This window comes from Marmota monax, unplaced genomic scaffold (assembly GCF_021218885.2).
Source record: "Marmota monax isolate L192 unplaced genomic scaffold, Marmota_monax_Labrador192_F-V1.1 WCK01_AAM20220418_F8-fsc00401, whole genome shotgun sequence".
Taxonomy (NCBI): Eukaryota; Metazoa; Chordata; class Mammalia; order Rodentia; family Sciuridae; genus Marmota; species Marmota monax.
Window position 1 is genome coordinate 503,653 of NW_026692020.1, and position 72,089 is coordinate 575,741.

General features: G+C 36.2%; 1 pseudogene; it reads left to right on the forward strand.

Moving 5' to 3' along the window:
- The first annotated feature begins 10,154 nt into the window (after window positions 1-10,154).
- Window positions 10,155-18,696, forward strand: LOC124097396 (protein lin-7 homolog C-like; annotated as a pseudogene).
- The last annotated feature ends 53,393 nt before the right edge of the window (window positions 18,697-72,089 follow it).

Genomic DNA, 72,089 nt, shown 5'->3' on the forward strand with positions numbered 1-72,089 from the left:
ACTGAGCAGGGGTATTATGCTAGTCACTCTGCTGGGGAGTCAGGAATGAGTAAAATGCATTATTTTAGTTGTAGATGAACAGAATATCTTTATTTTATGTTTATTTATTTATTTTTATGTAATGCCAAGGATCAAACCCAGGGCCTCACACGTGCAAGGCAAGCACTCTACCACTGAGCTACAACCCCAACCCATAAAATGCATTCTTACCCTTGAGGGCTTTATTCTCTGGTTAAGGAAAATAAACACTTTAGTAAACACAATAGAATACTGAGAATTGATATAAAATATAGCATGGAGAATGGAACATTTGAAGTGGGCCTTGAAGGGTGAACACAAGTTTGCAGGAAAGAGGAGAAAAGTATACCAAACTGAGAGAAAGGCACGAGAGAAGGCAGAAGGTGTGCATAAGCACAGCACATCAGAAGAGCATCAGCAGCTTTCTGGAGCAGGACAACAACATCTAGATGGAAGTAGAGGGAGGTGAAACTGCCCATTACAGAAACCTCCCAATTCGGTGTCCTATCTCCAACCGCCATTGCCCCATTATCACCACCCTCCCTGCCAATTCTTAGCCAAGCCAAATGCAATCATTTCCCAAAAGAATTCCAAACAGGGCTGGGGATGTGGCTCAAGTGGTAGCGTGCTCGCCTGTCATGCATGAGGCCAGGGTTCAATCCTCAGCACCACATACAAACAAAGAGGTTGTGTCTGCCGAAAATTAAAAAAAAGATATATATTAAAATTCTCTAAAAAAAGAATTCCAAACAGTGAACATGTGATTTTTGTGAACTTTACTGAAGATCTGCAGTCGGTGGTGCAAATTCCAGGGTTGTACCTCTTTTACCCACTGTCCTTCCTTATTTCCTCACTTCCCATCTCACCCCAGTCCAATGACACAGAATCCCTCCTTCTTTCTCCTTGGGACTTTGCAACAACCAGTGCTTAACAACAGACAACTCCTAAATGAAGGTGATTGTCTTCCTCAAAAATAATTTTCTTACTATATGCTAAGAATCAAAGCTTCTTCTCCCTTTGATTACATCTCTAAAACACAGTTTTAATTTAATTGCTTCAACTTTTTTTAACCCTTAGTGGTTTACTCCAGTCCAGAAAATGAAACCCAAGAACGCAGGATGCTCCACAATCTGCCTCAACCTCAAAGGTGACCGTTCTTTCTCCCTACCGTACCCCAGTTGGTACCTTACACCTCCATGGAACCATTCGTCAATTCCCAAACAGTACATGAATTTTTTCCTTTTTCCCACATGACTTTGCTCGCACAGCCTTCTCTCTGGAATCCCTGTTCTCTACTTGAGAAAATTCTAATCATCACTGTACAATGTTTTTTTCTTACTAAAGTGGATTTCTAGACCTTGCTACTACAAGCATCTTGTATTTTCTTTGTTGTGAGTAGTTGTCTTGTGCATTGTAAAATGTTAAAAGCATCCCTGGCCCCTGCTCCCTAGAGCTCATAGCAATCCTCACCCCTGCCCACTTTCCACAGTCCTGACAATTAAAAATATGTTCAAATATTGCCAGATGTGCTCTGGGCTCCATAATTGCCTCTGGTTGGGAACCACTGCTCTGTTGTGTTTTCTGGTTGCTTCCAATGTGGAATCATTTCTTCCCACTCTTTATTTTACCATGCATTACACCTCTCTTAAAATCCCTATGACTAAAGCAACAAGATGAACAGCAATAATTTGAAAAACCTTTAGCACCATCTCTCCTTGTATACCTGTCTCCTCCCCTGGTTTGTGAGCTCGTTGACAGAAGTGTCTTTTGTTATCTCTAGGGTCCAGTGTAGTGCCTTGCTCTAGTTGGTAATAAGAACATATTTGCTAAATTGATTTGATAAGGTTATAGTCTAGGTCTGTTTTACCTCCAACCAGTCATTTGATGATTACATCAGTGGAAAGATTAAGAAGCTAAAAATTATTCTAATATTATTTTGCAAGGTTTCATCTATACCTGAAAAGTTACAAGAAGCATTAAGAACAACAGATTTGAAGAGCATTTTTTATTGCTTTGTTTTAACCTTCACACTTTGGAATGCTTTATTGTTGACAAATATTAATATTCCTCCTCAGTATAGGTCAACATAGTAATGTGGTTCATTTAAAGTTAGTTTGAGATCATTTTTAGATCAAATAAGTTTTTAAGCTTAAGGTAGTGGTTCAAACCACAAAACAGTTCTCCAGAACATACTGGTACATAGCATTCTGGATTGTTCCTTTTATATGGGTTTCTTTTGCACAAATTGTTTAAAAGTTCCCTGGAGCAGGAACATGCTATTTCTCCTCTCTCAAACAACACCTACTTAGTAAGTACTCTTGAGATAATTTTTTGAAAAACTCCAGTGAGGGAAAATCAATCCATTGACTTAGATTGCTCTAGAAACTAAGTTTATAGGTGAGTTGTAGAAGTTGGGATATGATATGGCAAAACTGGGAAGAACTTATCCTAGTGTCCATTTCCCCCTTGTTCCTTAGGGACAGAGTTGAGATTTAATAGCTGCATCTATTATCATTTGAAACAAAAGACTTCCAGGGCCCCGAGGTATAACACTGTGGCAGAGTGGTTTCCTCGCATGTGTGAGGCCCTGGGTTTAATCCTTAGTGCCAAAACTCAAATAAACAAATGACTTCAGTGCTGGAAGTGGTAGAGTATAGCTTATTATGCATGCAAGCCCTGAATTCTATCCCCAGAACCAAAAATAAAATAAGGTAAGACAAAAATAAAGACTTTATTTTCTGGTTATTTTGCAGCAGATGGAGTCATGTGACTAAGTTCTGGCTATTGATATAAAGGTAAAAATATTACATGGAACCTCTGGAAAAGAGCTTCATAAAGGCTTACTCAACTGGGAAGGGCAATTTTTACCCTTCTGCAAATCCTTATTCTTTTTTTCTCATGTATAATTCACATGTAATGACTGCAACACCTGAAAACTGCCCAGCTCATTAGTAAATTTGACTATGGAAGCCATGTCCTGGAATAATGGTACAAAATAACAAAAACCAGGATCTCTGATGTCACTGTGGAGCGATCATACTTGTTCCAAATTACTTATCTCTGGATTTCCTTTTCCTACACAAACTGCACTATTATTTTGGACTTTTGTGTTTATATGCAACTTTACCTGATCCTGAATGATACATAAGTATTTGTTAGTCAACATTTTTTAATGCTTACTATGTTCTAGGCCAGTAGTTCTCAACAAAGAATGCATGTCACAAAAAAAATTGAAATTTTTAGAAATACAAAGGTTTATACCCATACTGGAGAGTTTCAGAATCACAATTTACACAATGAATATGTATGTATGTATACACACATATGTACATAAATACATGTATAAATACATATATATACACATACATAGACACCATTGCATGTGTCAGCAAACTAGATAACTTAGATGGCATATATATATATATATATATATATATATATATAATATTATATATATGTATATGTATAGTATATAATTTTGCACATATTAATGTGTATATGTGTGCACGCATGTGGGAGAGGGTTTCATAATATTCACTATACTTCTTTTAATTCCCTTAAGTTTGGTATTACCTTCCTGATGTTAGTAATGTCTTTTTTATCCTTTCACAGTCTGGCTAAAGTATTGTCATTTTGTTGTCCTTTTCCAAGAAACCAAATTTTGGTTTCACCGATTCCCTCAATTACTTTACTTTTTTCTACTCTATATTACTTATATTTTATTTCTGCTGTAGCCTTTGTGTTTCCTTCCTTCTATTTAGTTTTGTGTTTAGTCTTTTCCTCTTTGGAGGTTGGAGATCTTGTTTCTTTTTAAATATAGGCATATATAGCTATAGATTTCCCTCTAAGCACTGCTTTAGCTGCCTCATAAATACATTTGCAAAGTCCTGTGGAGAATTCTGATGTGCAGATTTGGTGAAAATTATGATGTACTTCTTTGCCATTGTGTGCGTGTGTTTGTGTGTGTGTGTGTGTATCTGTCTACTTCCCAATGGTTGCTGACCTTTTGAATAGACAAAGCTTTTCTTATAAAGTAAAATACCTTGGGTATTGCTACATATTTCAGAAAGATTCTTTTGCAGCTCAAAGGTTTCTTTCATAGCCTAATAGAAAAATCAAGGATATGTTTGTTTTACTTCATATTCTCAGCCTAGGTTAACAAGAACCATTCTTAAAGGGCCCTGTCAATTGGAAGTTTTCTTTTCTGCCTGTATATCTATCTACTATGCCTGTTTTGACAGGTCTGAAATAATGTTTATGTCCTTTAAACAAAAGTCAGCTAATAGTGAAAGCTTTCTTAAAAGGTTCTCATCTCTGACAGGTGGCTCTGACAATCGGCAAGTATGTGCATGACAAATTTTGAGCAATATATTGTGTGGCTGAAAATATATTGTGAAGGATGCACACCCTGGAGATAACTAGAGTGAGTCCAACCAATCCTGAAGTCTTTCTCAGGGACACCTAGGCCAGACTGTTGTATTGTGAAGGAAGTATGATGGCCCCAGGTACTTGTAGAAAGCCAAAGAAAAAGGCAATAGCTCATGTGCCAGTAGATGCTGAGAACATTGGCACGACTGCCTGTGTTGGCAGGACCAAGAGTTTCAGATGGCTAATTTAAGCGACAAGATCCTGGCAAACAGATTTATTTAGGGCAAGATTGTGTCAGAAAGATGCCAGAAAAATACATCAATCTGTGCCTTTCCATGTACTATGGAGTGATGATGAAAAAATTGACATTGAAAATGTCAACTCTTACACTTTAATATAATCTGAAACTCATCCTAACAGGAATTAGGATTTACTTTAGATCTTTGAAACTCTAACACAGGGTTTTATGATCTGAATTGAGCTCTATTATAAAATTTCCCTTAAAAGGGTGTTCATGAAAAGATTTCCTCATAATGTTATGTTTAATTGATTAGACCAAGTACTTTTACATAATGTTTAATTTGCTTAAAATGCAGGCTATTTTACCATTTGAAGGTATAATTCACATCAAATAAAGAAAGCCATTTATCCAAAATTTTACTTTTCTGAGTATATATCATAGAAACTCTGCGAAAAACACAAAATATCATACTGTCAAAAGCCTGAATATATCCCTTTTCTTAAAAGCAGCTTTCTACTGTTGTAAATACCTATTTCATCTAGCAGTGCCTATTTGTGTATGATCAACAGGTTAAAAAAAACACTAAAACATTCCATTTTTAGCACCTCACCTTGGTTTCCATTTGCCTAATTCCTGAGAAAGAGCCTCCTTCCCTGAACAGGCCACACCCACTCCCTTTTTCTCTTTATTAATGCTATCCTAGTATACTGTATTTGCAGTGTCTTAGGTTAAGCTTTCAGTGTGCTGGCAACCTACTTGGGACTCTCATTTGTTATACAAAAAAACTAAATTTGCATAATTTAGCTTTCCCTGGGATTTGTCTAGACTCAAACTTCCTTTTCTGATTGTAAAGGTTCTTTTCATTTCTGAGGCAGGAAGTAACAGGGCACAGCAATAGAGGAAAGGGGTTTTTACACAGAAAGGACAATTCTTGAATAGGAAGCCAGGTGCATTAATAACCTGGCAGAGGTAGAAAAGAAAATGTGACTCTCCCTTATTCATGCTCAGAATCTCCTCCTTTGAGATACAAGACTCTGATCTATCTTCTCTTCTGTAAAGTGAAGGAGCTGGACTCTCTAGTTCTCTTCCTAATATGATTGATTGATTATACAGGAGCATTTTGGAACTCTTTCCTTACACAATAGTTCATTCTTGTGTTTATTTTGTTATGTTGAGGACAAATGGGTTGTTAGTTAATTTGAAAATTATTTATCCCTCTCCAAAGCAGTTTCTAAAACACTTTAGTCTCTGCTTTGGGCCTGAAGTAAGGCAGAACATTATGATGGAAGGGCATGGCAGTAAAAAGCTGCTCAAGTTATGGCAGCAGTAAGCATAGGAAGAGAAAGAGGTTGGAGCCAGGGAAAGATATAGTCCTCAAGGGCATGCCCCTGAGGACCCTTTCCTTCCAACTAGGTTTCACCTTCCAGTTTCTATCACCTCCACTAATGACCACAGCTAGGAAAACATGAATGAATCAATTCATTGATGAGGTCAGAGCCCTGTGATTCAGTCACTTCTGGATCACAAGAGTCCCATTTTTGAGCACACTCTTTACTTGCTATAGATATGCTATATGTAGCTGATCCATCTTGTATCCTACCATTATATTTCCATTTTTTTTATTTTGTAATTATTTCACTCCCCTACCCATGTTTGCTTCATTTTATATGTGCTTGTCACCAATTCATCCTCAAATTCTCCACAGAAAGGTTTATTTTAATGCCCAGCATGGTAGCACACTCCTATAATCCTAGCAGCTCAGGAGGCTGAGGCAGGAGGATTGCAAGTTCAAAGCTGACCTCAGCAACTTAGTGAGTTCTTGAACAACTCAGGGAGACACTGTCTCAAAAAATAGAATTAAAAATGCTGGGGATATGGCTCAGTTGTTAAGTGTCCCTGGGTTCAATCCATGGTACAAAAAAAGTTTTATTGTCATTCCATTAGTGAATGACAAATTTCTTTTTTTCCTTGATGATAGCTCCACTAATCCTCTTCCCTGCTCTAGTGTGGATGAGTTGCTCTGCAGGCAAGCTGCATGGCTGTTATCTTGGTCTTTCCTTCATGATTATGAGGATTAATTTAATGTGGCTGGGCTAAGGGATGCTCAGAGAGCTGGTAAAACATTATTTCTCTGTGTGTTGGCTTCTAGTTTAGCATTTGAATTGGTAAACTGAGTAAAGATCAGCGTCATTAATGTGGGTAGGCTCATCAAATCCATGAAGAGCCTGAATGGAAGAAAAAGTGGAAATTTGTTCTTTCTGCTTAAACTAGTATATCCATCTTATGCCTTGGACTTTGATGCTCCAGGTTCTTACTTGGACTATGAGAGACAATTGGCTTCTCTGGGTCTCAAGGTCTTTGGGTTTGAATTGGAAATATACTACCATCTTTCCTGGGTTTCCAGCTGACAAACAGCAGATCACAAGAATTCTCAGCCTCCATAGTCACCTAAACCAATCCCTCATAATAAATCCCTGTGTGTGGCTGTACATGCTAATGACTCTATTTCTCTGTACAGCTCTAATAAACTAATAACTGTGAAATTATATTAATCTTGTCTATGCTGGATTCTGTTTCCTTGATAGAACCTCTTTCTCAGCTAACTTCCTAATTTTGATGGAACACTTTTTCTAGTAGCTCTTGAGAAAGTATATATGGAAAGCACAATATTTTTAGAACTTATGTAACAGATATATAGGTAGATAGATTAGATAGATAGATGATGGATGGATAAATTTGGTGGTGCCGGGGATCAAACCCAGGTCATTATATATACTAGAAAAGTGCTTTACCACTATGTTATACCTACAGCCCTAAAACATTTTTATTATACCTTCACTTTTCATGTACAATTTGGTTTTATGGGTTTATTTGTGTCTCTCCCCCTAAAAAAAAGATATGTTAAAATCAATCCCTGTACCTCAGAGGGTGAACATATCTGGAAATGGGGCCATTGATGTGACTAATGATGTAATTAATTAAGATTAAGTCATACTGGAGTAGGTCATATCCTTATAAGTTGTCCAAGGGAATGTCAAGGGACAGTGAAAGCAAATATTGGAATAATGTAGCTTCAAGTCAGGGATCATCAAAGATTGCCAGGCATTTACTAGAAAGTTAGGAAAAGACAAAAAAATGATTATTTTACAGCTTTAGAGTATACTGCCTTGATTTCTGACTTCTTGCTACCAGAAATTTGAGACAATAAATAGCTCTTGTTTTAAGCCAAACAATTTGTCATTCTTTATTATGGCTGTCCTAGAAAAGCTAATACATTTGAATATAGAATTAAAGGTTGGGAATTATTTTTCCTAAAAATGTAATAGCTGTGTCCTAGCTTCCAGTGCTGTTAATGAGAAATACATGCTATTTGGGTTCCCAATCCTTAGAATGTGACTTTTTATTATTTCTACTTACCCCTGGTATTATGAAATGTAATGATAATTATGTGTTAATTACCAGAAACATGGAAAAGACTACACAAAAAAGTGCAAAGTAAACAATCCATAATCCCAATTCATGAAAAGAGTTCCTGTTCCTGACAGAATAGAAAATCCACATAATTTACATGGATCATGGGGTAAAAACTTAGAAGGATATTGCCTTAGTAGTGAGGTTCAATTAGCCCTCCACTAAATGCCAAATTTGTTCCACCTAGCAAAGATTAAAATTAAGTGTCAAAAGGACAAAACTATTTTCAAATAAGCAAAAAATTGTAAGCCATAATACTTAGAAAAATCAATTAACATAAGACAATGTCAGAAACAACATAGATGATAGAATTAGTAAAAAAAAAGACACCAAGGTTATAATTATAATTTTATAGAAGAAGCTATAGGAAAGATTTGGCATATTAAATAAAGACATGGAAGACACATACACATACACATCAAAGGACTAGAGGGAAAACCACAATGTCTGAGATGAAAAGTGAAACACGTGGGATTAAAGGAATGTATGATATTGAAAAAGCAAATTAGTAAACACGAAGACATGGGAATTAACCACAAGGAAACAGAGAAAACTTGAAAAAAAAAAAAACAAAATTAACAGTGAAAATTAACTTTTGAGGCAATGTCACATGGTTGAATATTCATGTACCTAACTCCACCAAAGGAGTGCAGAAAGACTAGGAAGGAAAAATACTTGAAGAAATAAGGGTAATGTTTGCATATTTCTTGTTCCACACAGTATTTCTAAGAAAGCACCTGGTGGGCATTGGGCATTTAATAAATACTTCTTGAACACATTTGTGGCAGAAAAAAAATGATAAAATGAATAAGAAATAAGTACATGGGTGTTATTGTAGGGTGTTAGGTGTTAGAATCCTCAGAGTACCAAGGTGTTGAAACAATATAGAAAAAGGGAAGACTTAGCAGAAGCGACACATCTTGAGCAGGAACCTGGAAAATGAGTTCAGTTGAATGTGTATGATGTTTGGAGAGTAGGGGATAAAAATGGGCATTCCCTACAAGAACACAGAGAAAGATATGGAAACTAGGATAAACATGGTTTTGAATATACCATCTTGACTGGAGTCGTGGTTAGCCTTAGGGATAATTAGAAATGAGGGTAGCTGGATGAGTTAGGGTCAGAGTACATAAGACTTGAGAAATAGGGAATAGAGAAACCAAAGTTTCTGGTGGGGACATTAAATGGATTAGAACAAAGTGTTGAAGTTGAATGGCAAGAGCAGGCCAGAAGCAACCAGATTATTAAAATGACATGGTTATGAAGTTTTTAAAACTTAAATGTGAAAGAATCTAACAACATCAACACAAACTAAGGGCTTGGATAGGTCAGTAGAATCCAAATATGGGGCAAAAAAGCAATTTTTCTTGGCTCATGAAAATTTCAAAAGTGGCCCTAAATAGTATTATTATATGATATTTCTTTTATATTTACATAAGATTCTGAATCAGTTTCTTAAGACTGTTACTGTACAGTACACTAAAGCCTTTCTTCCTCCCTTACCCAGTTATGGCCCATTTTCTTTGTACTTGCAGATATGAGTAAGATTCAAGCTTTGGCTTTTTAAAGTTAAAGTAAGGCTGCCAGAACCAAGAATTCATAATGTCATGTACACACTTAACTGTCACCTAATCTTGGCATTCAGGAATTTTAAAAGACCTTGGAGATAGAAACTTTTGTCTCACAGATGGAGAAACTGAGGCCAAAAAGGGGTAAGTGAGCAGTCCACAATCCTGGAAGTAGAATCCACGGAGTGTGACTCACCTACAAACGGCTTCAAGCCTTGGGAAAGGCGCGAAGCCAGGGCAGGGAGCAGGAGGCAGGGGAGAAGTTCTTTTCAATCTGGGAGGCCTGGGAATCCGAGATTCTGGCGACCCTAAGAACGACAGTGTCAACCCACACTTCGAAAAGGTACACCGTAATGTACTTTGAGGAGTGAGCGTTTGTCCTTCCTGATCTCGCGGTACCGGTCGACCCACGCCCTTCCGGCTCTCGCTAGGCTCCGCCTACCGCAGCTTCTCTTTCATCATTTCCTGTCGTTCTGTATTGCTAAGGGAGAAGATGGCGGAGCTGGGCGAACCTGTATGCCTGGAGAGAGGTGAGTGCAGCCAATGTCCAGACCGAGGTGGGTGGAAGGGATGAGGAAGTGCGGTGTCACTGGAGAGAAGGAGAGGTTGCCCAGGCTCAGACTCTGAACCTGCCTGCTCCTTGCGTGGCGGCCGCTGACGTTGCTGTCATTCACACGGTGGAGGGCGCTTATGATTTTTTGACTGTTCGCTAGACCCCTGTGTGTTCACACGCACTGTCCCGGGGCGTAGCACAGTTAATTACAATCTGCTCACGTTTGCCGACATACGCCGCACACGCACCCTCTGGGTGGGCACAGCAGATGTGGCGTTTAGGGATCTGTAAACCAGAACAACACATGTCACACACCCTGTTCGGATCCTCTACACACGTTGTACATACACTTGCACAAACCTAGTGGGCTTGCCTTCACCCACATATTGCACAATATCCGGACACAGGGCACTTTTCCACAAGAACTCGCCCTCCCTTCTTCATTACTTTTACCACAGCCTCCCTTGCATTCGTAATTTGGTATTTCCTAGCATTGGTACCCCTCTCAGGCACGAGGATGCTTTTCAAAACAATCCTACTGACTTGATCTTGGAAAGCTTGTTATGTAACTTATGTGAAGTAGTGGTAGATTGTAAAACACTTGGCAGGTGCGATCATATATATTTTTTTACACACCCTACAATTGCAAACTGTGATTAGTTGATTGCTTCTTGAAGGAAACTGTTAACAAAGGTAAAACCTAGTTTGCTGTGTAGTTACAGACCAGAGAGTCAGTGAAAATACAGATATTAAGATTTTGAACGCTCCATTGTCTTCCCCAAATCCTTTATTTCAGACAATTTAAACACGCTTTTGACACACAGGCATTTGAAGGTTTTCTTTTCTTTCTTTCTTTCTTTCTTTTTTTTTTTTTTTTTTTTTTTTTTGCTTTTGTTCTGTTTTGTTACCGTTCTGGGGATTGAACCCAGAGATACTTTACCACTGAGCTATAAACCCAGCCCTCCTTATTTTTTATTGAGATAAGGTCTCAGCTCAGGCTGGCCTTGAAATTGAGATCCTCCTGCCTCAGCCTCCCAAGTAGTCAGGACTACAGGTGTGTATAACTTGCCTGACTTAAAAATTATCAGTCAAGAAGTACCACAAATAAATTTAGCACTGTTGGTAAACAGCATAAAATGTAGATTAAAGTTATTTTGCACATATCATTTGAAGTTACAGTCTCAATATTCTTCTTTAAGAAGAAGATACATTTTTAGAATTGTATTTAGAAAAGCCTCTTTCCTTATCCCTTCCCACAAACAAATGTGCACATATGATTGTTAGTTTGCTCTTTATGATGTTCCTCATTTGGAAGTCTTAAGCCTCTTTCCTTATCCCTTCCCACAAACAAATGTGCACATATGATTGTTAGTTTGCTCTTTATGGTGTTCCTCATTTGGAAGTCTTTTTTTTTTTATAAATAAGATTGTTTCTCTACAGCCTACCAGGCCATTTATTGAAGCATAATTTTATAACAGAAGAGTAGCTTCTCTGAGTAGACTTTCTAAGATAGGCTTAAGACAAAGGTGACATCTTCCTCCTGAGCACAATGACGATGTGCTTTGCAGAAAGGAACAAATCTGTTGGTGCTAACAGAAGTAGGTGTTTTTCTTTTAAAGGTAGGTAGTTGTAGAATTCTAACATGTGGCAGTCTTGTATTTTTAAATGCAGTGCAAAATGTGGAACTTCATCCCCTAGCATTTAGTTTGGGTAGTTGTCTTTGCTTTTTGTTGTTGAATTTTTTTTTTTAAGTTCTTCAGTAGAATCTTCAGCACCTTGGTAGGGATGAATTATAAGTGGTTCTATTCAGCAGCATAGGAAAGTTAAATTATCTCAGAACTCTGTTAACAAATAACTCCCAGTAATCCTACAGTACAATATCAGTACATGTATTCAAGGTCCTGAGTGCCAGTTGGGCACAGTAGTGTATGTCTGTAATCTCAGCTACTGCAGAGACTGAGGCAGGAGGATCCTAAGTCCAAAGCCTGATTTGGCAACTTAATGAGACCCTTTCTCAAATTACAACAAAAAGAGTTGGGTATGTAGTTTATTGGTGGAGTGCTTGCCTCAAATGTTTAAGGCTCTGTGTTCAATCCCTGGTAATGGCAGTGGGAGGCAGTGGGGGGGGGGGATAGTGCCTTCTAAATCATCAAAACTTAATTCACAAAGGTACAAAAACAGGTAAGAAAAAAATCAAACAGATATTATCATTAATTGTTGAACATAACTTTGAATCTTGTAGAGTTTCTTAATAAAACACATCCCACACTTCTCAATGACAATTGACTAACATGCTTAATGGATTTGTATAAATGTATGCAACCCCTTAATATTTTTTAAGACTGATGCCAGTGTAACATTATATTTATGTTTGCTAAGCCTCTTTAAAAATATTATTTTGTTTGGTCATCAAATGCCTTTTATGAAGAAGGTGTATTATTTGCATTTTACAGTGAAAGGCACTGAGACACAAGGAGTTTAAGTAATTTGTTCAAGGTCTCACAACTGGTATGAAGAACAGAATTACATAGCTAGTTTTTTATGTTTTATTTTTAAAACTACGTATTTGATTGAAATTGTCTGAATTAAAACATTGTGTTAACAATCCTAACTTGAAAACAAATCAGTTAATTTTATTCAGTTTACTTTTAATTTAAATGTGTCCTAGCCACTAACTCAATCTGCTATTAAATAGTTCATATCTATGCATATATCATGTTTATCTTTAGAAAATGACCAGTGATTTCACTAGCACGTGGTCTGCTATTCAGTGCTTTGATTACTAATATGATAATTAAGTAAATTTTTATTGCTTAAATAGTTCCAATATTGCTACTGGCTTTTTTTGAAGCAGCGCAGTTAACATATCTGTCACATCTGAGCCCCAGTCCTTTCCTGTGACATTTAGTAGTTTATATTCAGTTTGTCTGTCTCTCAATTATTTTTTAAACTATACTTCTGTAACATGAGAAATTTTAAAATCTGTAAAATTTAATGTGCTCAGATTTTACATTCCTGTTCTCAATGTGTACATGAATTATCTCCTCTTTCTCATACAAAAACACAGATGCTTTGTTTTACCCCTTCTATTTTCTGCATACTGTTAGTCCTTGGGGAATTAATCCTAATTCCTACAGTGTTACATAGGCATTTCAAGAATCCTTAGAGAAAGTTATCTATCAGTATGTGTTTGTTTAACTCTAGATATTTTTAGAGCCATTGAATTGTTGGAAAAACTACAAAGGAGTGGAGAGGTACCACCACAGAAACTTCAGGCTTTACAAAGAGTCCTTCAAAGTGAGTTCTGCAATGCTGTAAGAGAGGTGAGTAAATATGATTAAAAGTTAATACATTTAACTTTACAGAGAAATCAAACATGATATATTCCAAGATTTAAAATATAACAACTTTTATGTTTTGCAGGTATATGAACATGTCTATGAAACTGTAGATATCAGTAGCAGTCCTGAAGTGAGAGCTAATGCAACTGCAAAGGTAAATTTGTTTATTTGCCAAAAGTGAGAATTCTTCATAAATTAGAGGTTGAAAATATACAATTATTAGATTCATAATAAGCTTATTTTAGAAGCTAACATAATATCTTTCAAATTATACCAAGCTTCCCAAGTACTAAGAAGTAGAACATTTTTATTACTGTAAGTAGTTTAGATAAGGCATTGAAAATGCTCTCACATACATTAATTATATACATATGAAATACATAATTGTGTTATATACAACATATTTACATGCAAAATAGCATCGATTTTATAATTTTATAATTGAGGATGAATTTCTCATTGATGAGGAAGTATCAAAATTGGATTATTTGTCTCAAACCACCACACAAATAGTAAATGGTAGAATAGGGTTATTTGATTTGTCCTTTACCCTAGCTGTGCAAATATGGTATAATGTCAGTAGTAGGCTACCTCTTCAGGGCTGAAGATGGAGTTTGTGTGCTTTTCCATATCAGATTTTCCCTCATAATACATTATTTCATTGTGTATTACTTGGGTAGATATGTTAATTCGAGTAGTAGATGACATACTAGACATAATCATTGCAGATTATTTTTTTATTGAGTTCCTGGTTTCCAAAAGGACAGATTGGATTCTCTATTGAATACAAATACTTAAACTTGTGGATATGGTTTATCAGAGTAGAAAATAGAAATTCAGTTTTTATACCTGAGTTGTATAACCTTCACAGCTTATTTAGTTTTTGAGCCTTAGTTCTGTTAGGTAGGAAATGAGAGCTTTTTTGGGTCTTCAAATAAGTCTTGATTTTCTTCTTACCCCTTGCACCTTTGTTCATGTACCCTGATCCAGCATGAAAAAATGGTACCAGATTCCTTGATTAACTTTAAAAACATAATGAAACAGGAAAATCTTAATTTTCTGTTAGAATTTAAAGAGAATATGGCTCTATTAAATCTTCTGTGGGTTTTTTTTACTTGTAATTAGATAGTTTGCTAGAGCAACAAAAAATATTCATGTTAGCTATACATGTGCCTGCTTTTCTTAATATAGAGACAATTCTTGATGTATTATTTATTTTGTGTATGGTGCAAAGAGTATACAAAAAATATAGCAGCCAAAATGACTATATATAAGGACAACTCTGTGTAGGTTGTTATAGGTATGGTGTATTTTACACAAATGCCAGGCTATCTGGCCTTGAAGCTCCTGACTGTTAGTGCATTAGGGTAGAATATTCCTGTTTAAATGTTATGTGCCCAGCAAGCCTGCTTGTCAAGCTCTGCACATGGAACTACACAAAAGTTCTAGACAGTGGATGAGAGTGTGCTAAAAAATTCTGTTTCATACATAGTCCTGGAGTATATATTCTTTTCAGTTATTATTTCTTTTTGGGGGGTTAGGGGTACCAGGGATTGAACTCAGGGGCATTCAACCACTGAGCCACATCCCCAGCCCTTTTTTGTATTTTATTTAGAGCCTTGATGTTGCTGAGGCTAGCTTCGAACTCGCAATCCTCGTGTCTCAGCCTCCGCTTACATTTCTTAAAAACCTGCTTAGCCTCTCAGAATGACCAGTGAATTTGTGAATACCCACACATCAAAAATGTGCCTCACAATGCAGATTGAATTCTTTAAAAATCATGTTACATGCATTCATAAATATACCACAGGGAATTTCATCTTTATGTATAATAAAAAGAATCAGTCAAATATAAATGAATGGATTAGCCAAAGAAAGTCAAGGAGATTGGGGAGAAGAGGGGAAAGGGGGAATTATGAACTGAAATTGAATTTCATGTAGCATGAGTTTGTCAAGATGAATCCAGCTACTATTTATAACTGTAAAGCTCTGATTAAGTGTGTGTGTGTCTGTGTGTGTCTGTGTGTGTCTGTGTGTGTCTGTGTTTATACATGCCTCAAAAGTAGTTTGATAGGTCAGGGATATACCTCAGTGTTAGAGTACATGTTTATTAACATGTATGAGTCCCTGAGTTTAATCACCAGCACTGCCAAAAAATAAAACAAAAAAGGTATTTTTTAAAAAGAGATGAAAGAACTGAAGTAAACAAAGGTCATATATTTTAAATATGTAAAATTTTTTTTCAGGCTACTGTCACTGCGTTTGCTACCAGTGAAGGACATTCTCATCCTCGAGTTGTTGAGCTACCCAAAAGAGAAGAGAGTCTTGGGTTCAATATTATGGGAAGCAAAGAACAAAACTCTCCAATCTATATATCTAGAATAATTCCAGGTGGAATAGCTGATAGGCATGGGGGCCTCAAATGAGGAGATCAACTTCTTTCTGTTAATGGAGTGGTGAGGATGAATTTTATTTATATTTGCAGTAATGTTCTGTGACCACTTGGTGGTGCCTGTGGATTGTAGAAAGAGAAGATGCCATTGCAAGGGATTAATAAACTTTGTAGTTTAGGAATGCTTTAAGTGAATGCTAGGCAGTACTGTTTAGGACAGTGGTTGTTTTATGTTTGTTTCTTTCTTTTTAAATGCAGCTCTGGGGATTGAATCAGGAGCTTTGCTCATACTGGTCAAGTGCTTTATCACTGAGCTCTGTCCCCAGCCCAATGATCTTTTTAAGGCACTCTTAAAAGTGGTTTGCATCCCTTCAATGTAAATTACCAGTGCTTCATCGGATTTTTATTACATAATTAAACTCTTCAGTAGTTTAAACAGTATACTAAATTAGAAATGTACCATCATATTTACTTTTATAGAATGGCAATTGCTTGATTTAATTCTGACATAGTGCAGTAATAAGACATGTATATTGAAATTCTAATTACTTGGAACTTAAAAAATGATTTCGAGACTGTAAGCAGAATTGATGTATCACTGGATTTCACACTGATAAAACAAGATTTAGCATTGAAAGGATGCAGTATCTCTATAGCTATACCGCCCTGAATGTGCCAAATCTTGTGTGAATTGATGCAAGGAAGACTCTCTTTACTTAATTTTAAATATTTATAGTTGTCATTATGCTCAAAACCTAAGTATCAATTGTGTGTGTGCATTTTTTTCCAGACCGTTGAAGGAGAACATCACAAAAAAGCTGTAGAACTGCTGAAAGCAGCCCAAGGAAAGGTTAAATTGGTAGTACGGTATACACCCAAAGTCTTAGAAGAAATGGAGTCACACTTTGAAAAAATGAGATCTGCAAAACACAGGCAACAGACCTAATATATTTAAAACTTTATATTCAATTTTGCTTTTTAGCTAGAGAAGATTTACTTGTGACCTACTAATGGCCACAATGACAATAACTGTAAAAAACAAAAAAAATACAAACACTGGATTGCATGGTGTCTATAGTCCACTAAAAAACATGCTTGTTATTGATAGGATCATGTTGTTAAATTGTATATTTTCAAAATTAATTGGTGTGTTTTTAAAATGTTGGGACCAAAGTAGTATAGAAGAATTATGGACTTAATTGTAAAATTATTAGAGGTATTTGTTGTAGAGCTTAATATATTAAAGAGAAGCATTGGTGCATATAAAAACATTAATGTTATTGTTATGCTTGTATTCTTGCATTACAGGGTAAATAAACCCTGAAGAAATCTTATTTTAATATAGCTACAGCTATAGTAGCTTTTAGGATATATCAACATTTCCTTATAAATTATAGCTTCCTGGTTCAATGTCTCAGCTGTATCCGAACTTTCAGCCAAGTTAAATCTTTTTTGGTTTTGAATCTCAGTAAATTAAGTAAGCTGTTTTTTTTTTTTTTTTCTTTTGCAGTAATTCACAATCTGCTCTTTGTGTGGGTTGGCACCTATTTATAATTCTTAAAATAAAGATAGCATAATGAGCCAAATACAGTAGATTTGCTTGGTACTGTTGAGCATGAGTAGCAGTAGTTTGTTTTCATTAATGCAATTTTTATAGTATATCTCAGAATTTTAAATCTTATAGAATGGTTCAGTCAATACCAAAGATACACAAAGGTGGTCTAGTATGATGAGGAAATGAAGGAATTTTCATCTTGTAAATGGATGGTTTGTGAATAAAGCTAAGCATAAAGTAAGTATATAATAGGTGCTTGATTTGTAAATTACAATTGTTAACCCCCCCTCCATTTTTTTCTTTAATTTTCTTATTATGTCAAAATGAGTTGACTCAGTGTTTCTCAACCTTAGTTTCATATTAGAAAGCCCTGCAGAGCTCAAAAATTATTAATACTTGGGTCCCCTCCCGTACAACTAAATCAGGGTCACTTGTTTATTTTAAAAAAAACATACCAGATGGTTCTAAGGGACATCCAGGGTTGAGAACCGCTAATTCTGTTTGCAAGTATCAGAATAGAATACTTCAATTTGTAGCTACATGCTGATTGATTATATTATTTATTTAGGCATAAAACATACTTGGCATTTCTTATTTAGAAAGTAATAATAGTCTACCTTTTTTCTTTTATTAAAAAACTAGTAGTTTAAATATAAACTTTTAATGTTTAATCTTTATGCCCCTTTTGCTTTAAAACTTACAAAGATAGTGTTTATTCTTTGAAAAAGCAGCTTAAAATTACAGATGAGAAATGTTGTCATTGATGATTACATGCTGTCTTGATATGGTCACTTTATCTTTTACTGTAATGCTAGATTATAGTGGCCTAGTTCTTTAAAAGTTTGATGATTCAGATATGTAGGGAGTTATTTTGTTGTCATTTTCCTCCTCTTCTAAATTTTTAGTTTATGTTTTATTTTTTCTTGTCAAGTATTTAAATAGTTTGGCTCAAATACTTTGTTTACAATTAAAATGGATATTATAGCATGTAGTAGAAGAAATAGCATGGCTTAGCTGGAAAGAATGTCAGCATGACTTGGTATAGACTTAAAAGAATACATGTTGTGAATATTTTATAATATGGAATGATCATTGAAATATTAAGGACTCTAGTAATTGTATTTCCTGAATAAATGTGTGTTTATGAATTTTTTTAACTTACAGTTTGTTGTTTCCTCTGCCAGCAGTCTGGTTTTACAGTTTTTATTGTCCAAAATTCATTACTGTTGTTTCTTTAAAGGTTATTATAGTAATTTAATTTAATTATAGTAATTTAATTCTGATTCTAAAGCTTATTTAAAATAAATTTGTATGTGTTATGACCTGTTCTTTGGAATTGAAAAAAAAATGATACAATTAGAAAAAGATGTGTTTCTGAACTCTGTTATCAAATAATTTTGCATAAGGTAAAAATAGAGTTCATGGTGATTGCCTAAATGAAACTTCAAGTTTCTATATTTTGCTTTGTCTTTCATAAAATGTAACTAAAGGAAAATTTCTGCTTTTTCAAGAGAGGCAGTGTGGTGTGTGATTGACAGCACATATTGTGGGCACCAGCTTCGATGATTTTAATCCCAGTTCTGACATTACTGTGAATGTTAGATAAGTTACTAAGTTCTTCATTCCTTAGTTCCCTCATCTGTCATCTATAATAAGTGTGCCTATAAGTGTTATGCCATTATTGCCATTATCTGTAAAGCCCTTAGAAAGATGCATGTGTTTGCTTTTATCTTCTCCCCCATGTAAAATAGCTTTAGGACCTTATCAGCAAAAAGGAAATAATCATAGTCCAGTAATTAAAATTAGCAAGTTCGTATTTTGAAGTTCAGAAAATGGGATCTTTAAGCTATGCTTAAAAATTTTTAGGAAGAATACCATAAAGAAATTACACATTTCTGTCCAAAGAAGCTCATGGAATTCTAACATTAGTGCACTTTTTGAGAAGTGGAAGATTTCGACCACACTCAGAGTGAAAATCATTGGAAGATAGGTGCAGGTAAGGGATTTGTTAAATAGAAAAGCAGTTTGTAAGAAGATGATCTAGATGGAAATAGTTAACTGCTGGTGTCATGTATTATAAGGCTTAATTCATCATCATTTTATATATATATGTATTTGGCAGTGGGTGGGATTGGATTTAGGGCCTCATGTATGCTAAGCAGGTGCCCTACCACTGAGCTACATCCCCAGCCCCCTGAACTCCTAAAAAGCATGGATGGACAGGGGTGATGCCGGAGGTGTAGTTCAGTGGCATATTATTTGCCTAGCATTGCATAAGGCTAGTGTAGGTTCCATCCCCAGCACTGCAAAAAACTAAAAAACACAAAAATACATGATAATGTACCAGGCAACCAGGGTTTAATAAAAGAAAAAAAAAAAAAAAAAACATTTGTTAGGCCTTACTTTCTTCAAAATTTCAGTAAACCAGACAATTCCCTAAATCTTTAAATTATTTTGTCATGTTCAGTATTGTTGATTGCTGTGATTTTAATATAATGAAGTGACCCAGGTTTTTATACATTTATTTCTTCAGTGGCAAATAATCTTCACTTGATGAAATTTTTAAGCTTTATATACAAAGCAAGAGGTAAAACTCATACAGAACCAATTTGTCAGTTTTCTTCCTTGGATTTTTACATTTTAAGAAAGGGACAAACCTAGAGTAATGGTATATGCCTGTAGTCCCAGCTACTGGAGGCTAAGGCAGAAGGATTGCTTGATCCCAGTTTTGAGATTCTCCTGAACAACGTAGCAGGATACATGCATCTCAAGAAACAAATAAGAACAATAAAAAACAGCTGTGCCACAAAAAATCACCAGGAAAAAGGGGAGTGATGTGGAGCAGATGCCTCTCGCATCTCTCAGAACCAGTAACAAAGTATGTGTAAGACCTAATTTTTATCCAGTACAGAAGTGTATTTTGGACACCCATTAAGGAAGATATTGTCCTTCAAAAATTTTTGTAAGGGAAGGAAGTAGAAAATTTTGAATTGAATTTGTTAGAGTCTCTAAAGCTGTTCTAACCAATTAGATTTTTTTAAAAATGGCATTGGAAGCACATAAGTTCTAAGTATGTGTTAGGGTTTTTTTGTTTGTTTTCTTTTAAGTAATTCATCAGAGGGAAAAAAATTCTATACCCAAGTGAAAAATTTTATTTTTTAAAATTCTTTTGTAGTTGTACATGATGAGTGTATTTTGACATAAAACATCTGTAACTTCCCATTCTTGTGGTTGTACATTATGTGAAGTTACACTGGTCATGTATTCATATATGAATATAGGAAAGTTACATCTGATTCATTATGCTGCCTTTCCCATCCTTACCCCACTTCCCTTACCTTCATTCCCCTTTATCTAATTCAATGAACTTCTGTTCTCTCCCCCCCCATTGTGTGTTATCATGTGCATATCAGAACATTCTGCCTTAGGTTTTTGGAGACTGGCTTATTTCACTTAGCATGATAGTCTCCATTTCTAGTCACTTACTGGCAGATGCCATAGTTTCATTATTCTTCATTGCTGAGTAATGTTCTGTTGTATAAACACCCCACATTTTCTTTATTCATTCATCTATTTCTGGTATCTCTTCTTTGACAGTCTTGAGCCCTGAATTTAGATGCTACCTAACCTGTAACTGTTTTAAGGTGTTACAAATGAACGGTCTCCAAAGCATAAAAAGAGAGATTGGAATCCTAATCCCCAGTACCTCATATTATGGCCTTATTTGGGGATAGAGTATTTCAAATGTAATCAAGTTTAAATGAGTTCATTAAAGTTATTCTTTATGGCTGAGTAGTACTCCATTGTGTACATACATTACATCTATTCATCTGTTGAAAGGCACCTAGATTGGTTCCATAGCTTAGCTATTTGGAATTGAGTTGCTATAAAAATTGATGTGATTTTCAGTGTGGTATGCCGATTTTAAACTCCTTTGTATATATACTAAGGAATGGAATGACTGGGTCAAATGGTGGTTCTATTCCTAGGTTTTTTGGGTTTTTGTTTTTGTTTTTTGATGAGTCTTCCTACTGCTTTTTCAAAGCAGTTGCAGCAATTTGCAGTCCCACCAGCAATATATTAATGTATCTCTTTCCTGACATTCTTGCCAACATTCATTGTTGCTTGAATCATTTGACAGTAAATGGACAGATCTGGAGATTATCATGCTAAGTTAAATAAGCCAGTTCCCAAAAGGCAAATGATTTCTCTGATATGTAGAAGCTAAACTACAATAAGGGGAAAAAGGGGATAGAAGTTCAGCAAATTAGGAATGAAGGGAAGGGAGGCAGGGATAGGAAGGAGAAACAGATGAATCTGATTTTATATATATATATATATATATATGAAAATATCAGTGAATCCCACCATCATGTACCTTTACAAGAATGGGGTCCTAACTAGAATAAGTTATATCCCATGCTTCTATAATTATATCAAAATAGATTCTATTGTCATGTATAACTAAAAAGAGCCAATAATTTTTAAAAAATCAAGAGCAAAAGGAAAGATTGCTGCATTTGTTTAAGGGGTGGGGGAGAATTTGTTAGAATGGACCCTAATCCAATATGGCTGGTGTCCTTACTAAATAAAGAGAATTTGGACACAGAGATAACATAGGGAGACCATGAATAATCCTTAGAGATGCTTCTCTACATGTTAAGGGATGCTAAAGCTTGCCAAAAAATCACCAGGAAAAAGGGGAGTGATGTGGAGCAGATGCCTCTCGCATCTCTCAGAACCATTGCTGATTTCTAGATCTTGGAATTCTAGCCTCTGGAACTGTGAGATAATAGCTTTCTTTTAGATACCTCATTTGTAGTACTTTGTTAATTCATCTCTAAAAAAATGAATATGTGATAATCCACCTTTTGGTGGCACCACTATCAAAAATGGGTACTGGAATAAAATGTGGTCCCTTCCATGTTCAATAAAAAGGTTCCCATGGAATTAGTCTTGACTAAGGAAGGATGAGATTCCTGATCTTTGAGAGTAAGGAGGATGCTACACACCTGTGTAGCTGTTAGCTTGTTCCTCCTGGGACTTGTCTGGGACTCCTGAGCTTGTCCCACCTAGGCTCAGCCTCACACAATGTAGCTTTTTCCTCACTTTATGTCAGCTATTAATAGCTCTCATCTCAACTCTAGGCTCTGGCAATGTCTCCTTAAATACTGAGGAGAGGAATTTCTGCAGCAGCTGTGGCCCCAGTTGGACTGTGATGAGACTGTTTTTGGCCAGAAGTATTAAACCCAGTAAAGTTTTGTGCAGGCTTCTTATGATCCATGTACTTTATACAAAGCATTAATTCAACCAGAACTGATTACATTGCTCGCTCCTTAAAACTTCTTTGTACTTCGGGTAAAATCAAAATACCTTGCCATGACCTAAAAGGTTCTGTGTAATCCATTTCCTGCTTCCTCTAGGTTCTCATTTCATTGCCCCATTTGTTATCCTACACACCAGTTCCCCTTACTGGAAAACTTTCCCTCTGGTTCTTCGAGTCTCACCGCTCACTCGGTTGTCAGCAGAAGTCACCACTTCCACTAAACCTTCTGTTCACTTCCTCTAAATTTGGGTTCCTCATCATTTTGTTAATATGGTTAAGATATTTTTAACATTTTTAATTTCACTTTCTCCATTAGAATTTAAGTTCTGCAACAGCAAGAAGGATCATAGCTATATGTCTATCACTTGGACATATAGTGCCTGAAACATAGTATGATGATTCGTTATAGCTTGTTGAATTGGCTTACTTTCTATAAGCTTATGGATAGATCAAGAACTTACATTTGAAACAAAAACATTCATGCATACAATACAGATTTGTCAACTGATTCTGATATTAAATTAAATATCCTAGCAAGAACCTAAATACAAAAGATAATACCTTTGTCAATCTTATCTCATTCCATTAAAATGTCATGTACAATTTATGGAGGACAACAATGAAGGTTATTTTAGTCTTTTATAATAAAAAAAACTCCAAATCTTTTGTATATATAATTTTGTGGTGCTGGCAGTCAAACTCAGGGCCTCACATATGCTAGGCAAGTGTTGTACCCCAAACGTACATCCCCAGCCCAATAGCTGAAATTTATGCACTCACTAATATCTGGTTTTAAAAACGTTTTAATAATTATTTAAGGATGTCAGAAGGAACTAACTGAAGAGAAAACAAAAAAGAAAGTTGGAAGAAGAAATTTACCAGCAATGGTTTCATTCACATTAGCTTTTCATTGCTGTAACAAAATACCTGAGGAAAAGGATGAAAGATTTATTTGGCTCATGATAGAGGTTTCAGTCCATAATAGAGGTTTCAGTCCATGGTTTGCTCAATTTCTTTGTACAGAACAACATTGTGGAAGGATGTGACAGAGGAAAGCTGTTCACCTCATGGCAACTGGGCAGCAAAGAAAGCTAGAGAAAAGAGCTAGGGGACAGGATATTCCCAAAGGCACACCCCAAGGACTCACTCCATTCAAACGGATTCCACCTTGTACAGTTTCCACTACCTCCTAATAGTCCTTCAGCTATGAACCCATCAAGGGATTAATACACTGATGAGGTCAGAGCCCTCATGAAAATTTTCCAAAAGTCCCATATCTGAACACTGAAGCACTAGGAATCAAGCCTTCAATACGTGAGCCTTTGGGGGGACATTCCAGAGCCAAACCATAACAATACATTTCAATAAAATGAGCTTTATATTTGAGTCTCAGTGGGTAGAAACTATAAAAATCATTATTGTGTTTATTCATTTAGTGTGCATGTACTCAACAACTATCATGTACTGGACAGTGTGCTTAGGATTCAGCAGTAAAGAAGACAGCTGAGAAGGGGCTTATGTTATAGTGGGAGAGACAGACGAATGAGAAAACAAGTAATGTAAATTTAGCTGATGATGAGCATCATAAATCCAGCAGGATGGGAGGGCTAAAGAGCAATAAGTAAAATAAGACTCAATAGCAAATCTCAAGATTCACAACCTGTGATTTCATGCTGGGCTGTGACTGGGGTGTTTCAGGGACAGGGCTCAATAGGTCTGAGCAGCTAGCTCAGAGTTTTTATCAGAACTCAACAGCACCAATTGCACTCCTATAATGCTTGAAGTCATTAAGTACTAACACTATTTTTTAAAGCACCTGTCATGTTCTGATGATGCTCCCTTTCTAACACTTCCATCAGCTCCCCACTCCAGTGAGAATAAAATCCTAAATTCCTCAAAATCTAAGTATGATCCTCTGAACCCTGCAAAACCAAGCTTCTGCCTCCTACTCTACTGTTCTTTAGTCTCCAAGATGACAAGACCTTTATACTTGCTGATCCCTCTCCCTGAAATCTCCTTCAATTTCTGCTTGTATGTATTTATTTGCTTGTATACATATTTTTGCAGCTCCCCCACCTATCAAGACTATAAACTTGAAGGGCAGGCTGGATCCTTATTCATTCTTTCATTCATTCAGTCTCACCAGAACTGAAAACCATGCCTGGCATATAGCAGACAATATTTATTGAGACAACAATTTGAAAGAATGCAGTCATGCTATTTTACTGAGGACAGGAAAGAGCTCTGAGGAGATGACTTTTTAATAAAGACTGGAATGGTGTGATTTGAAACTACTGAGTCTAATGTCTGGTGAATAAGGGTTTTTGACAGGTACTAAAACAGGCTTCCTCAAAATTAGCCAGACTGACCCATCCAGCACAGGCTTCTCCACCAGGATTGAAGTCTGACCACTCCCAAGGTGTAGCTTGTTCACTTGCCAGACAGATAAGGCCCTGCCTCCTCTTCTCAGATTTACCAAAGGATCCTCATTCTGTCTTCCAAGAATGGAAGCAGTTAGAAGCGACCACTGAGGTAGAAGTGGAACCTATCAAGTATGGCATTCCAGCAGTCAAGTAAAAATATGAGCACAAAATTTTGTGAGTAGAATAGCTGAAAACAAAATTCACATTTTTAAATCAATTTGGTTGCAAATACTGGCAAAATAGTTTTAAAGCCCCAAGTGTGTGATTATTTATAATATTAATATTTTAATTTTGAAGCTGAGGAAAAAGAAATCGATAATGCGTGTGCATACACACAAAATTTTCCCTACTACTTTGTGTAAATGAAAAACAGATTTATTACACCGCCTGCGGATAATCGTTCTCAGTTTACTTTTTACCACAAGGTGGCGCCAAACTGCTATGGTTTCTATTTTAGAATTTTCTGGCAGTTCTTGCTAGCTAAAGATCCAGTCTAAGCTTAGAAATACACCTGATCTTTTCTTTTGAATTCAAAATTAAAATTGAAATGCATTTTACAAAATTAAAATCTTGTTAAATGTGGAGAAGCAACTCTTTCCAGTCCTCCATCCTAGTCTGTTGGCTCTGCCAGTCTTCCTCAGCTCCTTCTCCATTTCCCCTCATGAAGGTTTCCCCTAATAAATCTCTCACATGAGTAATCTTTTATTGGTGTCTGCTTCTCTGAGGACCTACACTTGCATAGTCATCTAGCAGAGAGTCATAAAAGTGTGGGGCTATATCAAAATCAGGAAATTTTGTTTGGTAGTTGAGGATTGAACCCAAGGGCACTTAAACACTGAGCCACATCCCCAGCTCTATTTTGCATTTTATTTAGAGACAGCATCTCACTGAGTTGCTTAGCACCTCAATGTTGCTGAGGCTGGCTTTGAACTCATGATCCTCCTGTCTCAGCCTCCCTAGCCACTGATATTACAGGTGTGTGCGCCACCATGCCCAGCAGAATCAGGAACTTTTAAATATTGGGAATCCAGGGTCTCATGTGAGACCTACCCTAATAGAATCAAGGGAGGTGGAACCACTTCTCCACATAGTTAATATGTAGACATTTCTGCATTAATCAAAGTTGTTCAGTTCCTAACAGAGTAGCTTCTGAGTAGGTATGTGGTAAATCCTTCTTGAAAAACTGAAATTAAAAATCATTGAAAAACTTCACAGCTTTATGTTATTTTATAATAAAAGGAATACACTGGAAGAATTCCTATAATTTTTCCCCATCACTTCAAGATCTTCCATTTAACCTTTCATATTAAATTTTTTAAACTTCTGTACTCTAGATTCATATATTTTGAACTCAATATAAGATGAGCATGTATGAGAGAAATATTAGTAAATATTACCAGACCTCGTAATATAGCATTTTGGGTACCACTGTCTAGCATCACTGACCTGTTCTATGCTGTGTTTTTTGGTTTGGTTTTATTCCTTTCCAAAGAAATCTGAAAATTACACATAATTGGCAGTTTGATGTGTTTTTATAAGAATTACCTCATGATTATTTATTTATTTACTTACTTACTGTGGTGCTGGGGAGTGAACACAGGGCCTTGTGTATACCAGGCAAGTACCCTACCATTGAGCCACATCCCCAGCTGCCCACCCTTGAATCTTTTTAGTTCTTGAAAAACATTTTTCAAAAACCTTAGGAATGTTAAATTTTCCATTCTGTCACTTCTCTTATTTTGAAAAATCATAGTAAGCAGTCATTAGACAAAAAATAAAAATAAAAATTAAAAATAACTAATTGCTTGGGAATTACCCAAGAAGTATTTGGGAGTGCCATTTTGAGACTGTATTATGTCCAGTATAGAAAAAGAGAGACAGAATGTGAAGTCTTCCCTCCACATCTTACCAAAAGATTTCTCTCTTAAATCTCTTGTTATCTACTTCTTTTCTAGATTTTCCAAATATGCAGATAAGGAAGAGCTTTCCAGGATGCTCTACCCCAAATGCTGGTTTTCAGTATGCACATTGTGGTATGCATGGATTTTGCACAGAGCTCCCTAAAATAACTGTTTTTCCAAAGTGTTTAAAGTTTTCTTTGGAATTCCAGAGGAATGAAAATGTCCTTGATTCCATGACTGAACTTTGTGTTGGCATTTTCATTTTAACAAATTCTTAGCAAGACCATGTAGTAATTGTTTTGGGTTTTACTCTGATGTTTCCTGCCTTTACTCTTTCTCAACAATATCTGGCTTCTTTAACAATCATTGAATTTTTTACCTAGTTTTGTTCCTCCCCAGTAGTTGACACACTCAGATGTTGGAGCCCACGTGTGGTTCTGCAATTCAGAAGCTGTTCCTTAGGGTTGCATTTTCCTCTTGTGTTAAAATTGAAAAGGAAAGATCAAGAAAAGAAAATCACATTTAGAAAGGATTAGGCGAGAATAGGAAAATACTTCTGATATTTAACCAACTGTTTTGAAATCTGGGGTAAATATGGGTCTTTAGAAGAACTGAAAAGGATTTCTTTTTTTTAAATTTTTTTTTTTTATTGGTTGTTCAAAACATTATAAAGCGCTTGACATATCATATTTCATACATTAGATTCAAGTTGGTTATGAACTCCCAATTTTACCCCAAATACAGATTGCAGAATCACATCGGTTACACATCCACATTTTTACATAATGCCCTATTAGTAACTCTTGTATTCTGCTACCTTTCCTATCCTCTATCATCCCCCCTCCCTCCCCTCCCATCTTCTCTCTCTACCCCATCCACTGTAATTCATATCTCTCCTTGTTTATTTTCCCATTCCCCTCACAACCTCTTATATGTAATTTTGTATAACAATGAGGGTCTCCCTCCATTACCATGCAATTTCCCTTTTCTCTCCCTTTCCATCCCACCTCATGTATCTGTTTAATGTTAATCTTTTCTTCCTGCTCTTCCTCCCTGCTCTGTTCTTAGTTGCTCTCATTATATCAAAGAAGACATTTGGTATTTGTTTTTTAGGGATTGGCTAGCTTCACTAAGCATAATCTGCTCTAGTGCCATCCATTTCCCTGCAAATTCTATGATTTTGTCATTTTTTAGTGTTGCATAATACTCCATGGTGTATAAATGCCACATTTTTTTTTTATCCATTCATCTATTGAAGGGCATCTGGGTTGGTTCCACAGTCTAGCAATTGTGAGTTGTGCTGCTATGAACATCGATGTAGCAGTATCCCTGTAGTACGCTCTTTTAAGGTCTTCAGGGAAAAGTCCAAGAAGGGCAATAGCTGGGTCAAATGGTGGTTCCATTCCCAGCTTTCCAAGGAATCTCCATACTGCTTTCCAGATTGGCCACAGCAGTTTGCAGTCCCACCAGCAATGTACAAGAGTACCCTTTTCCCCACATCCTCTCCAGCACTTGTTGTTGTTTGACTTCATAATGGCTGCCAATCTTACTGGAGTGAGATGGTATCTTAGGGTGGTTTTGATTTGCATTTCTCTGACTGCTAGAGATGGTGAGCATTTTTTCATGTACTTGTTGATTGATTGTATGTCCTCCTCTGAGAAGTGTCTGTTCAGGTCTTTGGCCCATTTGTTGATTGGGTTATTTGTTTTCTTATTGAGGCATAAAAATAGGAAAGGAAGAACTTAAATTATCACTATTTGCAGATGACATGATTCTATACCTAGAAGACCCAAAAGGGTCTACAAAAAAACTACTAGAACTAATAAATGAATTCAGCAAAGTGGCAGGATATAAAATCAACACACATAAATCAAAGGCATTTCTGTATATCAGTGACAAAACTTCTGAAACGGAAATGAGGAAAAACACTCCATTCACAATATCCTCAAAAAAAATAAAATACTTGGGAATCAACCTAACAAAAGAGGTGAAAGATTTATATAATGAAAACTACAAAACCCTAAAAAGAGAAGTAGAAGAAGATCTTAGAAGATGGAAAAATATACCCTGTTCATGGATAGGCAGAACTAACATCATCAAAATGGCGATATTACCAAAAGTTCTCTATAGGTTTAATGCAATGCCAATCAAAATCCCAATGGCATTTCTTGTAGAAATGGATAAAGCAATCATGAAATTCATATGGAAAAATAAAAGACCCAGAATAGCAAAAGCAATTCTAAGCAGGAAGTGTGAATCAGGCGGTATAGCGATACCAGACTTAAAACTATATTACAGAGCAATAGTAACAAAAACAGCTTGGTACTGGTACCAAAACAGGAGGGTGGACCAATGGTACAGAATAGAGGACACAGAGACTAATCCACAAAGTTACAACTATCTTATATTTGATAAAGGAGCTAAAAGCATGCAATGGAGGGAGGATAGCATCTTCAACAAATGGTGCTGGGAAAACTGGAAATCCATATGCAACAAAATGAAACTGAATCCCCTCCTCTCGCCATGCACAAAAGTTAACTCAAAGTGGATCAAGGAGCTAGATATCAAATCAGAGACTCTGCGTCTGATAGAAGAAAAAGTTGGCTCCGATCTACATATTGTAGGGTCGGGCTCCAAATTCCTTAATAGGACACCCATAGCACAAAAGTTGATAACAAAAATCTACAAATGAGACTTACTTAAACTGAAAAGTTTTCTCTCAGCAAGAGAAACAATAAAAGAGGTAAATAGGGAGCCTACATCTTGGGAACAAATTTTTACTCCTCACACTTCAGATAGAGCCCTAATATCCAGAGTATGAAAAGGATTTCTGACTCAGGATATTCAACCAGGCCAAGAGAGTAAGAGGCTTTTTTGGTGATGTTTTGAAAAAGGGCTGGCTTCAAGCCAGTCCTGCCATAAGCCTCACTACTAGCCCTCTCATCCCAAAAGGTTCATAAGCTATGCACAGGTGGTATGTGTGGCTGCCAGTCACCCTCAACCCTTGCCCAAGCTTAGAATAAAGAGAAGCCCAAATTCAGCCAAGTGTGTAGCTTAAAAGGATGTTTCAAATTTGTCAGCAATTTTACATTGTTACCGAATTTTTTGTCCTTCAAAATAATCAGTTTTAAAATAACCTTAAAAAATAAATGCTGTTTCATATGAACAATAAAAGATGTTGAGACACAGAAGGAGAAGACAAGTGAGAAAAATCACCCTACTTAAGACTTGAGAGGATGACTGCTAGCTTCGGGGGCCTAATGTGAGAGCGTCACTATTCCAGAGTCCTGGATACAAGTGCAGAGACTCACAGCATGGAGACAATCCAATGGCAATTGATGAGGGAAATAGTTCTTATCTTGAATATTCAATTATTAGAGTCTATGTCTATAGATGTTTGTTCAGTGGGGATTAGACCCAATAGTCTTTCTTTATTCTCTGAATCTATCTTAGTTTGAAATGTTTTTGTACGTGTGTTTGTGTATATTTACTCTACATATTCAGCCTCTAATTTCAGATGGCAGTTTTGCACCTGTGTTTTTGTTTAAACTCAATAGTCATTTCTCAACAGGTTATCTAATTATATCAAGAACAATTATGTTAAATATATTTGGTATGACTTTTAGATAAAGGGTAAGATAAATTCTAAGTGTGTAGGACTACCTCTGAGCCATTTGTTTTGGAAAGAGAGGTATTTTAAAACTCATGGGTGTGTGTGTGGGGTGGAGGCTGGGGTTGTGGCTCAGTGGTAGAGTGCTTGCCTAGCATGTATGAGGTACTTCAATCCTCAGCACCACATAAAGATATATATGTAAAATAAAAGTATTGTATCTACAACTAAAAAAAAGTCTTAAAAAATAAATAAAAATAAAACTCATCACGGGTTTTTCTTGGTGCATCCTATAATATTATCTTCAAGTATCAGCTCACAATGGACATCAAAAGTTTAAAATTGCTTGAATTCAAATCATCAGAAAAGATGGTCACCTTTGAAGTGTGTCAATCTGAATTTTACATAATTTGTAAAAGATTTTCAAAAATAATCAGGAGAGTTCAATAAAAAATTAGCATCCTTTATTGCAAGCACAGTTGGCAGACAAAGCCTATGATCAATGACTAGTCCAACACTTGTTTTTATGGAAAAAAAATCTTATTAGAACAAACACATCACATTTGTTTTTATATTTTATATTGTTGCTTTCATGCTACAATGGCAGATTTGAAAAGTTCTGACACAAACCATATGGCCCACAAAGCCCAAAATATTTACTATCTGGACCTTAACAGAAATCATTTGCTGACCTCTACTATAAAACAATAAAAACAAATATAAACAGTCCAATAGGAAACAGGCAAAGAAAATGAATAGGCAATGCAGAGAAGAGCACGCTGGAATGTCCAACAAATATACGGAAAAAGATGCACTTTTAATCCAGGAGATTCAAATTTAGACCACACAGAGATTTCATTTTATATGTGATAGATTTGCAAATATTTTAAGTCTTGTAATACCAAGTGGTGGTAAGATGTAGAGTAATGGAGATTCTTATTCTCTGCTGAGGAAAGTATCAATAAGTACAGTCATTTTTTAGGGCAATTTAGAAACATCTAGTAATGGTTAATGTATATAATCTATGATAGAGAAAATCCCCTTAGCAAACATACATACATTCACAGGTGTGTGTGTGCGCATGTGCATGCACACACAAACACACACACACAGGGAGGTATATGGTATGATATAAAGGAAATATAGATATTTTGGAAAAACTTCTGCATATATGATCATGTGAGCAATGAAATATACACAAGATTATTCCTACTTGTATTGTTAGAAAAAATAAAATAAAATAAACACTGTTAACCAAGAGGATCGATAAATAAATAGTGGTGAAGATTTATTATGTCCATTTGACTGGGAAAGGATGCCCAGATAACTGGTAAAAGATTATGTCTCACTGCATGTTTGTGAAGGTGTTTCTGAAAGAAATCAGGATTTGACTATGTAGACTGAATAAAGATGCTCTTGTTGAGCAGGTAGACATCACATCCATTGTAGGTTTGAGTAGACCAAAAAGTTGGAGGAAGAGTGAATTTGTTCTGTTTTAGTTGGGACACCCATCTTCTCCTGCCTGTGGATTTCTGAAGTCCTGGTTCTCCAGCCTTCCCCCTCAGTCTGGAGCATATAACTCATCTATAAGTTCTGGTTCTCTTGGGTTTAGATTGGCACTAACCCACTGGATTTACCGACCTTCAGCAGACTGATGGCAGATCTTGTGACCTTGCTTCATTAATTGCCTGAACCAATGCTTCCTAATTAATCTCTTTGCATATATCTCTACATGTCCTGTTGATTCTGTTCTCTGGTAAAACCTGGGCATATTTTATAAATGTAATCCAATATAGTAATAAATATTAATTAACAATAGCAGCCAGATACACACCCATCCCATTGACTTCCAGGAGCATGGCAAATTTGAGGCCAGTCTTGGCAATTCATTGAGACTCTGTCTCAAATAAAAATATAATGGACTGAGGATGTGCTCAGTGGTAGAGCACTCTTCGTTCAATTCCCAGTACTGATATATTTTTTTAACATTTTGGTCATCCTCAAATATTACTACTCCTTATAATTTATGAAAGATTAAGGTGAACTCTTGTTTCATTTTGTTTTGTTTTTTTGTTTTTATGCTCTCTTGGAACATCTTATTTAAGAGATGAAGACTAATAGGTCAATTTATCATTAATGTGAAGCTTACATAATGTAGTGACTGTAAGAAATAATAACTATTTAATAAAGCTTAACATTTTTCTTCTCTAGAAAAGTTCTTGTTTTCCAATATTTTGTCTTTTTGGCTAAGTCACAGATTTATATCCTTTTTTTTCCTTAACTTTTTAATCTGACAAACAATAGGAATTTATTCTTTAACAAAATCTACATCTCTTTTTGTTCAAATTCTGAATGTCTCCTTTCATCCAAGTTTCCAGGCATAAAATTTTATTCCTGGAAAGGGAAGAATAACATTCTCCAAATGTGGATCATAGACCACCTGTATTACTTTAACTTGATGTGCTTCAAAATGTGGATTCCTGAGCCCCACCCAGCCCTACTAAATCATTCTGTATTTTTTTTTAAATTAAACTTCACATATTATTCTTATGATCACTAAAATTTGAAAAAAAAATACTTTTTTATTTTTAATTTTTTTGGTTCTGGGGATTAAACTCAGGGCCTCTTTCTTGCTAGGCAAGTGGTCTACCACTGAGCTACATCCCTAGCCCCAAAACACTACCTAAAAAGAAAAAAAAAATGAATTTTTTGGTTGAAATAAAATTAATCAGTATAGACTATAATTGTTAATTTTAAAATAGCAGAGAGTAGTGATATCTTTGCAAGAGAAATTCTGTCATCTTTCAGCATTATTAAGGAAGAGAGGAAAAAGGGCCTGCCATCCCAGCAACTGGGGAGCCTAAAGCAGAAGGATTTCATGTGTGAGGTCAGCCAGGGCAACTTAGTGAGAACCTGTCCCAAAATGGATATAAAAAGGACTGGATCAGGTGTGGTATAGCACACCTGTGAATCCCTTGGGATTGGGAGGCTGAGACAGGAGGATCAAGAGTTCAAAGCCAGCCTCTGCAAAGGCAAAATGCTAAGCAACTCAGTGAGATCCTGTTTCTAAATAAAATACAGATAAGGCTAGGGATGTGGCTCAGTGGTTGAGTGCCCCTGTGTTCAATCCCTAGAACCACATACACACAAAAAAGTGTGTACGTGTGTGTGTATGTGTGTGTGTATGTGTGTGTGTGTGTGTGTGTGTGTGTGTAATGAAAAAAGAAAACAGAAAAGAGAGGACTTAAATAAAAGAAATTTTAGAATTTTCTCCTCACTTCATTTACTCATGAATGTTCCCAGAAAATAATAGAAATGACTTAGACAAATCAAGAGAAGGATCCCAGAACAGCAGACAAGGAGCCAGGAGCTGCCTGTGATGATCTTGAGCAGAACACAGTATTTGAGAGTTCAGAGGGTTGCTCTAAGTTCTCTTTCAGCCCTACAGTCAGCAGAAATATGTCATTCCTAAAACTGTGAAGTCATGTCTGTATTTATTGACTCTCTAGAATAAATTTATAGTATGTTAGTCATTTGCCCAACCTGGCATTATTTTTATGGTAAACTCTTGAACACAAAGATAATGGAAAATTTTCATTTTAAAACAACTTATAGGTCTGTGCCAACTTGTTTCCATTGTCTTTAATTTTACCTACATGAGATGACTAGTTAACTTTATATGATGGTGACATTTTAAACCCTTTTTGCTTTAGTTTAATGGATTCATAAAATGTGTCTCCAATATGGAGTAAAGCAACCCAAAGACAAAGCAGAAATCAAGAAGGGAGGTACCCATAAACTTGTATTTCGTAGAGATAATGATTCTGTGGATTCTACTAGGCCATGGGGAATCCAAGTCCAGAAAAGGAGGGAATGCTAAGAATTACCTAACACCAAGGTTTCCTCTGGCTTCTCAAGAGTAGTCAGGTATCACTTAAATGTTTTGTTGTATGGAGAAATTGTCCAGTGTTGAGAAGCATCATCTGTTGATCTTTCCAACATCACTAAGTTTTAGGATTTTAAAGTGTGTGAGAGAAAGCAGTTTGATTTGTATTGTGGATGATTAGTTGCTAAGACTTAGATACCAAGTGTCCATGAAGAAGGGTATAAAGATCCCAGTTGAAGTCAGATGCTGGAGTGGGTACAGTGTTTTAATACATAGCTAAAACCCATAGATTTGGGTCAGAATAAAGGAAACGTTTTCCCTTGTCTCCCCAAATCAGTTTTCCGTTTGCATAGCTCCCAAAGTCCTCGCCCTTTGGAACAGCGAAGAGTCATTTGAAACTTAACTGAACGCTGGAGGCGAGTTTTACTTTTCATGTCATCCAATTTAGGAGATCCAGTTTCTCTGCAGTGGAAGAAAAAGACGGAGTGGGGGAGAAAAAGACCAGGCTCCTCGCCTTCTGATCTTTTTACCTTCAATCCACAACCTGCAACGCAAAATCGAGCCAAGTAAGGAATTTTGCCTGGAACCACCACCACCACCACCTTGTCACTCACGCCCCAGAGACACGCCCCTCTTGTAGGCTCTTGGCCAAGGGAGGCTCCCCTGCCTGCATAGTAATAAGCTCGAGACCTCCACGAACCAATGGCGCTCTGGGAGAAGGGTTAGTTTTGCTGGTACCTAAGTGATTTGCATAACCCAGCTGCCGGGGGCTTGGGAACCGGAGCGTGCAACCCTACAAGGAAAAAAGACAGGAAGAGCTAGAGCCGCGGCGGGGAGAGACCGAGAGTCTTGGTGTTTGTGCGAGAGCCGGGGTGGGGGCAGGGGTCAGGGGCCAGGGGCCGGCCCGGCTGAAGGCTGCGCTCTGCAACCTTGAAGAGCGGCTGCGGATGGAGGCCGGGGGCAGGGAGGCGGGTACAATGGCAGAGCGCGGCCTGGGCAGCTGTGCTGGGCTGGGCCCGCTGGCCTGAGCCGCCAGAGGAGCGGGGCTGCCTCTGCTCTTCCATGGAGCAGAGGGAAAGGCGAAATTTCGGAGCGCTGAGTCCCTGCGCTGCTGCGGCGGACTGCTGAAGAGGCTGAGCCCACTCGGACCTCCAAAGGAGACAGCCCCCGCCCCAGCCCGCAGGCCGGCTGCCCGGGGTCGGCGGGGGCGTCCTAGGGCAGCAGAGGCGCGCCAAGCGAACAGCACCACAGGAGAGGCCGGCGGGGCAGGCAGTCGCTGCGATGCCGGGGCCGCTGGGGCTGCTCTGCTTCCTTGCCCTGGAGCTGCTAGGCTGGCCAGGCCCAGCGGCGCGGCACCGCTTCTCTGCGCAGCGCCCTGCAGCTGCGATGGCGACCTTCGGGTGGACTGCTCCGGGAAGGGGCTGACGGCTGTACCCGAGGTGCTTGGTGCCTTCACCCAAGGGCTGTGAGTGCAGCCCAGAGGGCTCCAGGGTGTGGGGCTGGCGGGGAGTGCTGCGGGGCGGGGCCGGTGGTCGATCCCACCCCCACCCCCATTCCCCAGTGTGGCGGTAAGCAGATCACCTGTGCGTGCTTTCCAAACTTTACCAGTCCGTGTCTGGGTCCGAGCCCCAAGAGGCTCTTTACCAGAGTTTTCGGACACAACCATCCCCTGCCCCAACCAAATCTCAAATGTATCTTGGGTCAAGAAAGAGGAATCTGGATATGCTAGCACCTGGCATCCTTTTGAGGCGACTTCCCCTTCTCACACGGGGCCCCTGCTCTCTTGGCTGAACTTTCAACTTTCGCTATTGGCATGGGTAAGGGATCTGAGAACTTGGCCATTTGACTGCAGAATAAGACTTGTTCTGTGGGGCAGCTTCTGGAGTCCCCCTGGGTTCCAGCATGACAGGAGAAGAAACACCTGTACCTCAGTCGGGGCAAGTTGCCCTCCAGTTTAGAGTAGTGAGTCCTGGCTCCTCAGCCCAGATTTGCTTGAACTCATCCACACATGCCAGGGTTCTGGAGCACGCAGGGAGCCACAGAAAACAAGAGAGAGAGAGAGGAGAAATTACAGGAATCTCTTGGTGAAAATACTCTTCTGACCCAACAAAGCTTTTAAAGAAGGAAGTTTGACCAGAGGTACAGATGTTAGAAGGGAAACAAAGTTCTATATATGCTAAGCCCAGTCCACAAGGTACCTGACGGGAAAGTCACTCAAATAGTTCTGACTTCCAAAACCTCCCTCCTCAAATTGAGCCCCAAGAGCATTAAACACTCCTTTTAGAAAAGGAGGAATCTGAAATAGGTGTTGGAGGTGGTGTTGGCAAATTCCACTGATAGAGAATGAATAGGGTAATTGAGTGCTGGGCTTGTTGTGCTCTTGTTCTTCTTGTGTTGTGTGGCTGGTTGAATGATTAAATCAGGAGTAGTGAAAAAACTGTTTGAGAGAGGAAGGGGGTTGAGTGGCCCTTGGATGAAGGGAATTTCCTTTTACCTTATAGCTACTGAAAGGGACCTCTTAGAAATAGACAGTTTTAAAGGAATAGCAGATCCTATTAAGAAATTCCTTTTAGGCAGGCCAGAGCATTGCTTCATTTCCAGGTGGGTGGTGACAAGCTGTCCTTCTTGTCCTCTCAGGATGGGGTTTAGTGAGCACCAAGGGCCCATGCCTTGAAACTTGTTTCATTCTTCTACTTCACCTTACTCTGTCCAGTAGGCTCGGGCCCCCATTACACCACCACTCCTTGTCTCAGGTGTTAGCTGTTGGTTATTTGAAATCATTTGCCTGCAGCATGGTGAAGTTTAACTCTTCATAAAAAAAAGTTAACTTTGCAGCATGGAACATTTTGTTCACAAAGATGCTGTGGCAAAGTTTGAGCAGAAAAAGAAGATATGGGTAGAAGATATGGGCGTTCTTAAAAATCTCCAAAGCCTTTAGATAAACTTGGAGAATTGAGGCAGAGAGGTGCCTTCCCCAAATTTCTTCCAAGTCTCTCCATGTATAGAAAAGCATGATTTACTATTTAGACAAGTTGTGAAGATCTTGTTTTGCAGACTTCTTGAATTTTAATGAGCAAACTTGCCCTGTAAGAAAAGTACCTGTTTTACATTAGTATCTAAAGTCAGAAAGAAATGTCACATTTTTATGAGAGTATGTTTCTCTCTAGAGAGCATCAGACATCTTCCTGTTCAACTCACTGGAGGCAGTGAAATGCTGTATCTTCAATTTGAGCCTTAGGAAAGTTACGTTCTTGGCTTGGGAAACAGAAAATAACTGGCTCCAGTCCATTAGAGTGCCTAAACCAGCATCATGACAGCCCTTTCTGGGCTGTGGTGGTGAGCAAATGTGTTGTATTTCCTTCCTTGATTTGTGACCTATAGGTACATTCAGATGCCTCCTATTTCCCCCTAGTACTCCTCATTTCATCCTCAGAAAGTATATAGTATTTACTATTTTTCTTCTCTAAAGGAGGTTTCAATATATATAGGAATGTGATAAGTAGGAACAAAAAGGAGAAGACTTTTACTGTCATCCATTGGACAAACAATGGCACAAACAACTAAAGATAAAGTCTGTCCATGAACAATGTCAGATTCCACTATAGAAGATTCATGGTTAGTCTAGCATGAATTTGGGAAGGTTCTTTCACCCTAGACAAAATAATAGAGATATTTCACCCATATACATTTTAACTATGGCCCAAACATAGTTATATCTCCATTCTTAAATTTTAGATTTCATTAAAACTACTTTGATAATGATAATATGAATTCAATTGGATAAGTCCTGTGTTATGCTACTCTAGCTACCATGAACCCTATATCATAAACAATAGATAATTATTTTCACATTATTCTGGAGGCTACAGATCTGAGATCAATGTGAGAATACTATTGATTTCTGGTGAGATCTTACTCTGGCTTATAGAGGGTCACTTTCTTTCTGTGGCCTCTTGTGGTTTTATCTGCATGTCTAAGTACACAGGGAGTGAGTTCTGGTGTGTCTTTCTTTTCTTATAAAGACAGCATTCCTAAAGCATTATCAATTTAGTTAATTGGAGTTACCTCCTTAGTAGCCCCATGACCAGATTGGAGAAATTTAGTACTTCAACATTTATTTTGGAGGGGGACAGCATTCAGTCTGTACAAGTCCATCTGTCAAATGCTTCCTCTGTAAGATACTACAGTTTTGTAAAATACTCATTTCTCATGGCATCCATATATGTATATTCTCTATTCTCAAAAAACATGATGATAAAACTTATATATCAAAAGATTAATACATATTCTCTGAGTCTACATTTGTTTAACAATGGAATGATAAGGCTCAAGGACAATGAATGTTATTTTAAAAGCCAAATTGGGCTGGGGTGTGGCTCAAGTGGTAACTTGCTAGCCTGGCATGCGCAGGGCGCTGGGTTCCATTTCAGCACCACATAAAAATAAAATAAAGATGTGGTGTCCACCGAAAACTGAAAAATAAATATTAAAAAATTCTCTCTGTCTCTCTCTCTCTTAAAAAAAGCCCAAATTAAGTAATCATTCATTATTTAGAATCAAACATTTAAAATATCTTTCTGTCATTTTAATAATCAGAAATCATGTCTTAAAGCTTGGAATATATCAATAGATATCAAGAAGTTGCATGACTTTTTGAAAAGACCACTATCTGTATACCAGTATTTAAATTTTTCCTCCTTCATTACTAAAAAGTTTAAAATGACAATAGAACTTCTAATAATACTTGTTGTTTATAAATCCACCTCATTAACATCCAAAACACACACACACACAAACAGAATAAAATAGTATTTATGTGATTATATAATATGGAAATGTATCACCTTGTAATTTTTGGGTACCACTTCCATTTCTTTCTTTTCTTTTCTTTTTTTTCTTTTCTTCTCATTTATTTGCTAAATTTAAAATAAAATCCTAAAATGAATACATAGCTCAGTACCAATGTCTTTCTAATCCTATTAACTATTAAAAATCTAAATCTTACTTTAACTACTAATAAAATATACTTTGTTTATTCAAATATTAAAAAATCCATTTTTCGAATAGTTCCCATATTGTCATCTATTTTAAAAGCCATAGCTTAATGGTATTACCAAAGTGAATGGAACTAACAAGAAATCAAGTGCTTAAATTAAGCTGCTTAGTTTTCCTTCAGAGTCTAATATGTGATTTAATCTTATTTCACTCTATTGAAACAAAAGATAAAAGGAGTATAACATTGCAAGAACTTTAATTTGATGCTGATTTTCAGTGGCATTTTATCAATATATTCTTTTCCTTTCTTTTCTTATTAAGCCATTATTTCTAGTTGTGTTATTTGTTTCATGATTAATTATAATCACTCTTTTTAGGGATGCTTCTATGCTAACAATAAAATAGGAATAAAATAAAAAACATTAAATTCTACCAGTCTTATATTTGACATGATTTAGGCTGAGTCTAAAGAGTTTCTCCTTAATTTAACCAATTTTCTTTACATAAAAAGTACATAGTGATAATAACATAATTAATAATGATAATTCTAGTTTTCTCTCTTCTCCCTACACAATTTGTACCATATATAGAAATATTTCATCTGGCAATGTGTAAATACACAAAATAATTAAGCAGTATGAAAACGGTATGTATCTTCAAATAAGTGTATGCCATATATTTGCATTTATATAAATTTATGCATCTTTATGTATATAAAGCTGTTATATATATAAAACTATTACATATTTATTTATGATATATGTAAATTCATTAATAATATACATATATGACAAAGTAATTTTTTCTACTTTTTCTACTGTTTATTAAATTTAAAAATCTATGTCTAAAGAAAATAGGTATTGTCTATATAAGAAAATATCAATAAATTGGATTTAATAACATTAATAACATTTTTTTAATCAAAAGATGTCATTAGAAAAGTGAAATGCTCAAGGCCCAGCAGTCTTAGTGCTTATATATAACCCAGAAAACATATATATAAATAGTTAGTTGTGACAAAAACTCATACTTGCATATTCATAACTGCCTTAAGTTAAGAAAGATTTTAATGTTATTGAATAGATAAAAAAACTAAATACACTAGTTTATTATTGCAACAACCAGAAAAATAAAATTGTAAAAATAACCTTTTGATACACACGACTAAATGGATGAAACTCATACTGTGTTGATGAGAAAAAGAAGTCAGAAAAGTAGAACCTGTATCATTTCATACACATTATAATTTAAAGTATAAAAATGTCTTCTATGCAACTGGGTGAGAATAGTGGTTACACCTGGGGAGGAATATTAACTGGGAGGATCATTAGGCTCCATTGAAGAGCATTGGAAATATTCTATGTCTTGATCTAGGTGCTGTTTTAATGGGTTGCATACTCTCTTCTGGCTATATATTGAGTTTGATACTAAGGATTTCTCTATCTCTGTCTCTTTCTCTATCTATCTATCTATCTAGCTATCTATATTTCTTTAAAATAGTAGAAACAAGTTCTAAAGTCTTTCATTAGTCAGAGGTATGGGTTAAACTAAATACTGAGATAAAAAACACACATGTATATATGTATGCACACACATACGTATCTATACATACAAAATATATTTTATCTTTTCCTTCTTTTTTCATAATTATTTTTTTCATCCCTTTGGTACCCAACATTACTAAATATTTTTTTATCAAATGATTATTTTCCTGTTCCCTTAACTTTTATGCTAATCAAGTAAAATTATAGAACATTCACATCTGCTGAGCTTTCAGTATGTCACAGCTACTATCATAAGTGTAAACCATATAACTAATTGGAGATATATTGAAGGGATGACATTAATTAAAACATTCTCAACTTTCTTCTCTTCTATTTCTTCATGATTTTTTTTTCAGTTTCTTTCCTTCATATTTCTCCCAAGAAACTCCAACTTGTTTAATCATATCTTTTGTGCTTAGTGACACAGAAATGGGATAAAGAAGAGGTTGAGTGGAAAGACATTGGGGAAAAGCAATAAGGATGTTGGAGAAAGTTTACAAAGCATTTTGGAAAATGACATTGAAGGCATGAGAAGATTCCTCCAAAAAACAGAAACAATCTTTGCTGTGGTCTTTGCATATCATTTATGTTGTTTGGGAAATGCAAGGCAGAACGTGATTATGTGGAAATTTACTTAATGGTTGCTGAACTCTCTTCCTTTGAACATAACACTGGTTTAATATTAAAGCCTACCAGATAACTATTTTACCCACAACAAATCTGCAAAGAAATTACTAAAAATTCTAGTTTTCTGAAAAAGCTATTGAGTTTCTGAATGTCTTAATAATAATTCTAACGTTATTTGGCCAACAAAAGTCATTTTAACTCAGGTCTATATATCTCTAAATACCATTTTCATTGAATGCTTTTGTTTAAATTATTTTATAAACTGCAAAGTGTATATAATACTTGCTATTTTCCTCAAGAAAACAATGATAATAACAAAATTAAACAGGATTTCTTTAACAAGTTAAAGGTGTTCAAGGGTTTACATTATGATTATTTGAAATAGTGGATGAGAGGCTGCTGGTGGCAGCTAATTGTGTGTCCTCATAAATAAAGAAGGCAATGACCCTTTCACAACACTCTTCCTGCCTGCCAAGGCAGCTGAGGATCATTATGGCAATTTAGAGGCTGTGCCACTTAGTTAAGAAAAAGTAATATACCCAAGGAGAACTAAAATTAAAAAGATGACAATAACAATAATGTGGAGAAACTGAACACACCATACATACTAGTGGAATAAACATAATACAGTGTCTTTGGAAAACAGTTCAGCTGTTATTCAGAAAGTTAAATATGAAGATATTATCTGACCCAGAAATTTTATTCCTAGGTATGTATACAAAAGAACTGACAGCCTGGTTCACACAAAAATTTGTATGCAAATGTTAACAGCAGCAATATTCAAAATGGCCCAAAACAAGAAACAGTGCAAAGGTTTACTAACTGATGAATGAATAAAATATGGTATATCCATACAATGAAATATTATTCAGTAATAATAAGGAATGGAGTACACATACATGCTACAACATGTATCAATCTTGAGGAAAAAAATATGCTGAGAAAAAGAAACTAAACACAAAAAGTCATATATGGTATTCCACTTATAAGAAAAGTCCACAATAGGCAAATTCACAGAGAGCGGATGAGTCATTGACACAGAATGGAAGGAGATGGGCATAGGGAATGACTTAATGGGCATATGGTTTTCTTGGGGAATGATGATAACATTCTGAAATTAGATAGTGATGATGGATGCACAATTCTGTGAATATACTAAAAATCACTGAATTTTACACTTTCAAAGAATAAATTTTTTGCTATGTAAATTTTATCTCAATAAATCCATTTTTAAAAACCTAAAAAAAAAGGTGATACATGCATGTGCAGTGTTTTCATTAAGAATAGTTTCAGTTATGTGTAGGGAAACCAAAATAAAAGGATCTACAGGAACAGGATTAGAAGACAACCAGCTTTTGCCATATTAATACTAAGAAACACAGTCGAGAAACCTGTCAGCTCAAAAATCACAAATCTGAATTCATGAGCACAGGTTTGCGCCTCAGTGGGGGTCAGCAGCTTTGTAGGCTTTGTTCCCTATGGAAGATGAGGTCTCTTGCACCTTTTGTGCTCCTAGAGACAGTGAATAAAGCAGGCCATGATGGTGGCAAACAGAGACACCAGACCCCTTCTGACACATTACAGCCTCTGCCTGAATCAGGGTTGCCAAAATCACAAGGTCAGAACATAGTCACATGGTGACTCGTGGTAGTAAAGGAGGCTGGAAAATGCAGTCTGGGACTGTCTAGTCAAGTACAGGAGACCGGCTAATGACAAAGACGGGAGGAAGCAGTCAGTAGTCAGTGCCACATTGACTGATTCAGGTCTTAATCATGGAATCATCTACACATACACAAACCAGAAAGTGCATGATAATGGGCAAATCATGCAATGTCAAAACAACAACAAAAAAGCACCACTGTTGAGATACAGAGGATCTGTTCTTAGAGAATATTTTGATACTGAAAATAAAGGCTGAAAAAGTGCAAGATTTTATTGTCTGATGTTATAAGAATTGGGGGAGTATTATATTTCAAGAGATTGACGGATTATTGATTTACACTTTTAGGTGGTGTGTGTGTGTGAAAGAGAGAGAGAGAGAGAGAGAGAGAGAGAGAGAGAGAGAGAGAGGAGAGAGAGAGAGAGAGAGAGAGAGAGAGATACACATAAGATGTACATATTTATGTACATGTTTATCCACACTATAGTATTTTCCTGGATGCCCTGTTCATCTTATGTATCTTCCTGATTTTTAATCATTAAAGTCTGTGAATCTGTTCTTAAGGGGTAACATCAAATTTTTCCACACTAATCTGACAGTTCAAGATCTCCCCTTATGTAGTTCTAGGGTGTTCCAACGACTTAATTCTACTTAAGAAGTTGCTAGAAACATACCATACGGCATGAATGGAATCCTAATGCTGGGTTCCTAAAACTGGAGAAATAAATTCTTATTAAATCAGTGGAAGAAATAATGTTCATTCAAGACCAAAAAGAAGAAGAATTTGTAGTTCACTGAATAAATTTTAGCTCGGAGTTATGCCAGACTACCAAACAAGGAACATAATGATTATCTATAGAAAATATGACAGAAATATTTGGTTATCTTTCAGTAAGCTCCACCATTGCATTCTCTGACGATCAAAATGCAGGTCTCATCTTTTTTCATCCCCAAGAAAACACACACACACACACACTACATGGTGCAAACTTATCTTGTGAGATGAGTTTTGCATGCCACAACCACTCTGAAGAATATAAATAAATTTATATTGTGATGTTTTCCACATATTTTTCTCATGTGCACTAGTAAAAGATAATTCACTGCCCTTGCTCTTTCCTCCAACAAGGTATTGGCTTCTGAATGTTTCCCTCGACAGCCCGGCTCTGCATTTTCCCAGTGTGAGAATGAGGAGAGAAACCATATGAGCTTTAAACTTCTTATCCAATTTCTCCGCATACAAATCTAGGTATGTAGGCATGCATATTAGAGAAGACAGAGTTGTGTTATGAATATTAAATTTTGTTGTTTTTATCACTACTGTAATTTTCATATATTTATTGTGAAGATGTGGCTGACTTGCCAAAATATGGAGAAAGTTCTTTAAGATGAAATCTCCTAGAAAACATTTTCTTACATCTTATTACTGGAACACTGCTGTTCTTGTTTTAACCCCAAACATAGTGGTTCTTTTAAGCACTTATGTTTCCACTTGGATTTCCAGAATGAAAAGAGATAAAAATGTGATCCATCTTTGGAAAAATATTGCTCAATGTTTTTCTCCTAGATTAACTTTAGTCAAGACAAAATAGCAGACATTTAAAATACCATTTTCTCTGTTTTTCCTTTCCTACTTTTTCTCTTCTTTCTCCCACTTACTTCTATATAATGATATCTAAAACTTATTGGTATTTTTAGAATATGAAAAATAAATAAGATTACTGATAGAAATAGCTAATTCATGAAGTATATTACTAAATGCTTTGAGACATCCTTAATTATCTCAAGACTTAGGAATGGCCTATATTTTTTCCACTTTATATAAAAAGAAATGGAATTCAGAGATATTACATAACTCATTAGCATGTGCACAGTTTCATAATGTAGATCTGAATCTGGTATCCTGAATTATGTGCATACAGATTCAAGCTTGGAACAATCATACTATGTTCTCTGTTAAAACTTTGATTATCAAAGTGCTGGTATATTAAATATATATTTATATTATTTTGTAGAATAGAATGATAAAAAAATACAATATGAGTGTTGATAACTTAGATGATATATTTACTGTTGTATGGAAAAAGGCAAAAAGTACATCTTCTCATAAACTGCACACATTCTATAAGTTCAATCAATATTTGAGCTGATAGTCTCCCTCTGTTATGTGAGATTCATAACATGTAAAACCTTCTTTTGTTCAGAGATGAGTTATCTGTTGCTAAAAATCAAGAAAAGTTCTCATGGAAGACCTATTAATAGGTATTTTTTCCAGTCTTCTACTCGTAATTCTTTATTACATTCTAGAACTTTTCTCAGAAAGCAATGAGGGGGGAAATTCCATACCTCTATTTTGAAAAAAAAGTGTCAATCTACATCCACATTCTAAATATACATATTATCCACCAAAAAGCAAACAAACAAAATACTACAGCAATATGTTTCTATACATTCCCAGAAAGTGTTGTTCGTTCTAAATATTATATTTAGAATACACAATATACCTAAGAAATGAACAAAATATTTGTGGTTAAATGACAGAAACTACTTTGCTTCCAAAGCTCATATTTGAGGGTCAGCATTGGTAAAAAATGAAATTCTCACTGGAATATAGTGAAATAAGGGAAACAATGATAATGTTTACTGAGTTTTTAAGGAAGACATTGATAATTATGTGCCTAGTATCCATTTTCCCCTTCTTCCTTACAAACAAAATCTTAATTATTATTCCATTACAAAAGTGTCCTATTGAAATTTTTTTTTTTTTTTTTTTGCATTCTCAGTATTCGTTACAAGTAGATTTGGTCATGTGACTGAGTTCTTTAATGAAATTGTAGAATTAAATGGGAATATACTGGAGATTCAGACAAGCCTTAAAATGCCTCCTCCACATTTCTCTTCTGTAGAATGTGCAGGTAATTCCTGTGGTGGGCCAGTTATGTTAAATCTGTGATAAATTTTGGTAGAAAAAGAAGCTAAGAACAAAAAAAATGAGTTCTTGAAAATGAGTAACTGCACCCTGCCTTAACTAAATCTTTTAGGTACTGTTTCATATGAAAAAAAAAATCATACTTAGTGTTTACATAATACCTAAAGTATTCTTAACTAATATATTGTGTCAACTGTAGTCCATGAGAAATATTGCTTTTATTCCTGGAGTAAGTTTGGACTTTATTTTGCTGATGAAAATATTCACTTAAGAAACAATAAGGATAAACAACCTTGGATTGAAGCTATTTGAAAAAATAAAAATTGTGAATGTACTAAACATGCACAGATTTTTTTTAATTATTCTTAAACAATACTTTTTTTAAAACTACAAAAATTGAAAGTAATTATAGATGACCATTTTTCATTATTTGCCTTTTAAAAAAAATCTCAAATTTAAAACTACTTCATTAAAATAAACAATTTTGAGACTGGTAGCTTATGTTTTCTGGTTTACATTTTTCACCTCAGTCATCTTTGGCAAGTCCATGGGCTCTAATTTCCAAGAGTAAAATGCACATATGAAGTACTCAATTCACAGAATTACTTTAAAGACCATGTGAAGCAAGGAATTATAATATACAGAGCTTTATGAAACTTTGCATGATTATTGCCAATAGAATATATGTCACAGCATATTCATTCATCATATTCCATTCTAAATTTAAGCAAGAATGAAGTAAACGTCCTTATCACCAGCAAGAGTGATTCCATTTTACCCCACAGTTATACTACAATTATATTTCATAACTTACAATTCCGTAGTAGAAATTGTCAGCATAAATACAACCAGCTCAATGGCCCCCTTTGCATTGTCAGAATGGTCATGATTCTAATAAAGATAAAAGGACACCTGTGAACATAAATGCCATAATGTGTGTTCATGCACCTTTAATCAAAATGTACTAGAAACAGTGTCATGACTCTTTGTGATAATACTCCTAGTTTGGAGTTCTGGGAGTCATAACAGGGTGTGTTTAAATATCTCAGAAGATGGGATCTTGGGCACTTACATTGATGGCAGCACGTGATTGTAAAATCAAGTATATGGAGGAAATCTTAAACCAAAATAAGAAGAAGAACAAGAAGAAAAAAAAATCGTATACAGTTTTCTCAAGTTGTTTCATTACACCTAAAATGTACTTATGAAGGCCTTGGCTGGTCAGAGCATCTCATAAAAGATGATGACAATGAAATCTTTCCCCTTCTATTCTCCATATATTTTCAGGGGAAAGGGGAAAGGAAGATATCTAGACAATCATGTTCAAAAGAGCTACAAAATAAATTTATGAATACATCAGAAAGTTTTCTGAAGTGCAATCTACTCAATGGAGATATTAAAACCTAAGTAGCAATGTTTTGTTGTTTTCAAAGGGTCAAGTCTCTGGGAACAACCATATTTGCTTCTCATGCTGAATTTGACAATTTTAAAGCAGGAATACATGCTCCCCCTCAGTGTTATCTATTTTTTCTTGAAAAATCTACAAGAAATCCCATATAAAGATAGAAATTCCATTAAAGGTTTAGAGAAATAGAAGATTCACCTTCTACAAGAGCTGTTCTTAAACTTTAATATACCAAATTGCCAACTAAGAATTTCACTAAGTCCTTGCAGGCAAGAAATCATCAAAGATGATTCCACTTCCAGAGATCATTGTGAATGTTTTATTTAAAATCCCAATTATATCAGCATCTTACTTAATGATTATAAATAACATATATTACTAACAGAGACATGATTTCACACATCCCTTACCCTTCAAATTATCATTTTAGCAACCTATAAACTTAACTAACTATGGGGCTTTATTTTGATCATCCAAGAATTGCTTGACAAGAAATTTCCTTATAATGTTGATGTTATCCATAGGATAAAAACTGTTATCATTTTTTGTATATAGTCAGACCTCTGTATTCATAGATTCCTTGTCCATCGATTAAACAAATCATGGATAAGAAATAGTCTAAAAATCAATCAATCAATAAATAAAATATAACACAAAGTTTTAAAGAGTACATTATAATGACTATCCACACAGCATTTAAATTGTATTAAGCACTTAAAAGCATCTAAAGATGACTTAAAGCATACAGGAAGATTCCTCTAGGTTAAATGCAAATAGAGGAATTGAACCCTCTTGGATTTAATATATCCTCTGGAAGTCCTAGAATAAATTCTTTAGGAATACTAAGAAATAACTGTTTCATTTTTTTCAGTAGTCTAGATTATTTGGTCAAAAGACATTAGATCACTCAACTTCTTACTGCTGTGAGCAATATACCCAACAACAATAATTTAGAGAATGAATGAGGTTCATGTCATGGTTAGCCAACTCCATAGCTTTGGGCTAGCAGAAAAGGATGGCAGAGGAAAGCTGCTCAATTAATGACAGGAAGAAGACAGAATTTAAATTCAAGGAGCCAGATATAAAAAAAATCCCCAAGGGCACAACCCCAGTGACCTATTTTCTCAAGCCCTGCCCTACTTGTCTACTGTTTTTCACCCATTAATCTATTCAAATTATAAATCTATAACATGGATAAATCCACTGGTTAGATGATAGTTCTAATATTCTAGTTATTTCACCTCTTAAACTTTCCTGCATTTTCTCACACATGGGCTCTCTGGGGACATCTCATATCAAAACAAAAATAGGTATATAGTTATTTCAGAGGCAATCATTAAAACTGTTTTACAGGAGCAGAGGAATATTTGTATGTAGTAACACTAATAATTATAAGGATTCAAATACACTTCATGGAATTTCTTAATAAATTTTGATGATTGAATCCCATTATTTCTTGCCTTTTTCATTATGTAGAGCAACGCTTAAAATTTCATGCATGCTGTTTAGATTCAAAACAAAAGAGAAGGTGTCAAGCAAATAAAAGGAGAAACTATTAAGCAACTACCATCTGCTCAAACTAGCAGATTTTTCTGTATCTTCTTGTGGTTTTCTCCTCATTTCACAAAAATAGAAAAACCAAAAACCATTTAATTGTATCTAGTCTGTTAGTATTTGTGTCATTAACCAGTTTTTTTTTTTTTTTTTTGGTGGTGATGTGTAAATATTACCTAAGTGACTGAAATCACTCAAAATCACATTTGGCAAACCTGTGTAATGGGAAGAAACTATTCAGATCCCCATGTCTGTGTATTTATCAAAGAAGGTGAATGACTTATTCCTAAAGTGATCATCTCACATAGTGTGAGATCTGTGAGTAGAAAAGGGCTGGACCTATAATTAATCATGCATTTTAAAATTGATAACACTTTATTCATTTCTTTAAAAATATATTACTGTACGTTCAGGAAAATAAATTGAAATATTGGCAGATGGAGTGAAAAATTAAGTTTAGAAATGAATATTTCATAAAACCATAGTAAAATTGAGTTAGAGTCTTGACTCAAATAGTGTGTTCATTTAACATATTTGTTTAAGAATATACTCTAACTTCACCCCTGTTGAGAATCACAGCCAAGTCAGAATGGCCTTTGGCATTTTGCCAGAAGTAATGGTTGAGAGGCAAGCCATTAAGATGATGCTGGATTAAAACAGAGCAATTCTATATAGACCCCTGCTGTGCACCTGGAGCACCCGATACTTTGGAATTCTCTAGGGGATTCCTGGGGAGTTCCCATTGGTTGGTGAATTTCCGGTGGAGGGAGTTCCGGTTGGTGTGTTGTGTGCCTGGAAGGGCCGCGTGAGTGGCGTTCGCGTGAGTTCGGAAATAAAGTTTGTTCCTGCTTGAGTGGCTAGTGCTTTGTGCCCAGCCAGACTGCGGCATATGGAGGCCCGTGCGGGGAACACCTGAGGGTAAGTGATAAGGTAAACTGCTCGCTCCTGAGGGCAGTACGAGAGGATGGGTAACCATTTAAAGATTCTTCTTTCATTTTGTTTTGCTTTTGTTTCAAGTTGCCAGTCCTTGGAGATGGGTGGGATGGAAGAAAAACTGCTCACATCTGAGGAAAAACTATTTGTGTCAGAGGAACAGATAGGGAGAAAGGATGGATGGACATTTCAGGAGGATAGAAAGGCTGATATAATGAATTTTTGTTCCATTTTTGTTTCATTTTGTCTCGGTTTTCTTTTGCATTATCTTAGTGAGGGGTATGTTAGTCATGGAAATATGGAATTAAAAATAAATAAGAACCAAACCAAAAGGGCATTAAGTAAAGTGCTAGAGGAAGGAGGCATCTCGGTAAAATCAAGAACAGTTCGGGCATATGTTAAGACAATACAAAGGTGTATCCCATGGTTCAATAAAGAGGGGTAGTTAAATATATCACAATGGAACCATCATGGTGAAGATTTTAAAAAAAAGATACAAAAGGAATGCCCAGGAACTCTGCCAGTTGGCACATTACCATTATGGGCGTTGGTACAATCTTGTTTGCTTAGTCTAGGAGAAGACATTTTAAATGAAGTAAAAGAGGAAGTCTCTCAAGTTAGTCAGACAGGGGAAAAAAGCTTAGAGAAGGAGGGGCTATCCAGAGAGAAGTTACAATGGGAAGTTGCTACTAACACCTTTCTATCACCAGAGGGCATAAGTGTCCAACCAACTGCTCCACCTATGGAGACAACATATGCTGAGTGGCCCTCAACCCCCGTAGTTGATAGATGGGATCCTGAGACAGGACCTCAAAGATTAGCATGCCCTTTATTTGAGGCAAGAGGAGGGCAGTGAAATCACCATGTTTTAGATTTCAAAACAGTGAAGCAGCTAAAAGAGGCTGTAACAACCTATGGTCTTCAAGCACCCTTCACTGTAAGCATGGTCAAATCCATTACCAAATTGAACATGACGCCAGCAGATTAGGCTAGTATATGTAAAGCTGTTCTAAATGGAAGACAATACCTGTTATGGAAGGTTGCCAATGAGGAATTTTGCACAAAGACAGCTAGGCAAAATGCAGCAGCCGGTTATCCTCAGAGAAATCTAGATATGCTGTTAGGAAAAGGACCTTCCTTATGAGGGTCAGCTGCAACAAATTGCATATGATCCTGCTATATACTCACAAATTGCTGCAGATGCAGTTAGGGCATGGAAGACATTACAAGGACATGGAGATTTACAAGGTCATTTATCTAAGGTAATACAAGGAGCTAATGAACCTTATGCTGAATTTGTAGATAGGCTTATTCAAACTGCTACCAGAGTTTTTGGGGATACAGAGCAAGCAATGCCATTAATTAAACAGCTAGCCTATGAACAAGCAAATCGTTGGTGCAAGGAGGCCATTAGACCATGGAAAAATGAAGATTTAAACACATATATTAAATGATGTAGAGACATTAATGAACAAGAGCAAGTCTTGGCAGCTGCAGTACAACAGGCTTTAGATGCCAGGCCAAAAACATGCTACAATTGTAAACAAACAGGACATTTTAAAAGGAGTTGCCCCATAGGAGGAGGGTTTAACAAAACTAGGTATCAAAGGGTTAGAATACCGGGTATTTGCCCACGATGCCATAGAGGGAGACATTTGGGCTAATGAATGCCATTCTCAAACCACGATAGAGGGTACTCCATTATCAAAAAATGGACAAGGACCAGGTGTTTACCCATGATATCATGGAGAAAAGCATCGAGCTCCATTGCCAAAAAACAGACAGGGGGGCCCAATGCTCCGGGGCCCACGACCACAAATATACGGGGCAATGGAGGAACCCAGCAACACCATCATGGTAGTGCCCAGGACACATTATACATTAGATCCCTCATCAGACAAACCAGAGGGAGCACAGAGTTGGACATCTGCACCTCCGCCAGGGCAGTACTAACTTCAGGGATGGGAGTTCAAATCATTCCTACAGGGGTAAAAGGACATCTTCCCCAAGGAACAGTAGGCTTATTATCAGGATGCAGTTCTTCTACTCTAAAAGGACTTATGATAAGTCCTGGGGTAATTGATCCCGATTATGAAGGTGAAATAAAAATTATAGTTAGTTCTCCAAGAGGTATATCAGTAATTTCACCAGGAGATAGAAAGCACAGTTATTAATAATACCCAGCCTGCATGATAAAATTTCCAGTAGTACTATAGAAAGAGGTTCTAGGGGATTAGGATCCACAGGTGTAGATTGGGCTATGCTGTCTTTAAATTTAGATTCTCGCCCAATGCTAAAACTAAATATTTAAGGATACGAATTTAATGGGCTACTGGATACAGGTGCATCATATCTAATCAAGAATGGCTGAAACATTGGCCATTACAACAGGCCACTCAAACGCTTTGAGGCCTAGGATTGGCAACTAATCCCCATAGAATTGCAATGGTATTAGATTGGAAGGATCCTGAAGGATGTGAAGGAACTATACAGCCATATGAATTGGACCATCTTCCTATGAATTTATGGGGACGAGATGTCCTAGATCAATTAGGTTTGACATTAACAAATAACATCAATCCAAATGTGCCCACTATTATGGCTAGACAAGGTTTTAGGAAAGGAAAAAGATTAGGAGAAAAAGGACAAAGTATAGTGGCACCAATACAAATAGATCAAGAAATAGATAGACATGGATTGGGTTTTCAGGAGGGGTCACTGAGACAACAAAAATTACTTGGAAATCAGAAAGACCATTATGGGTTCCTCAGTGGCCCCTGACTAAAGAAAAGATACAAGCAGCCCATGACCTGGTCAACAACAATTAGCGGAGGGACATATACAACCTTCCGTATCTCTCCATAATACTCCCATTTTTGTCAATAAAAAGAAATCTGGTAAATGGAGATTATTGCAAGATTTAAGAGCCATTAATAATGAGATGGTTATTATGGGACCTACTCAATCGGGGATTCCTCAATTGTCTGCTTTGCCAAAAACCTGGTACGTTTTAGCTATAGATATTAAAGATTGTTTTTTTTTTTTTCAATTCCAATTCATCTTGAGGAGAGTCCACATTTTGCATTTACTATCCCTGCACTGAATCATGAAGATCCTGATCAGAGATATTAATGGAAAGTATTCCCTCAAGGGATGGCTAACAGCCCAATTATGTGTCAAATTTATGTTAACAAAGCAATCCAGCCACTTAGAAATCAAAATCCTGAACTACAAATATTTCACTATATGGATGATGTATTATTAGCACACAAAGATAAAAACACATTGCTAGAATGTTATGCCACACTTACAAATTTATTTAAAAATTATAATCTAGAGATAGCAATAGATAAAGTACAATTAAATTATCCTCAACCATGGTCTGTCCACCAAAAATTCAAATACGAGTAGACCAACTCGTATCACTTAATGACTTTCAAAATTTATTAGGAGACATAAATTGGATAAGGCCTTATCTAGGCATAACAACAGGAGAGTTAGGACCTTTATTTGATATCCTAAAAGATCCATCAGATCCAAATTCACCCCACATGTTAACACCTGAAGCAAGAAAGGCATTAAAAATCATTGAAACATATATGGAAAATATGCATTTGGATAGAATTGATATGTTTTCCTTTATTATTTATTGTACTACCAACAAAAAATATTCCTACAGGAGTATTTTGGCAAGAAGGTCCATTACTATGGATACATTTATCTTATTCTCCTAACACTATTCTTACTAGGTATCCTGAGGCTGTAGGACAATTAATACTCAAAGGAATAAAAGCAGCAAAGGGAGTGTTTGGAATTTCTCCTAATAAAATTATTACTCTATATACTATGGATCAAATTGATGAGTTAGCTAATGAGTTAAATACTTGGGCAATAATCATGTGCAAATCTAATGTTTCATTTGATAATCACCTTCTAATCCTTTGTTGTCTTTTTTGGTCTTTGCATCCTGTAGTTTTTCCAAAAATGACAAGAAAAACACCTATCATGAATGCTCCAAATATATTCACTGATGGGTCAAATAATGGTACAGCAGCAGAGTTACCCCTGATCAAACTTTTACATTTTTAGGACCCAAACAATCAGCTCAAAATGTAGAGCATAATGCAGTATTACAAGCTTTTGTGATGTTTAAAGATTTTGTATTTAATTTATTTTCCGATAGTCAGTATATAGTTAATGCTATAGTATCCCTTGAAGATGCTGGTAGGATTTCCCCTTCCTCTACTGTTTTCTCTTTGCTTTCCACTATACAAAGTCTAATCTGGGACAGAAAAGATCCATTCTTTATAGGACATATCAGGGCACATACAGGATTTCCTGGAGCCCTTAGTTTGGGCAATGATTTAGCAGATAAAACTACACATGACATACATATTTTCTCTACACTAGAAGAAGCTACAAATTTTCATAGAAGGTTCCATGTCAATGCTAATACTTTACAAAAGCATTTTAAAATAACTAAGGAACAAGCTAGACAAATAATAAAACAATGTCAAAATTGTGTGACTTTTTTACCACAAGTTAATCTTGGAGTCAATCCTAGAGGACTGATACCTAACCATGTTTGGCAGATGGACGTCACACACTTGCCAGAATTTGGAAAATTAAAATATTTGCATGTTACAGTTGATACATCTTCTGTATTTTTGATGGGCTCCCTTCATGCCAGAGAAAAAACTAAAGATATTATAGCTCATTGCTTACAAAATTTTGCCACGGTGGTTGTTCCAAGATATTTAAAAACAGATAATGGCCCTGGCTATACTTCTACCTCTTATAAACCATTTTGCTCATCATTTGGCATTACTCATATAACAGGAATCCCATACAATCCACAGGGACAAGGCATAGTTGAAAGAGCTCATCAAACTATTAAAATGTACTTATTAAAACAAAAAGAGGTAATTGGGAAAGGGTATATATTCCCCAAAGATAAACTTAAAATAACCCTTTTTACTCTAAACTTTTTAAATTTGGATTCATCAGGGCTTAGTGCTATGGAAAGTCATATGTGTCCAAGAAATGTACATAAGCCCAAGGTACTTTGGAAGGATATTCTAACAGGACAATGGAAAGGTCCTGACCCAGTGATTGTCAGGAGTCTGGGGTCTGTTTGTGTGTTTCCACAGGGAGAACAGCAGATGATTTAGATTCCAGAGAGATTAACAAAAGCGATTTCTACAGACCAAAAAGAAGATGACTTGGCTCAAATCCATAACAGCTGATATCCATACATCTGCGACAGTGGTTCTCCCACACCTAGAGGCTAATGAATAATGAACACCATTAAAGCCTACTTCAAATTTTAAAAATCTTGGGGCTTGCTTTTGGGAATACCTTCAGACCCATTATGCAAGTTATAGGAAAAAGGATGGGATATCCAAAGAAGAGTCAAACCCAGGTGGTAACCAGGATGCCTTTTTCAATATCTATTTTATTATTGCCTTCTCCCACATCATGAAGTTCTATTTTATTTTTTGAGCTCATACAGACATAGGTTAATGTTTTTCTGATCAGCTCTATTTTTTGACTGTGGAGTTTTTAAACATTGCAATGGAGATTTCACCTGTGTAAAGGTACAAGGCCTTTACTATTGTCTTATGTGTTGTATATTATGTGTGCACACTTCTGTTTTGTTTTATATGTCTGTATGTGCATATGTCCATATATATGAGGAGCACTCATGAAAAAATGGATCCGAATATTTTTTTTATTCATGTTATTTAAATGGTTTAATTTAAATTGGGTAAAGAGCTGTTGAGGATTGTTTTAATAAGTGAACAAAAAAGGAGGTTAACAGATCTGTTTGTTTACTTTCACCTTTCCTTTTCATTATATCTAATTCTATTCAGGATACTAAATTGTTTAGAAAATTGCTTTCTTTTAGTGCCTGCTGGAATGTTACACAATTTTTTTTTTTTTTTTTTTTTTTAGCCATCATTGCCAGAATTCCTATCTTCATCCCAGTGCTGGTGAAGACAAAGATAAAACCAAACTACAGCTTCTGCAATAGCTATCACAACAAACTGTATAAACTGATGCATCAATGAATAATGTAACTCAACCAGTGATGCTCAATCAAAGAGTCGATTTACTTTGGGAGGAAATGAACATATTAATAGATTCCTCTGCTTTGAACTGCTTGCAGAACTTGCCTGGACTATATAACACTTGTATGCATTGTGATCTATCTGTTGGTGCAGCGAATTGTGGTAGTGCTGGAGTATCTTTGCTGATGGTATCATTGGTGGTACAATTTTTCCAATGGATCCGTCAATTGGCTTGGTGTCATGGCATTTCTGTATCCTCCCTTCTGCTTGTGATGGTCGTTCAGCTAAAATTTGGGGGCCAACAGAGGTGAGGCAAAGAACCTCACCCCCTCACTGGCACCAAGGCCAAATTTGGGGGCCAACAGAGGTGAGCCAAAGAACCTCACCCCCCCCCCCACTGGTGCAAAGGCAAAATTTGGGGGCCAACAGATGTGAGGCAAAGAACCTCACCCCCTCACTGGTGCAAAGGCCTATCCACAAGTATGGCTGTATGCTGGACTGGTAGTCAATGGGTATGATCCAATTGCAATGGTACCAACCTAAGACAGGAGGCTGATGCCTTGAGGTCAGCTCATCTGATGATGGGTAAGAACCATATGTAGTATTGGACAATGTAAGACAGGCACAGTCCCTAAACCACATGCTTGTTGTTTAATTAAACAGAAGGGGTGAGATGCTGAGAGCCACAGCCCAGTTGGAATAATGCATGACATTTTTGCCAGAAGGGAGTGGTTGAGAGGTGATGCCAGTGAGCCATTGAGATGATGATGGTTATATTAAGCTGTGTATTCAATTGGATATTAGACCCCTGCTGTCCGCCTTGGGCACCCACTACTTTGGAGTTGTGGGATGCCTAGGGAGTTCACGTTGGTTGGGGAAGTTCAGGAGGAGGGAATTCCTGTTGGTGGTTCCTGGAAGGGCCACATGGGTGGCATTCGCAGGAGTTTGGGCAATAGAGGAGTTCCTGTTTGTACCTACAAGTGCCTCCTGGCAGCTCGGTTATTTTGTGCCCAGCCAGTCTGCGACAGGGCACGGTACTTGGGATTTAACTCAGAAGCACTAGCTCACTGAGCCACATCCCCAGCCCTATTTTGTATTTTAGTTAGAGACAGGGTCTCACTGAGTTGCTTAGTGCCTTGCTTTTGCTGAGGCTGGCTTTGAACTCTCCATCCTCCTCTCTCAGCCACCCGAGTCACTAGAATTACAGCTGTACTTTACTCAGGGCTAAATAGTATCTCTTTTGATAACTCTCTGGGCCTCCACATATGCCAGAGTTCTCAACCTTTAATTTTTCCCTACTTTTTAGTCCCATGTGACATCATCTGTAAATCTGAAAATTCTAGATTTCTATAAAGATAATAGTGAAATGCTCATTAAGACCAAGTCCAACACCAGTTGAGAATACCTGAACTTTAAGTTGTTTGTTTATATATGCACTAACTATGTTTTATTTCTTTTATTTTGCTCTTTAATGATGCCAAAATAATCCCAGGTATTATCACATAAGGGATACGGGCCTTTTTTTTGTTGTTGTTGTTTTTGTTGTTGTTTGTTTGTTTTTTAGAAATTTATTAACGGCTTTGGGAAATGCTGAGTAAAGTATATCCATATCCCCTTTCCACAAAGTCCAAAAGAGAAGTTATAATCTTAAGCAAGCTGAATTCTTCTTCAAAGGATTATGGCTATGTGCTCACATATTGTATGGATCATGTCAGATTCCCACACAGGGATGAGAGAACTAGAAGTTCCTTGAATGGTTCTGGAGCTTTTGCTAGAAGGATCCTGAAGAATAGTAATACAGTATATGGTAGGCCCAGAAAAATTGTCAAAGAAAATCTTGCATTTTATAATTTAGAAGTAAATTTAAACTCTAAAGGGATCTGAAGTAGAACAATTCATCTTGAGAAATTGATTTATAGCTTTTAGTCATACAGCAATGCAATAATTTGGTTATGTTGGAATCTGTGCTCTACCAAGGAAATTACAGGGAGATGCCATGATGTTTTAAGTAAAAGACAGCAGAATAGAACTATCCCTGAAAATCAGCATAGTTGCTAATCACAGAGTCTTTTTTATAGGCTTTCATAGACATATTTATGTATTTCAAAAGAATTTTCCCACCTTGGAATTTTCCCATTCTTTGGAAGACAAAGAGTTCCTCTGAGTTTGGGAATAAACCTGTTTGCCTGAGTTTGAATGAACTCAAGGGCATTATTGTAGTTAACATAATAGCTCAATGGAGGACTCTATAGTATCTAATGTTTATTTTTCCTTTCTAATACCATTCCTACTTCCAATACTACTCATTTAAAATATAAAATATCAAATTCAGATGCTAAGAAAACATTACAGGAAAGATTCACTACTGCATAGTACTACCCTGAAAGGGATCTAGTTGTGCTGAAAGTCATAGAAAAAGCTAAAGTTAAAATCAAAGCATATGGATATTCATTTGAACATTCTGGTAGAAGTAAGATAGATCAGAGGTTGCTCATCATCTTGATCACATGAAATTAACCCAATCACATTTTAAAATAAATGTTTTCTATATAAATACAGTGAGAAACCAGTAAATGGCTAACCTTTCCATTTCCTGGTAAGATTTAGTTATTAGAAAGATAATTATGCATCAGAATGGCATTCATTGAGTATGCAAATAGCAATTATTGCTGGCAATATATTGGGGAAAATGTACATTTATACATTGTTGATGGGACTGCAAATTAGTATAGCCACTTTGGAAATCCGTACAAAAATGTCTCAAAAGGCTAGAAATGCAACTCCCATATGACCCAGGTATCCCCATTCTTGGCATTTATCCAAAAGAACTAAAATCAGTCTAGTATAGTGAAACATACATATCAATGTTTATAGCAGCACAATTTACAGTATCCAAGCCAAAGAACCAGCCAAGGTGCTCCTCAACAGATGAATGGATTAATTAAAATGTGGTATATGTACACACAATAGAGTTTTACTCAGCCATAAAGAAAAATGAAAGTATATAATTTGCTGGTAAATTGATGGAAGTAGAGAACATCACGCAAAATGAAATAAGCAAGATTCAAAGTCAACGGTTAGATATTTTCTCTCATATGTGGAAAGTAGAGAATAAAAAAAATAAGAAGAGATCTCAGGGAAATACAATAAAACATAAGAAGCAGATCAAGAGATCAAGAGTGAGTAGGGGAGGGCATGGGGAAGTACTGAGGAATGAAATCTACCAAGTTACGCTATGCCCATGCAAATATACCATAATGAGTCCAACATTCATATATAATTATGATGGGCTAATTAAAACAATAATAGAAGGGAGATCAGTAGAGCAAGTGGATCTGGGGAGGGAGAAGAGAAGGGAAAGGGAAGGTAATGGGGAATGAGATTGATCAAATTATGATGCATATATATACAAATAAGGCATAATGTCACTATTATGTTAAATTATAATGAGCTAAGAAAGAAAGAAAGTTAGTTATCTAAAACATGGCAGAGAGTCACAATGGCTTAGATTCAAATTCATTATTTCTAACCATTTCATGGTGCTACTTTATAATAAGGAGAGAGTATCCAATGGGGTGAAGAATCTTTCATAGCAAAGAAAATGTATATGTTTGATTCTGTGACATCTCAGCATCTCCCCTTTTTCTTCAGCTTGGAAGACTGTGTAGTTACTTTATGTAAGTTACTTTGTCATAGCCCTGTCAGAGAGGATGTCTCAACAAGATGTCTCTTGAAGATGTAGTTAACTAATGTTTCATGTTTTTCTAAGGATTACTGGTTTTCAGCATTGAACTTTAAGAACTGCCAATATTTTTAGTATATTTTTTCTCTTGTATTTGCTTGTCATAAAATTTTTGTTGGTATTTTTTAAGTTAGCTTGGGGTATTAAAAAGGAAAAATACTACCAGTATAATTTTTGAAAAAAAAATTAAATTAATTTCAAGAAAAATGTATTGTTTTTCTCTGAATTTCTGTGATACATTCCTAAGATGCTTAGAACAAAATTTAGGAGCAAGTTATCAGCTTTGGAAAGGAGCATCTTAGATTCTTACAATCATGTTAGAAGTAGCTAGGTAAACTTACAGCTCCACAAAAAAAATCACACATTATTTATTCTTTGCATTTTCAAATTGACTCAAGATAACAGGGTTAAGTCATCTAAGGCATCTTAAAAGTTGTTCTCAAAAACATTTAGATGCAGCTAGGTTCAGTATTCCCAGTGACTTGGGAGGCTAAGGGAGGAGAATCCCAAGTTCAAGGCCAGCTTCAGCAATTCAGCAACACCCTCATCAATTTAGTATGACCTCTTCTTAGAATAAAAAAGGAAAAGTTTTGGGATGGGCTTAGTAGTTGAGTGTATTATGGTTTGATGTACTATGTCCCCCAAGAGCTCATGTGTGAGACAATGCAACAAAATTTAGAGGAGAAATGATTGGGTTATGAGAGCATTAATTCAATCTGTGAATTCATCCCTTGATGGGATTAACTGGGTGGTGACTGAAATTGGGTAAGATGTGGCTGGAGGGGGGGGTGGGTCATTGGGGGTGTGCCTTTGGGGTATATATTTTGTGTCTGGTGAGTGGAGTCTCTCTCTTCTAGTCATCATGTGAGTTGTTTTCCTCAGCCACATTCTTCCACCATGATGTTCAAATCTGAGGAATGGAGCCTGCTGTCTATGGATCAAGATCTCTGAAATTAGGAACCCTAAATAAACTTTTCCTCCCCTAAAATTGTTCTGGTTAGGTTTTTTAGTCACAGCAGTGAAAAAGCTGTTTAAAATAAGTGCTTTCATAGAATGTGCAAAGGAAAAGGGCTGGCCATGTAGCTCAGTGGTACAGTGCTTGCCTAGAATGTGGGAAGCCTTGAGTTCCATCCCAAATATGGGGGTGAGGAAGGGGCATTAACCCATTCAAATGCAAAATATGTCCTTTTTAAAATTTGCACAGGCTTTTACTGTTTGTTCCTTCTGCTGCTTACCTGTACAGCTGCCCATATGACAAGTTTAAGCCTACATTAATCATCTCTCCGTGACACTGATAAATATTCATAGAATCCTGAGAGGAGTAGGAGGATAAGAAATAGAATCTATTTAAATTGCTACATTTAAAGCCAACTTCATTTTTTAGGCTCGTATTCTTACCCTGTTTAGTATACATGGCTGGAAACAAGTCATCAAAGAAAACTGTGTACACTGTTAGATGACTGAAATAAAAATGTGACTATTTCATATCCAATAATATGAAATATAACAGCTTCTATTTTTACACAATTGTAGTAAGTCAAAATGTTGCTAGTTAGGGCTTTATTACCAAACTTGCTGAAAGAAGAAACAGAACAGTGAGAGGGAAAAAAAAATTGTTGAAATGGGTTTAAGAGAATTAAAGATGCTTCTCTGAATATAAAGACCTGGGGGAGGGGAATAGTAATTTAATGGGAAAGTGTGTGCTAAGCCTTTAGGTCAACTTTCCAGCAGGAGGTTAAAAAAAAAAAAAAGACTTGAGCAAAGCCACACCCCTTTATAGAATATTAGAAAATTCTGCTGACCAGATTTTTTTCTTGCCAATCAGTGATAGTTCATCTGTAAAACAGGCATGTTAAATGTTACCAATTAAAATAATAAATAAAAGTTGAAATGGAAAAGTGGAGAAGCAACTCTGTTCCTTAATTATGAACATGTCTGTGATGGGGAACATTCTTGAGACCCAAAAAGCGGGGGTGGGTGCTGGTAGCAGGCCCGCCCTGGCCCCTGGGGACTCAACCCCCCCTTCTTTGTTCTGCATGTCAATGTGGCCAGCTCACAAGGCCATGAAGCGGAATTGTGGTTTCCTGTTTATCTGCCTTGAGCATTTGTGTCTCTTGGGAACATCTTGACCTGTTCGAGCCTCCTGATAGGGGACGGTGACCCAAGGACGCAGTTATTACTCTTCCCTCCTCACTTTCGAGTGATTTCCCGCAGCTGTTAAAAAGATATATAAGGGGAACAAATTTGGCAATAAAGTGCACACACGCTTCCTCCTGGATGAAGAACCTTGGTGTCCTGTGTATTTTTAACCCCGCCGTCCCTCGCTGGACTTGGCTCCATTAGCCGGACGCGGCAGGTGGGTGGGTGCATAAACAAATGAAACACAGAAATAGTTTCTAGAACTCCCTATTTTATATATTTTTTTTAATCATTTTCTTCCCTATTTATAGTGCATGGTGATTTGGAGCAGGTCACCTGTCTTTTTGGCTCCTGAGAATTCATTCAGTAAGTTTCAGTAAGTTCACTCACTCTCAGACATTTTCAGTGACCTGGTTTAATAAGGGCCTTTTTATTTGTTAGCTGTCAATAGGCAGTCCTACAGACCTTTATGATCTCAGTGGGCAGCTTCACAAGCATGGTCAAATTCAAGTTTAATGAAAACCTACGCCATTTACAAGGAACTGAGAAGAGAACTCTGGTTTATTTCCTGCTGTGGCTAACATTGGAAGCACAGTAACTTCCTAGTCAATCATGGAAGGAAGTACAACTCTTCCAACTGGTGAAACATTTTTCTCCATGCTAGAATAATAGACTTATTGAACATCAAGAACATGAGAATATAATTGAGTGCCTGGTCAATAAACACAATTCAATTCCAGCTGGGTTAATTTAGAGGGGGTAGGATGATGGTAGGGGGTGTTTCTAGAGATATTCCCTGTGATTTGGTCAAGGACTTTAAGTGTATACATTATGAACATGGCAATAATTTCTCCCTCACAAGGCCTCAGTGCAAAGATCATGACCCATTTTGAATAAAGTAGAGGAAAGTTTGGACTTCATGAATTGACTGGTTCTCTTTATTAGAGTTCCTACTCATTTTCCCCAAATATACTGCCCTTAGAAATCCAAATCCTTTACCTAATTCTAGTCACTTCTCCACATTTTTGCTTCCTTTGTTAAAAGGCTATATAAATATCCAATCTAGTCATTTCTTTGGGTTTTCTACTTCGTGACATGAAAGAATATGAACATCAAATAAAATACATATATTTTTTCTCCTGTTAACCTGCCTTTTCTACTTTAACTTGTAGTCACTACAAATTATAAGAAGGTAGAGGAAAAGTTTTTCTTTCTCTAAGGGATCTTATTGAAGTTTTTGAGTTTCATTTTTAAAATGAGAGAAGGATTTTAATTGATCAGATTTGCAGCTTGAAATACCAATGCAAAAAATCTCTGGACATAAAGAGAGAATGAGTGGAAGAGACTAGCTAGTACTCATTCCCATACTTCAGAGAATGGAGATGATATTTTGAACAAGAGCCCAACAAGAGTAGACAGTCATAAGCCAAAGTATTTGATGGCTACTTAGAAAAAAAATATGATGGCACTTGTAGATGGAATAGATGTGAGAAGAGGAGGCTATAGAATTAAGGTCACTCCAGCATTCCTGGCACATGCAAACTTTACTGAGACAGAACAGGGAAGGGACCAAGGGTAAGATTAAAAATCACATTCTGGACACATGGAATTTGAGGTACCTTAGACCTATCCAAGAGGAAATGCTGCATAAAAAGTTGAATTTGGTAGAATTCAGAGAAAAGGTATAAACTAGAGATATACATTCAGAGGAGTGCATAATATTTGTCATTAAAGCCATGGGCGTGGGTGATATTGCCTTGGGAAAGAAAAGAAAGTGAGATTCTTTATCTATGTGCTGCTGCTTCAATTACCTCCCAGATGGTCTAGTCCACTGCATTCTCTTCTTCTATTAACCTGTTGTCTGCTCCTTCCCCTTCAGTGGTTTCTCTGAATTATGAATTTGTGTGGAAAGAAAACTTGGAGATCATTAGGCCTAATTTCCAAATTTTAGAGGTAAAGAAACTGCAGAGGTTTATACGAGGTCAAAAAATGCTGATCTTTTGAGGAAACAAAAGCTGAGGTCTAAAAAGAGTTCAATTACTCCAAAGGGATTCCATCTGGAAATACTGGAAGACAACTGTAAGAATCCCTGGTACTTAGAAGCCTACAGATACCGATGTGTGTTTTTCTGTCACAAATATATAATACCATGCAAAAGACCTCCCAAGGTGGTGGTAAAAAAAGGGAGCAAAAGTTTGAATTGGATCTATTGTGGCTTAATATTAATAAACTCTGCAAAATGGTGCCAAAAGCTTGAACTGTCCATTTCCTTCTCTATGAGGAGAGATAAATAAAAATTACTTTGAAAAATTGCTACATAAAAACTTATGTATTCAAAGACACCAATTGCATAATAGGTTTCCAAATTATTAACTAATAATTTCCTATAAAGATACCATGGAAATAATAAATCTTTTTTATTTAAAAAAATAAAATCTCAAGGCTCATTCAAACCCTATTGAAATACTGAAACATCAAAAATGCAATTATTCCTCTTATCAGGATTTAAAGACAATTATATGGTATAACATCCTTCAATTCTAATTCTAAAGAGCATCATGATCATTAATAAAAAAAACTAAATCCAAATAATGCTCACTCTTATTATAATGTAATATATTACCTAGAAATAAAGCACAAAGCACTATTGTAACATCTTCCTAAACTACTGAAGGCCTATGCTATCTGCTTTAATTGATTCAAATATGAATGAAGCCAAGATAAATAGAATAGTTATTAAATACTACAAAATGAACCAAATATCTTTAAAATGTAAAATTAATCATTTCCTCTTTTATTCATAAACTTTTGTGATCTGCCTTGATTTGGATCTCTTTTCTGCTTATATTCAGAGTTTAAATACAAAGAATTTCAGCTGATATGAGTGGCATAGCTTGCTTTACCAAAGATTCTCAGATGAAAAGATAAATGAACTCCCTAATTTGCAGGATATGAATTCTAGGGAAATAGTTATCTTGCAAGAATAAGACTTAGGGGTGCATTTAGAGAAAATTCTCAGCAAAATGTGCAAATATATTTTTTAGCCTTACAGTTATTTTTTTCCAATTCAAATAATTAATTGTGTAAAAATTGCATGAGCACATTTATGGAAATCTTATGTAGTAATATTTGAACTTCTCTTTCACTTTTTATTGTGATGGAGCACTTCCATTGACAGCCTAGATGTAGGCACACTTGAATAGGGAAGATTCTTGGTAAAAATCACTCCTGAACACATTTGTCAGACACTTCACCAGGGCTTATTCCTTACATATCTCCTAAATATGATGTGAAACAATAATTTTTAAAATCAGTTTTAAAATATCAATCCGCTGGTTCCATCTTGGTCCTAATGAATTTTAATGTCTGCTCTTTGACTTTGTATCTGTACCCTACAAATTCTTCCTCCCTCCAATGAATCTGTAGTGTTCACACTGCAACCAAATCAGCACTACGTCCTGCCCCAAATGTGAATTATCCTTTCATAAAAATTTTCTGTGTATACTTCATTATCATTAGTATTATTTTGCAATCATGAAGACTTTATGTCTGATATATATGCCATGGGGGATCACTTATGGATACAATTTGAATGTTAAGATGGGGAAATTTTTAAAATACAAAAGGAAAATACAGTACCCATTAAACAAAAAGTAGAAGGTTTATGGTAGAGAATTGGAGGAGATGAGAAAACCCATTATTCATTCAGAGAGCAGGTCTGTGGAACTAGGGTAAGTACTGTAAAGTCATTAGAAACTGAGGATGATGTTCCTCATATTTCTCTTTCTTCATGTGTTGTATTGTTGTCAACCCACTGATGGGCTTCTGATTCTCTCTGCATGTGACCATTATCCAACCTCTAGGATTATATCACCTCAAGCTGGGAAAGTACATATGTGTACATCACCTCTTTCACTCTCTCTCTCTACATGGAATTTCTGGGAATCTTAACAGAATTTCAGGGAGACAGAGCTGATGAGCCAAGTTCTGATCAGCTCTACAGTTGATCTCAAGCCCTGGCTTGGCAACATGAGGTCACATGCCACCAATGGCACTGCCTAAGCTATTTCTCCAGCTGAGAAGGGGGGAAAATGTTGTGATTTTTTTCTAGGGAAAAAACCAATACTGTAATTTAATACACCCAAGAATGTCTCCCTTCCTGACTAATGTGACAGATCTGTCCAAGGATTTTTCTTCCAGACTTCAGACCATGGAAATCAGAAGGTTATGATCAAAACCAAACTCTAAAACCAAAAATTAGAATTCATAGATATTTTGCTTGGAAAAAAACACACTTAGTATGATATAAGACCCAATCTATTATTAGGTATTTTTTATTTGTCATAGGACTCATTGACATGATTCTGGGTCTGGATCCCAGATGTAGCAGGGTAATGGATCACATCATTCTTTTCTCAGCTATTTTCAGGTTTAGGTAGCTGAAAGTACATCTTTGCCTTCATGACATAAAGCATGGGTGCTGCCTATATATTTGGATAAGTGCCCATTCTCCACAATACCTGTTGACATACATCAATCTTAGGGGTTGCAAGGCTCTTAACTTAGTGGTAAAGAAAATAGGAAGAATTAGATTCTTCTTGCCCTTCTTCCCTCCCCCAAAAGAAACTTAAAAAGCTATTAGATAAAGTGAAGAGCCATGACTGAGACCAGATTTTAGAAAGATGGTCAGAACCCTTGAAAGGGAACAGGAAGAACTACACATGTAATTTGTCACTGTGCCTAGAGCCTGGGTGAAATACAAGTGTTTTCTGGAGCTCACTCCAGCTCTGTGGTCTGGCTTTTGTGAGTGAACTTTCTTAAATTTCAAAGTTGAAATTGAGATTCTGGCTTTGACCATCTGAACTAGGCCCATAAATTATACTTCTAACAAATTTCCAGGTGATACTGACATGAATGATCCATGAACCATGCTTGGAAGCATAAAGACTTTTAGAAAACATAAATTGTGTAACCTGAAAGAGTAGGAAAAATGATATTTGAAACCCATTCCCCTTTGTGGAAATAGTTCATAGAAAGGATAAAATCCTGTCCCCAGGGATTGCCCTACCTCATTTCACACACCACTGGCCTTCATCACAGTTGGATTTGGCTCTACTAAGGATGGTGAAGTTGGCAGATCTCCTATTTGATTAGTAGCTCTGCAGAAGATTGTGAGGAAGGTTCAGAGAGAGAAAGGAGAAGCAAGAGCCAAGAAAGTAAGCAGCAGACAAAAACTTGACCCACAAAAGAGGAATTAACAATACCTAGGGACCATAGGTAAAAATATGGGGTGGGAAATTATTAAAAATGACTAAAAATTGGATAAAAGTGGATGGGGCTTGAGGCAACTACAATTCAAAGATATTATTATGCAGAGGTTGATAATTACTAGACATAATACTAGATATACAATTACATCTATAGCAAGGTATCTAATTTAAATGTGAACCAAAAGCTCAGCTACTAGAGAAGCTGAGGCAAGAAGATCAAGTTCAAGGCCAGGCTGGGCACTTTAGTGAGACCTATTCTCCAACCAAACCTAACAGGCACAAGGCCCTAGGTTCAGTACTATATAGACATGCCAAAATATTCTAGGAAATGGAATAAGAATTTAATTTGATAATAAGTTGAACATATTAATATGAAAGTCATTGATACCATCTTTATGTAAGAGCAGTCACTGTTGTTTTAGATCAATTAATATTAAAACAATTAAAAGGGATTTTAAGGTTTATTCTCAATCTTTATGCCCACTCTTACTTTTTAGTTAAGATCTTAATGTTGTCAATAAAGAATCCTCCCAACAGGTTGTTAAGATATTGTTATCCAAAGAACTCAATCAAAAACTTTAAACTCAGTGGCTGGGGATGTGGCTCAAGCGGTAGCATGCTCGCCTGGCATACGTGCAGAACGGGTTTGATCATCAGCACCACATACAAACAAAGATGTTGTGTCCGCCAAAAACTAAAAAATAAATATAAAAAAAAAATTCTCTCTTATTTGTGCCCAGCCAGACTGCAGAAGTTTATAGCCCCCCAAAACCTCCATAAATTGAAAATATCATAAGTGGCAAATGCATTTTATATTCCCAAATCATGACTTATAATAACCTATGTTCCACATGCTCAGAATGCTTACATTAACCTCCAGTTGGGCACAATCATCTCTCACTAAAATTATTTCACAACAAAGTGCTGAATATCTCATGTAATTTGTTAAATAATGTATAAGAAAGGAAAAACCAAACAGTTGTTGTATATTTTGCACTATTTTAAAGTAGAAAAATAATAGGCTGAACCATTGTAGGTCAGGGTTCTTCTATATTATTTCACTCAATACCAGATTAACTTCACAAACATTATATTGAACTGAGGAGGATAGTCACAAAAGGATGCAGTATAATTATACTCATAAAGTATGAAAAATCAAAAAGTCAAAACGTTTTCTGTGGTGTTAGATGTTTATCTAACCTGGAAGAGTGTATAGAAGAAGAACTGAGGAGGCTCATGGGGAGGGACAATGTTGGTTTTTAATCTGAATCCTAGTCATTGGGTCTTTCATTTCATGAAAATTTATTCAAGGATACTCATTTTGTCATGTATGTTATATGATAATAAAAATACTTTTCAAAAAAGAAAAATAAGCTCTATATCCTGCTTTTAGTTTAGAGGCAGCTAAAATTCTGTAACCTTAACAAATTTATACATGTGAAAAAAAATAAATGGACTGATAGTGGTAGAATGGCAAAAAATAGAAATCACTGAAGATAGTAACTACCAAACCATTAACAAAATCACTTTCAATAAAATTCAGAACAAGAACTGAAGCAAAATTTTAGCAGTTTAACTGAATTAAAGAAAAATTTTTGTATGTTTCATTTAATAGAATTTTATTATGCTATTAGAAAGAATGGCATTACATTGCAGATTTATCAATTGTCATTCATTCAGTCACCCAGCTAGGTGGGTATGCTTTATTCTATATTCCTGTTTTAAACTGTCTGTCAAGCTATTGATATATTCTCTTTCCCTTTTCTTGTGTGTGTAGGGGACATTTTGATGTCAAATTGTACTTTATTAAAATTTGATCTTATAAAAAAAGCCATAATACATTGAATGGGTATAGTCTAAATTATTTCATCCAGATCATGGTCAAAGAGCTTCAATCATATTTTCCTCAGTACATATTCCCTGTTGTGACAGTAATTGGAGAGTTCAGCTTGGACTGTAAAACCTTTCTTCCTACTCTAATCCTTCGCACGTGGCATTCACACAAAGGCTTCAGTTTTCAGAAACAGCCACTCTTTGTGGAGATTAGTGCAGTTTGTGCTTCTCTCTTCCAGGTTCACTTCATCCTTGCTGTCTTTGATCAAAAATCACTTCACTTTCAAAATGCCTCAGGCAAGGTGCTTCTGACAGTCACTGTTGTTTTCCTAAAGCTTCTCAGTTCCTCTCCTTCTTTTGAAGCCACAACTTCTTTTGCCTGGGAAGTAAGGTACTTTAGTCTGCCCTCTCCTTTTGGTCCTCTTTCATTTGGCCTAGTCGCACAGCTGATGGAATGTCACATTTACCATCCTGAAGAGTGTCAGTATGCTTTTGTCCCTTTTCCAATCTTAAGAGGCAAGACTTGCTTATCCAGTGAGACATGCTGGGATACACACAGCAGCAGAGAGTTAAATCCTGGTCAGGATCAGAAAGCAGGGTCCACCTGCCTTATTCCTGGGTAGGCATTTGGAAGACTTCACTGCTGCTAGGAAAGGGGATTCTAGAGGAGCAACCAACATCTGGTAAAAATCTAATTCACACAAGACTCCTCTGCAAGGTATGTACCACAAAAAGGAACTCTGTGGTGGTCTAGGCCACTGTCCTTAAACACCAGGGTAAGAGGGGCTTCTCTCCTTCTCAGCTAGAGCCAAACCTAAGTTTGATGTTAGTGTTTGATTTCAAAGTGAATATTCTATTTAACATATATAGAATGATCACAGAGCACAAAGCACTGTTACTGTTAACACTTTATATGATCTTATTGAATCCTGTGATAAAATTTGAATTGTAAAATATTATTTTGTCCATTTTACAGATATGAAAACCAAAGCAAAGAAAGAAAGAAAGAAAGAAAGAAAGAAAGAAAGAAACAGACATCATATGCCCCCAAATTACACAAACTGTAACTTTTGAAGCTCGGCTGGCAAATCTGACTCTACAGTCTAAATGCTTGGACTAGATGTGCCCAAGGAGATGAAGGAGAAAGATGCATATCAATGCTTAATACCACCCTTGCTGTGGGTATGCATCTCCTGCAGATCCCCAAACCTGTGAATGATCAAGTCCCTTATGTAAAATAACATTGTATTTGAATAAACCTGTACAGATCCTCTTTCATAATATTTTGAGACTAATTGTAATACCTAATACAATGTAAATACTGTATAAATAGTTGTCACAAGCTATTGCTTAAGAAATAATGACAAGAATAAAAGTTGGTCTTTGTTCAGTACAGACACAATTTTTAAAATTATTATTTATGATTTGCAGTTTGTTGAATCAATGGATACTGGATTCACAGATGGTGGGAATATCACTCTTATACTGGAAACTTAAACAAAAATTCCCCACTGTTAACTTTCCAAGTGTTACTGCAACAAAGTACCATAGGGTAGGTGAGGTTCAAAAACTTGGCCAGCATTCCAGACATTAGTAAGTGAACTCAGGTTTAGAACCCAGGCAGTCTGGCTCCAGTGCCCTGTATCTCAGGTTCCTGTAACTTCTACAAACAATAACTTCACACTGAGTCATTCAAAAAACAGAAGTTTATTATCTCACAGTTTTAGAAATGAGAGTCAAAAACCATGGTGTGGGTAGGATCATTCACTCTCTGAAACCCTTAGGGAATTCTTCCTCTCTTCCTAGGTGCTGGTGGTTTTCCGTCATCACCAGCATTCCTTGGATTGAAGCTATGGAAGTCCATCAACACCTTTGTTGTAATATGGCTTTGACTATTTGTGTCTGTCATCACATGATCATCTTATTTATAAGGACATTGATTACATTTGATTAGGGGCTCACGCTATTGTAGTATGACCTCATCTTACTTAATTACATCTGCAATGACTTTATTTCCAAATAAAGTCACACTCTGAAATATTGGGAATTAGGAATTCAACATTATCTATTTGGTGTTGAGAGAACACTATTCAACTCATAACATTTTCCTGTACCTAAATGCAAGTCTTTTGGGATATATCAATCTTTTCCTTGTTACTACATCTCTGTTCATATATCTTATTTGCCTATTAGCATTTGAGATATAAACAGGTTCATACTTCCAACATGTTATATTGTTACCCTTTGCCTATATTTTGTGTTTTATCATGGAAACTTGTATAATTAGTATATTATTGAATGAATAGGTAAATAATTTGGATGCATGCCTATATTAGGTATATATTTCTGAATAGCAATCTACTCATCCTTAGCAGTTTAAAACAAATTTACTGTCTCTCAGATTCTAAAGAAAAGAAATCCAAATGAGTCTAAGTTAGATCAGATCTTTCAATATAATATTATATCAAACTTACTATGCAACTATCTATAAGTGTGAGTCTCAGCAACATAATTAAGATTTTGAAGAAAGATGAAGTGGATTTTTAAGTGGTGGTAGTATAAAAAATGTACTCTGAGATCCATTATACACAAATTTGATTTAGTTAGCATTTCTTACAAAACACTGTAAGGGATGTCAAATAGGTAAAATACTGTCTCTCTTTTTATGGAATTTAGAGTTTCATGGCATATGAAAAGGAAAAAATAATTAAAGTTATATAATGCCAGTAGTCAT